Source organism: Trematomus bernacchii, unplaced genomic scaffold (assembly GCF_902827165.1).
Source record: "Trematomus bernacchii unplaced genomic scaffold, fTreBer1.1, whole genome shotgun sequence".
Classification (NCBI taxonomy): domain Eukaryota; kingdom Metazoa; phylum Chordata; class Actinopteri; order Perciformes; family Nototheniidae; genus Trematomus; species Trematomus bernacchii.
Genome location: NW_022987564.1, coordinates 6,317,358 through 6,389,208, shown reverse-complemented (window position 1 = coordinate 6,389,208; position 71,851 = coordinate 6,317,358). Strand labels below are relative to the sequence as shown.

General features: G+C 40.9%; 5 protein-coding genes across 8 annotated transcripts in view; 3 read left to right on the top strand and 2 right to left on the bottom strand.

Moving 5' to 3' along the window:
- The first annotated feature begins 18,482 nt into the window (after positions 1-18,482).
- On the top strand, positions 18,483-19,091 carry LOC117477897 (lactose-binding lectin l-2-like). Its single transcript, XM_034124697.1, has one exon. The coding sequence runs from the start codon at positions 18,541-18,543 to the stop codon at positions 19,021-19,023; it is 483 nt and encodes a 160-aa protein (XP_033980588.1). The 5' UTR covers positions 18,483-18,540; the 3' UTR covers positions 19,024-19,091.
- Positions 19,092-23,027: 3,936 nt separating this feature from the next.
- cdca7b (cell division cycle associated 7b) lies at positions 23,028-32,282 on the top strand. The gene is made up of 10 exons (XM_034125046.1): positions 23,028-23,139; positions 25,451-25,594; positions 25,697-25,797; positions 27,165-27,402; positions 27,487-27,549; positions 29,003-29,185; positions 29,855-30,010; positions 30,131-30,280; positions 30,934-31,070; positions 31,886-32,282. Exons 1-10 carry the CDS (start codon positions 23,122-23,124, stop codon positions 31,905-31,907), a joined length of 1,212 nt encoding a protein of 403 aa, XP_033980937.1. The 5' UTR covers positions 23,028-23,121; the 3' UTR covers positions 31,908-32,282.
- Positions 32,283-33,469: 1,187 nt separating this feature from the next.
- On the bottom strand, positions 33,470-42,560 carry sp4 (sp4 transcription factor). Of its 4 annotated transcripts, none has more exons than XM_034124896.1 (7): positions 41,983-42,560; positions 41,653-41,723; positions 40,367-40,783; positions 38,711-39,890; positions 37,834-38,032; positions 37,065-37,258; positions 33,470-35,782 (listed from the first exon to the last, which is right to left on the bottom strand). In XM_034124896.1, the coding sequence occupies exons 1-7, from the start codon at positions 41,987-41,989 to the stop codon at positions 35,517-35,519; spliced, it is 2,334 nt and encodes a 777-aa protein (XP_033980787.1). In that variant the 5' UTR covers positions 41,990-42,560; the 3' UTR covers positions 33,470-35,516. The 4 variants fall into 4 exon arrangements, with proteins under 4 accessions (XP_033980787.1, XP_033980786.1, XP_033980788.1 ...); XM_034124895.1 differs by having other exon boundaries at positions 37,065-37,264; positions 41,983-42,558; XM_034124897.1 differs by lacking the exon at positions 41,983-42,560 and adding an exon at positions 41,894-41,910 and having other exon boundaries at positions 37,065-37,264.
- Positions 42,561-58,320: 15,760 nt separating this feature from the next.
- On the top strand, positions 58,321-61,183 carry sp8a (sp8 transcription factor a). Its single transcript, XM_034125464.1, has 2 exons — positions 58,321-58,417; positions 59,088-61,183. Exons 1-2 carry the CDS (start codon positions 58,397-58,399, stop codon positions 60,279-60,281), a joined length of 1,215 nt encoding a protein of 404 aa, XP_033981355.1. The 5' UTR covers positions 58,321-58,396; the 3' UTR covers positions 60,282-61,183.
- Positions 61,184-63,293: 2,110 nt separating this feature from the next.
- The window catches only part of itgb8 (integrin, beta 8), an 18,320-nt gene continuing 9,762 nt past the window's right edge, over positions 63,294-71,851 (bottom strand). The window contains exons 11-16 of the mRNA XM_034125192.1: positions 71,242-71,662; positions 70,892-71,114; positions 70,657-70,760; positions 69,605-69,721; positions 65,855-66,018; positions 63,294-63,794 (exon numbers count right to left, since the gene is read on the bottom strand). Coding sequence (XP_033981083.1) covers positions 63,666-63,794; positions 65,855-66,018; positions 69,605-69,721; positions 70,657-70,760; positions 70,892-71,114; positions 71,242-71,662 — 1,158 coding nt within the window. The 3' untranslated portion in view covers positions 63,294-63,665. The remainder of the gene's footprint in view (positions 63,795-65,854; positions 66,019-69,604; positions 69,722-70,656; positions 70,761-70,891; positions 71,115-71,241; positions 71,663-71,851) is intronic.

The following is a 71,851-nucleotide window of genomic DNA, read 5'->3' as shown; positions in this document are numbered from 1 at the left end:
AATAAAATACATTTGCTAAAAAAAGGAGTTTCGTCCCTGTTCATGTGAACTTAAAGTTAAAAAGAAGATAAATACTTTTCATTTCAAACCATTTCTTCTTTATTGTACTATATCTTTCACAGAGCCTCAGTGAGACGGTATTTAAAGTGTTTTTGTTATGTTAGTCTGTCTATCAACAGTGTGATTTAATTTTTAATAGTGAGTTTAGTTATTTGATGAAAGTTGAGGTTAGTATTCAACACGACTCGCATGTTGGATGTGTAGTGTACGGTTGTCTGGAACTGTTGTTCCACCTGGGCTGGTCCCACATTTATCTGATACACAGAGACTGAAAAAGACATGGAGACATGTTGTAATAGTTTGAAGCAACACAAACAAGCAAGTGAAATACAGCATCTGAATGAAAAATGTCCCTGTTTTTACTATTTACTGTTTTGCTAATTCTTTGAATATTACATTTGTACTTGCATAATGAAGATTAAATGAATGTTGTATTATTACATAATGTGAAAACATTTAGTTTGAGCCACAACAATACCAGAGTGACTTCCCAACTTAGGCTAAAGGAATGTTGATGAAATTACCTTTGAACATTTGTAACTTTATTTCAGAGCTCTAATGTATTTACACGGAACAAGTAAAAACCTAACTTTAACAGTCAGACCCTGTCGAGACGAAAGTCAGTATAAAAAGGAAAAAAATAATATCTGATGAAAACGGATGGACAAATAATTATTTGTATGTATTTTCATTTAGATTATTGTTATTATAGGTGTTCAATACCAAGAGGGGGTATTCGTTTGCAATGGAAAAATGCAATGAGGCATGCAAAATGTTTGTAATTTGTGTTTGCATGTGAGCTAACATTTGTTTGTGTTTTGAAGGTTTTCAACCTGATGAAAATTCTTGGAGTTGTCTTTTAAAAATAAAGACAAAAAAGAACAAAATCCGAGTTGTCCAAGCGTCCTCTGTTGCCCTCCAGCCTCTCAAGTTCGGGCAAATCACTATGTACATGCCAAAACCCTGAAGAACTTGACAGACCCTTTTTGCTTTCCTGCTCATTACAGCATTTAACACCAGAGGACAGAGACACTGACCTGCTCCTCTGCTGCTCTCAAGTGAAGACAAAACATATAGAACTTTGGCACCTGAGCTTTAATCATCTCAAAAATACACAAATATACAAATTACTACATTGAATAGTAATTTGATACATTTGATAACACAATCATTCTGTTTTACTAACACAATGACCAGTGGAGAATGTGTGCATCATGTAAAGTTTTATAGCAAACATTTCTAACAGAAGGCCTTTCTATGAGCTGACCACAGCTCTGATTTATTAGATCTAGCGTTCCAACAACCTGACTTTGCTGAACACAAATGGGACGATGGATCTTTGAAAAGAAGAAATAACAACTCGTCTAACCAGATGCTGAATTGCAACTTAACTAAATGCTAAACAGCAATAGATAGTTTTGTCATTATCCCATGACTTTCTATAAAGGCTGCAGTGTTGCATTGTTCAGAAAAAGTTACTCAGTCTAGCTTTAAAGGGGAAATCTTGTCTCCAAATGTATAAACAAGGCTCAAGTTGTGTCCTTGTGATTAAGTCAGACCATTAATGGTTTCAGACAGCTTAGGTTTGTAATGTTTATTAGAAGCAGCATTTAGTTTGAGTTTGGCATCTAGGCTCGGGCCTCATCACTCCACAAATGTACATAGAAGATTGAGTGATGATTAAATAACAATCCCATGGAGCCTACAGGAGGATGCTGGGCCAGAAGCTGAGGTGGTGGGGGTCAGGTGCGCAGCAGCGAGGTTGTAAGAGGGGCAGGGCGCTTTAAGTGTAAATGTATCATTGGTGCAGTTGACTGCCTAAACTAGGCAACAGTCACACACTTTCTGCTTCCCTTTCCATTACAGCATTTAACACCAGAGGACAAAGACACTGACGTTTCCCTCTACTGCCCTCAAGTGGTCAAAACATGAACAACAAATACTTTTACAGAATCAAACCACAAACATGATTTATTCTCAGGAATGCACTTGCAGTTGATGAACTTCTGAACATGGCAAGTGAAACAATACATTATGATTGATAGTAATTTAATAAATGAAGTTGCAATAGTTGCAGTAGCGTGGGGGGTGGGGAAGACATTGATACTACATGTGAATGATTATTTATATAATGATTATATAATAAAGGTATAAATGTAATGTGATGTTTGACATTAACGTCTTTATGATCAGATATGTGAAAAGCATCTATACAGTAATACTTGGCCTGGTTATATGATCTTGATGTAGGAAAGATTATTATACTTAACATGTATATAATTGTTGTGGTGAAAGGTGAGGGGTGACAGTATGATATGAGTCTTACCCAATGTATATTTAAAATTATATATATTATTATGATGGTTTTTATTCATTCATTTTATTCATTGGTTTATATAGTATTTTTTCTCTCTGTTTTTATTATTTTTTGTTATTTTGAATTAAATTATTCATTTTAATTTAATTAACAATAATTTTGTATTTTTTCTGTATCTTGTAAGTTTGTGATCATATTCATTTTGAATCACCTGTGTAAATATATAACATTCATGGAAATGAAGGTTAATAAAATGACTTCTTTACACACATACTGTATTAGTGTACATTCATGTCTTTATTGTGGTCCAAAGCATGTTAACAGAGTAACAGTTTTACAGTGACCTGGTTCAATCAGACATATGTAACATCTCAGTTGTTAAACACAAGTTATGCGAGATGCACAAACTGAGGGAGAAGTAGCAGAACATGGTCTATCATTCCATTTCTGATGAAAGTTGGTGTGGACACAGTCTTCATTTCCTCCACCATTGCTTGGCTCTCCTGAATTCCAATAGAAAAACTTGGCTGCACACCCATCAGACCACATGCATCTTCCTTCTTTGTAGATGTCATTGAGTCCGATCCAGGTGTATCCCTCAGCAGGGTCAAAGTTCTTGATCAGGGATCTGACTAACAAATGTTCCTCTTTACTGTGAATAGACACCAGGTTGGCTCCCAGTGAAACGCAGTGGAGCTCTGCATCAGCCCAGGTCAAATGTGTGGAGACGTACAGGTAGCTGCGGCCGTTGTAAAAGGACCAGGACATGGGACAGCTGTTTTTCCATGGCTCAACTTCTTGTTCTTCTGAAGGAGATACCGCACAGAGAGCCAGGCCCAACAGGAAGAGAAAAACCAGCATGACGATGTCACCGTCTCTGTCTGTTAAAGTTGAACTGAACCGTTGGATAGTATGAAGATTCTGTGACAAGTGACGGGCTGCTTCCTTTTATATGCATCAGGGAGGGTGTTTTCGCTGTTGGCCCAATATTAGTGGTCAACTGAATTTGGAAAACACTTTCTGTTGTGACTCATTTGTTTGTTTGATGCCCGAAAGCAGATAAGAAACATAACAGGTACTTTTATATTCCAGCATTGTAGTTGTAAACCAGAAACAAAACATTTTCTCAAAAATGCACTTGCCCATTTCTGAACCTCTGAATGTGGCACTTATGTTCCATTAAAAATACATGAACAATATATTAAAATACATTTAATGAATGAAAAGATGCTCTAAAATGGTGTCTCTTTCCTGTCCTTTTGATTCATTATGATGTACTTTGCTGAACCTCTGGCCTCTGAACGTTTGTCACCTCAAAAATACATAAAACTATAAATAGGTAATATAACACAGTATTTCTGCTCTATGAACACAAAGAACAGAGGAGTGTTTGTGCATGCACACACACACACACACACACACACACACACACACACACACACACACACACACACACACACACACACACACACACACACACACACACACACACACACACACATTCTTAATTGCTGTTACAATAAAATACTTTCAATACCAATCCTTATGTTATGACTCATTTGGCTTGATTCTAAGTGAACGGGTCAATTTGACCCTGAACAGAAGAGGTGTCTCATCTCTATTTATCAACATCAACCAATTGGAAAAAAAGTTGGAACATTTTAACCCTCCTGTTACATTCAGGGTCAAATTGACCCGTTTGAAAGTTTGAAAATCTACGAAAAATACTTTCAAGTATTTTTTTTGTATGAAACTTCTTCTCCTTACCTTAATTAGTGCAATAAACACGAAAAATTAAAATGGTTCATGTCATGCATTTGGAAACCCCCCCTACATGTCTATATCACAGAGATGGTATTCGGGTCAATCTGACCCGGCAGTGCAAGTGGAGGCTAAAAGGGGTCAGAAATGCACACACACACACACACACACACACACACACACACACACACACACACACACACACACACACACACACACACACACACACACACACACACACACACACACACACACACACACACACACACACACACACACACACACATTCTTAATTGCTGTTACAATAAAATACTTTCAACACCAATCCTTACTCATTTGGCTTGATTCTAAGTGAACGGGTCAATTTGACCCTGAACAGAAGAGGTGTCTCGTCTCTATTTATCAACATCAACCGATTGGAAAAAAAGTTGGAACATTTTAACCCTCCTGTTACATTCAGGGTCAAATTGACCCGTTTGAAAGTTTGAAAATCTACGAAAAATACTTTCAAGTATTTTTTTTGTATGAAACTTCTTCTCCTTACCTTAATTAGTGCAATAAACAAGTAAAATGAAAATGGTTCATGTCATGCATTTGGAACCCCCCCCTACATGTCTATATCACAGAGATGGTATTCGGGTCAATCTGACCCGGCAGTGCAAGTGGAGGCTAAAAGGGGTCAGAAATGCGCGCACACACACACACACACACACAAACACACACACACACACACACACACACACACACACACACACACACACACACACACACACACACACACACACACACACACACACACACATTCTTAATTGCTGTTACAATAAAATACTTTCAATACCAATCCTTATGTTATGACTCATTTGGCTTGATTCTAAGTGAACGGGTCAATTTGTCAATTTGACCCTGAACAGAAGAGGTGTCTCGTCTCTATTTATCAACATCAACCAATTGGAAAAAAAGTTGGAACATTTTAAAAGTAATTTAAAAAATGTTATGTTATGCAAAACTAATGTATTTTATATCAAGGTTTTTCCAATGTAAAAAAGAAAATAGAAAAACGTGTTTGAATGTATATGTTTTGTGAAAAACGAGTGACTTATTCCAATGGAACCATGATCTGTGAGAGGTGAATAACACAATTGCACTAAATATTGATTTCATTGATAGTAATAAAAGGTACAAACTATGTACAATATAATATGGATTTTGGGGCTTCTGACAATTTTTGGATAATTAAACATGCAGTGGGTCAAATTGACCCACGAATATTATTGCTGTTACAAAAAACGAATATAACAGGAGGGTTCATAAGGCTTTACAAAGAGAAACATATAGTAGGGCTGTTTGTCCTAATCCAAAACCACCACACAGACCCTGATATCAGTCATCATAATGTCAAAAATCATCTAAGCAAACATCTGGTCTGCTTTACATGATCACAGACCAATCGTTTGGGGGCTTAGTTAAGGAAATGACACTGTGGTGAAAACAAAAAAGACACTGATAATAGTGACCATAATAAACCAGGACCTCTGTGCTGCAGGACTTGATGTGACATTTGGCTCTGAAAAAAGTCTATAGGTCCATATTAAATACAATCTAAAATGATATGATCACACAAAAATACATGAACAATATATTAAAATACATTAAAGATGCTCTAAAATTGTATCGCTTTCCTGTCCTTTTGATTCATTATGATCTAAGCTTAGAGTTTAAATAAGGATGAATACATTTGCAGTATAAATGTTTGTGTGTATGTTTGTCTATGGTTGTGTAATGTCGGGTATTCCAGAAAGACAAAGTCCCATCCGCAATTATTTACTGTGCAAAGTACAATCACAAAACATTGGTAAAGTTCACTTTGCAAACACTTTAAGTTTCACAGAACTACACAGAATATGAACATTACCCAAAAAAGAGCACAAGCTCACCTGGAGATGTCACATAAAACCTATGATTTATTCATTTCAGTCAAATGTTGAAATAGTAAAACACTGCTTTAGAAAAGACATGTGGCTTCAGCTGTCAGAAGGTTGCTGGGACACAAGGAGAGACATTGCTTTCTGTCTGACTTTTCTTTTCATGTACAACTGAAAACTACATACCAAACATGGGCATATATTTACACATAAACAATATTACAGTAGTACAAAGCCTTCAATGTGTCCTTTCTTGAATTGTGAACTTTTTTATTTTAACATGCAAACAAGTTTTAAACAACATTGCTTTGAAAAAAAATTACTTCACAGAATGGCCGTTAAAACACTAAATACACCTTCCTGTTGGTTTCCTGTCCATTACAGCACCAGAGGAAAGAGAGGAGCGTGATCACAAAACACAACAGGTACATTCGAGCATTCAAACCTTAAACATCTTTTCTTCTCAAAATGCTCTTGTACTTTGCTGAACCTCTGGCACCTGAACGTTTGTCACCTCAAAAATACATAAAACAATAAATAGGTAATATAACACAGTACTTCTGCTCTATGAACACAAAGAACAGAGGAGTGTTTGTGCATGTGTGCGTCATGTACAGGTTTTTAGTATAAAATGACTACCACAAGGCCTCTCTATGACACTGAATATGAACAGACCACGGCTCTGATTTATTAGATCTTGCTGTCACAGAATCACTGACTTCACAAAATGCATCTTTCAAATGAGACTTTGTAACTTTTTTAAGAGAAGTAAAACACATTGTTGGTCTTATAAATAAAACGCTTAACAACTAATTGTCCAATTCAACAGTCCGGGTATTGTTGCTTGCTGCTAAAGCCTCATTGTGGCTATTGTTGAAAAACTTTACGTCACTAAATATATATAACGGACAGTCAGTTTGCTGACTCATGACTCTTCCACATGTGCCACTGTTACAGAGGTTAGTCTTTAGCTAAATGCTAAATGATTAACAACAGCTTAGCAACTAGCATCATCCCATACCTGCCTGAATAAAGTTTCCGAAGCAAAAGTTACATAGTCTCACATTAAAGGGGGAATCCACTCTCAGAATTTATGAATATTATTCTAATAATCTTGAATTGCTTCTTTTATCAAGCCTACTTTATGCTTCTGAAACTGATTGAAAGTTTAATTCCTCACGTTGTGAGCGATTTTTTGTTGTACCTTTTTGGACCCTTTTTTGTCACCTCGTAAGAGTGTTTTTCTTTTGTATATCTTTTGTGGAAGAAATAAAGTATATTTATTATACTTTACCTCTGGCTCCCGGGTCGTGCATTTGAGTCCTTACCTTTTGAGTATCCAAGTTCGTGACAAATTAGTTGTTAAGCGTTTCATTTATAAGACCAACAATGTGTTTTACTTGTCTTATAAAAGTTACAAAGTCTCAATAATAAAATTATAAAATGCAATAATGTGCTTTAACCAGTAGGTGTCCCTTTCTATCAGCTGTGCACTGTTATGGCGTAAATACAGCCTATCTACCAATTGGATCAAATATAAAAGTCAGCCGAATTAGTGTTGATACTGCAAGGAGACGTATTTTGTGAAAAGAAATGTAAGATGTTGTTTAATTGCTTATATATTTAAGATCCACGTCAAGTTTTCAGTTTCGGCGGCAGTTCCTGTTTGTCTAGAAGTCTTGTCATCAGGGCTCTATACATAGAGTTAACTACGGCAGATATGTCATATTTAATGCAGCTGAAACGTGTATTACAATGCCGTTATGTGATGACTTTCAAAGAGAAAAGCAAGGAGACTCGGAATAATGTATTATTTAATTTTTTTATACAGTCTATGGTTGCTACAGAGGATTGTGGGTAATGTCATGTCTTCGGCCATCCAAAACTCATAGAAAACGACTTGTTTCTCAGAATTGAAGGAGAAAACGTGACAAAAGCATTGTACACACACTAAAACCGTCGTTTAATTAACAAGGATACAGTAATCTGGTGTTTTTGAGTAGTGGAGATATCACTGTCAAATAAATCGACAGTAAGGGGAATACTTACTTCCGGGTGTACAATTCTCCGTTATCCAATGGGAATGGACGCTCACATTGCCTTTAACAGCCTCCGACACAAACGAATGCCGTGCTTCCCTAAGCGTCAAATACCGCCGCCGATGGGAATACATTGCAATCAGTTGAAAGCTCTTTGCGTCCGTTTATGAAGCTGAAGGAGCCTCGGTGCGTCACAACTGGACACCACGGGACCCTGACCAAGCGTCGCTCCTGGATGCTTACGGACCGTCTACACAGCAGCGTTAAAAAATCTTGAAACGCTTCTGCCCATTCACTTTGAATGGGGTGACGTCACTTTCCCTCACTTTTCGCCGAACTGCATTGTGGGCAGGCGAGCGGAGATTTTCAGGATTTTCAGGATTCAAAGTTGAACAATGTTCAACTTTTGAGGCTGAGGTGGAAGCGTCAGCCAATCAAATCCCGTGTACGCAAATCTGACAGTTCAAGCTCTAGCCAATCAAACGGCGTGTATGCTGGGAGAGACATACCGCAGGTCATTTCCTCATATTCCAAAAAATGGAGGAGAAATTAGCGGTAGCGAATCAATCACCCGGTGCTTTATGACCAGACCTACCGGGATATAAACCGGAGGAGCCAGGCATGGAGGGAGGTGGCAGAGACAGTGGTAGGTTTTCGCCTGTTTTGGGGAGTTTATATCCAGTTTACTTCGGGCTTTTTTGCTTCGTATGTCGCGGGCGGGAGATTCATGTGATTGGTTGTTCGTGCCTTGCTCGCAAAAAAATCCTCAAGCTTCAGATACGCCCACCTCCAAGATTTTTTTAATGCTGCTGTGTAGACGGTCCGTTAGGGAGTGACGCAGCCTATACACGGCGGCGTGCGTTGCCGCTTGGCGGTGGGCGTGTCTTGAGCTTGGGGAGTTTACGCGAGCAACGCGACCAACAACCAATCACATGAATCTCCCGTGTCTCTCCCCAAGGGCTGGAAAATGGAAGAAGTGACCAGAAAGTCGGGTTTGTCAGCTGGAAAAAGCGATGTCTATTATTTTAGGTACTAAACGAACGGGGGCTTGCAAAACTTTTAGCTGCTGCGTCCTGCAGCAGCTAAAAGTTTTGCAAGCCCCCGTTTGTTTAGTTTCGTTTAACTCTTGTGTCCTACAAGAGTTTGCGGAAACAAGACAGGAGTTGATAATTGGAAGGGGGGGGGTCTGTGTCAAGTTTGTGATGGGAAGGGTATGAATCTCACCATAGACATTAATATCTAAAAAGCGATTTTTAATTAATGTCTATGGTGCTATTTTATTAGGGCTGTCAGTCGATTAAAATATTTAATCGCGATTAATCGCATGATTGTCCATAGTTAATCGCGATTAATCGCATGATTGTCCATAGTTAATCGCGATTAATCGCAAATTAATCGCACCTTTTTTATCTGTTCTAAGTGTAACTTAGAGGGATATTTTTCAAGTTTTTAATACTCTTATCAACATATGAGTGGACAAATATGCTTTATATGTTTGTTTATTATCATTTGAACAATGACAAATATGCTCATGAATATTAAACACAACAACCTGGAACCTCTCTCATACAATAATACAATACAGTGTGTGTGTGTGTGTGTGTGTGTGTGTGTGTGTGTGTGTGTGTGTGTGTGTGTGTGTGTGTGTGTGTGTGTGTGAATGTGGAGACACTGTGATGGATCGTTGGAGCTATGTGCAGCTCAAGGCATATATGCTCGAACGGCAGCTGCCTGGACGCTGCAATCATGTTGCGCGCACTATCCGTGCTGAGTGTGCTGACTTTTCGTACAATGTCCCACTGTCTGGCTACCTGCATAAAGTCAAGTGCTCGGCGCAGTTGTCGGCGAAATGTCGCTCCTCTGTTTTCATTGAAACAGCTCCTTATATCCATTAGCGCAGCTAGCTAGCACCAGATGCTAACAACAACACGTAAGGTGTGCCTCGCTCACGAGTCGTGCCACACATACACACACCCTCCCGGTCCTCCCGATGGCCAGTCCGGGCCTGCCGGTGAGCGTGGAAGTGTGGTCTGCCACAAGCGGGCGGCAGGAGCAGGGCTGACAGCATCAGCTTGGAGATGGTATTTTAAACTCGATGCGCTCTGAAACTACGGGGCGGCCGAGGACAAAAAATACACATGCGTTAATCGCGTTAAAATAATTAGTGGCGTTAATTTTTTTTGCGTTAACGCATTATTAACGCGTTAACTTGACAGCCCTATATTTTATGCAACATTGCATGGTGGCTTAATATACTGTCTATGCCTGCTGTCCATTCAAACGAAGTACACTGGATATAAACTCCCCAAACAGGCGAAAACCTACCAGTTTCACCCACTGTCTCTGCCACCTCCCTCCATGCCTGGCTCCTCCGGTTTGTATCCCGGTAGGTGAACAGGGACTGAAAGCACCGGGTGATTCCCTACCGCTACGATTATTTTCTCCTCCATTTTTTGGCATATAAGGAAATGAACTGCGGTCTGGCTCTCTCAGCATACACACGGTTTGATTGGCTAGCGCTTGTACTGGCAGATTTGCATACGTGGGATTTGATTGGCTGACGCCTCCGCCTCAGCTTCAAAAGTAGAACATTGGTCTACTTTTGCAGCGAGCACCGCGAGAAAAGCTACGCTTTGCTCCCAGAATGCAGTTCGGCGAATCGTGACGTCACCCCATTCAAAGTGAATGGGCAGAAGCGTTGAAGCGTACGCCGCCGTGTGTAGGGGCCGTGAGAGTGTGTTGGCATAGCATATATTCAGGCAGGCATGGCGTGAAACTCAAAAAGTGGCAGCATGGTTACAGACATGTTTATCATCACCTGCGTCTCAGATTTCAATGCAATTCATATAAAATTAATGATTATTGGTTTTCGTTGGGAAACAAAAACAATCTAAATTATTAAAACAAACCTTTGGTTGATCATTTAAAAAAAAAAAAGCCAAACTTCTTGCGTTTTTCCTTTGTGTGTTATTTGATTGAAGAGGTACTGGAAAATAACCGGGTGAAACAAAAGTGCCCACAATCCTGTGTATTGTTGACTAATGCAAAGGGACCACACCCTGGACAACAGTATTACAAGTTTAAACTCCCGAAATAACCCAAAACTAGAGTATCAGCTTCAGTTCAAAGATCATGGAAAGGAAGGAGGGAAGGAGATAGAAATAGTGTATGGTTAATCGGCAGCATTTATATAGCACTGTTCCACTCTCGTGACCCCTCAAATGACTTTGACATAAGTCAAGCTGAACAGCAGGATACACACATTCATATAGTGCATGCACCTGCTAAGGGAGAACAAGATTCACACTCACACTGATCGCCATGCAATCAGGAGCAATTCAGGGTTCATTATCTTTGTCTCTTAGAGTTCAGGAGAGGCCAACAATGATGGAAATGAAGACTGTCCACACCATCTACGGTTTTGATCACAAATGGAACGATTTCCATTATTATTCTTATCACTCAGTTTGTGCATCTGGCATAGCTTGTGTTTAGCAACTGAGATATGACATCTCATTGAACCAGGTCACTGTTCACCTGTTACTCTGTTAACATGCCTTTGGCCACAAGACACAGATGTACACTTACTGTGTATGAAAGTCCTGTTTGTGATATATGCAACATAATGGTTCACTTTGTTAAGGAAACAATGCAGTATTCATACACTTTGACAGCACATCTCCCCATTAAAGCCAGTCTCCTTAACTGTTGCTGAACAGCAGACAGTGCAGCCTCTAAGTTATAGAAAAGTGCTGAATGTTTCAAATGTAGCTTAGTAGTCATTTAGCATCAGGGTACAAGGCTTTGCTGGTGTAACATTAAGAAAGTCAAAAGAGTCAGTCTGCATTGCAGAATGTTAAGAGGCAAATCATTTCTCTTTATTCTGAGTCTCATTTTAAAGATGCTTTTTGTTAAACCTATTCAGCAATTGTTGGTCAGCAAGATCTCCTAAATCAGAGCTGTGGTCTGTTCCTATTCAGTGCCATAGAAAGGCCTTGTGGCAGTCATTTGACTATTACCCTGTACATTATGCCCACATCAACATACATCTCTGCTCACTGTTATTAGAACATTCGTAGTGTACCATCTTCCTGATTGTATTGTATATACTTTATATTTGTGTTCATGTGCCATGTTCAGAGGTTTAGTAAAGTGCAAGTGCGTTTTCTGAAGGAAACACTTGTGTGCTTTGGAGCTTCATGCTGTAATGTAAAAGTACCTGTTGTGCCTTGTGGCCACTGGAGGGCAGCAGAGGAGCAAGTCAGTGCGACGATCAGTTGTGAATGAAAAGAAACATGAGACACAAAGCAATAAGTCTCTCTGCCTGAAATGAATACATGATGTTTTATACGATATATCCACACAAGCTTATGGTTTTTTCTGCCTAATGTTCATCTTCATTTTGCACAAGCTGGGAATTATTTGTTGTAATGTGGTGGCTCAATGAAATGTTTACAAAGCTTTAGTGTGATGGGCAGCTTGGTCTTCACTTGCTAGAAAGCGTTTTAAAAACAGACCATTATCCCTCCCGACCAACATCTTCTGGAGATTGTAAAGAACATTTGTTTTGGTCTGGCAATGTTTAGCACTGCCAACATTTGATTTAATATAATTTACTCCTTGTCAAAAATGTATAGAAGGTTTAGTGCGACATCTCCAGGTGAGCAGGTAGTCTGTTTTTGCTTATGTTAAGGTGTGGTTGTGTTTAGTGTTGCCAAGTTCAGTTGACCAATCATATATTAGGCCAACAGTGAAAACACCCTCTCTGATGCATATGTGGTAACTGTGGCTGGGGTCACCTTTAAATAGCAGACAACACCAACTCCTGTTGAGGGGATGTAGGAACCTGTGGACCCTCAATCTAAATCTAAAGTTGTTTTGCAGATTGTGGGGCTTCCCTTCACAAGGACAATAACAGAGGCATTCATGACCAAATAGAATGCAGCTTTATTTCACAAATATACATGTTAACATGTCAATGTTCAGCAGGTGTCAATGGGTAAAAGGGTGAACATACTTTACATTATTACATTGTGGGTTTCCCCTCCTCAGATGGGCAGGTCTGGTCCACGAGGTCACAATGCCTGCTAACTGTGAGGGACAAAAATTGAACAAAAGCATGCACTACTCAAAGCACAACTTCTACAAAATGATTACAGTGAGAGTTAGTTTACTCACCCTTTTAAAGTGTCACACGGTGCAGTCCCTACACAAACTGCACAAAAGAAAACAATTGACAGAAAATTCAACAAAAAAAGCACTAGAGAACAGTTATCTTTTAAAAAAACAAACGCAACATAATAGTTGCCAGCTCAAACACCAATTCAATATAACATTAAAAGAGGGTTAAAAACCAGGCTTACACTCACAGACTAATAGATCCTCCTGGCTCAATCCAGGAGGGGAAACGGTCAGCTCTATGGATTAAACACAAAAACAGACTGTTTGATGTTCTTATAAACGAGTCATGTTTATCATAGAACTTGGTTTAATAACCTATTAGTGACGGAGCAACATTATATCCACATGGCTGTTATCATCACAATACACGAACCCCGCCTGTAGATCCCTACCACCGGTACGGTGTCTGCAGAAGGACAACAGAGACCAAATGCGAATACTCTACATCCCCTTTCTTTAGCTCTTCCTACAGTAATGAACAAAACTGTTATACTGAACACATATGACAGAACATACAAAATGCTGCGAATGTACACATTATCAAACTATGTGTGCATTTAGTAACTGATGAACACTACGCAATCTCAAAGAATGAGTGTAGCAATTAACTCAGTAATTACTACAGTAACAAAGTAGATTACTAAAATAGAGTACATTTGCACTGTGAAACAAAACTTTAAGTCTCAATATGGCATTACTGTGTGAACTAACAGTTTAGAGTCATTGTTCTCAGAGTGGTATGCTTGTGCATACATGACAAAGCTTCAGTCTCTGTATTTGGGATTAGGCTTGATAGCACGGCCTGAGCGTGTCCTGTAGACACTCTCGGGAGTGTCTGACAGCAGTTTAGCTGTGGGAACATCAGCCCTCATGTGTTCACTGTTCAGTGATTCCTGTTTGTGTGTGTCACAATCTGTAAACTCAAGTCCTGTGTCTTGATGATCGGTGTCACTTGTAGAGGTGCGTGACGGGACCGGCTCGTCTACAGGCAGAATGTGCCTACGATTCCTTCTGTACAGCTTCCCCTCTGAGTGGACGACGTACGACCGGGGTTCCTTGCAGATCTCTTGAATCATTCCAGTCCTGTTGTAACCTTGTGGGGTCTGCATCCTAACAACCTGTCCTTCCATCAAAGGTTGTAGTGGTCGGCTTGACTTATAGCACTGTTTTTGATACAACCTCTTGTTTAGAAGCTGGGCTTTTACCTCTTGTGGGTGACGCATATCTGGCTCAAGCAGCTTCACCGAGACTGGGAGTGTTGTACGTGTTTGTCTCGACATCAGTCTCTGTGCAGGAGATCCTAATTTTGTGTCACGTGGTACATTCCTGATGTTTAATAGGTTAAGAAAAACATCAGTTCCATCTCTATGAGATTTCTCCATGAGCTGCTTCGCACTGCGCACAGCCCGTTCAGCTAGCCCGTTGGACTGGGGATACTCAGGGCTGCTGGTAATATGAGTGAAGTCCCACTGTGAGGCAAAGTCTTTAAAGCGCTGGCTAGTAAACTGCCTTCCATTGTCTGACGAGTGTGTGAGGTGTTCCATGAACTGAGAAATGTCTTTTCAGCTTTGCAATGACTGTTGCTGCAGTGATATCACGAAGCATGTCTATCTCATACCAGCCTGAGTATGAGTCCACTAGCACTAAGTATTGCTGATTGTGCCACTCAAAGATGTCAGTTGCTACAGTTGACCACGGCAGGTCTGGAACTGGATGCAGATGGAGTGGTTCTTTCTGCTGGTGTGGTTTTGTGCTGTTACACACAGAGCATGACTGTATTTCTGTGTGAATGTTGTCTGTCATATTTGGCCAGAAAACAATGCCACATGCTCTCCGCTTTGTAGCTTCTTCACCAGGATGTCCTCTGTGCATGATGCTGATGTATTCTTTCTGTAGTGACAGAGGAATAACTGCTTTGTGACCCTTCATTATGACTCCATTTTCAACAATCAGTTCGTCTCTGAAAGGAAAATACGGTCTAATGGCATGTGGAAGATTATGCTGTTTAGCGGGCCACCCGTGTCCGACAGTGGTGCTGAGTGTTTGCAGAGTCATGTCTTCAGCGGTGTGCCTCTCTAACTCTTCTAAGCGAGAAGAAGATATGTAGTTAACAGTCATTACGTCGAAGTTGTCCTCTTCTTCAGCTTGCTGAACTGTGGAGCTGCGGGGAGCTCGCGACAAAGTGTCAGCCAGGAACATTTGCTTTCCGCATTTGTACACAAGAGTGATGTCGTACTTTTGTAGTCGTAGCATCATTCTTTGTAGTCTTGCAGGTGCTGTGTGTATGGGCTTTTTTAGTATGGTGACGAGGGGCTGGTGGTCTGTTTCAATAGTGACTGGTTTACCATAGATATAGTCATTGAATTTTGAACATGCAAAGACCACTGCCAACAGCTCTTTTTCGATTTGAGCATATCTGGTTTCCGTTTCAGTTAGCGTACGCGAAGCATACGCTACGGGTTTTCCTTCCTGCAAACACGCTGCACCGAGTCCGTACTGTGAAGCGTCACAGGTAAGTGTCACTGGCTTGTCAACATCATAGTATAGCAACACCGGTGGGCAAGACATGCTTTTCTTTAAATCTTCAAAAGCTTTCTGCTGCTGTTCATGCCATGTCCATTCTGTGTCTTTATGTGTGAGCTGCCGTAGTGGAGCTGACAGCTGGCTGAAGTTTGGTATGAACTTTCCAAGGTAGTTGACCATCCCCAGAAATCTTTGTAAGGCTGGGACGTCTGCTGGCACTGGCATCTCACCAATAGCACTTGTTTTGGAAGGATCTGCTTTGAGTCCTTCACTGGTGAAAACATGGCCGACATAGCCGACTTGGCTTAGCCTGAACTTGCACTTGAGGGGGTTAAGCCTTAAATTAACCTCCCTGACCCTGTTAAGCACTTTTCTCAGGTTGGCGTCGTGCTCTGCAACATCTTTACCTGCAATAATGATATCATCAACGATGATTTCACAAGGGTATCCAGCGAAGATCTGTTCCATGGAGCGCTGGAACACCTCGCTGGCAGAATTGATTCCAAATGGCATTCTTAGAAATCTGTAACGACCAAAAGGGGAGCTGAAAGTGGTTAACATGGAAGACTTATGGTCGAGTGGAACCTGCCAAAAGAATCTCTTTGCATCCAATACAGAAAACATAGTTGCTTTTGACATGTGTGTAGCGACTTCTTCCACAGTACGCATAGGATGGTGTGGTCTTTTCAGAGCAGTGTTCAAGTCTCTTGGATTAATGCATATCCTGATTTCTTGTTTGTCCTTTTTGTTAGTGGCTACCATAGAGGACACCCAATCAGTGGGCTCTGAGACAGGAATAATGACGCCCAGTTCCTGCATCTTGTCGAGTTCAGCTTTGACTCTGTCTTTCATAGCCAAAGGTATGCGATGTGCAGGACGAACTACTGGTTTTATATCCGGGTCGAGAGTCATGGAGTACGTCACAGGTAGCTTTCCAAGCTCATCAGAGAAGAGATCGCTGTATTCTGTTTGGATCTCAACTGAAAAATCATCGTCAGTGGGGCTTAATTGATGAACTGCTTCACTGAATGAAACTAGTCCCATCTGTCTGCACGCTCGTAGCCCAAGCAGTGGCAGGACATCCTCTTCTACAATGTAGAATGGTAGTGTGTGGACTTTTCCCACTAGGTGGCACTGCAGTCTGACTACGCCTGCAGTTTTGATTTTGCTTCCACCATATGCAACAAGATTAGTGGATTTAAAAACACGTCTGTATTTGTTCATCTCCTTTTATCACATTAATGATATTTTTGACAGAAAATTGCACTTCGCACCAGTGTCTACTTTCATCTCAACTATATTGTCATTGATGTGCACAGTGACAAAAGCCTCATCATTTTTTTCTATCTGTGCATCAGTTGCATCAACACTTACTTGCAGTGTTACGCCGTCAACATAGAATGTTTCATCTGTAGTTGTATCAGCTTGATCAGGTTCTAGTTGATGAACTATCCTCCTGGGCCCTTGCTTGTTATATGTTTGTTGTATGGACTTGCAACACTTTTTGAAATGATTCCACTTTTTGCAGGTATGACACTGTTGACCATTAGCTGGACAGTTGTCCCTCTTTGCTGCATGACTACCTCCACAGTTGTAGCAGTTGGAAATACAGCTAAATCCATGTGTATCTGCCTGAGGTTTCCTTTTGTCGTCGTATTTTCGTGTTCCTCTCTGGTAAGTCTGAACTGAATCCACGTTTGTGGCAGAGTGCTGTGGCACAGCTAGCGTTTTATTGTGCTCTTCAGTCATCTCATGGATCTGACATATGTTAACAGCTTTGATTAGTGTTAAATCACAGTCTCTCAGGAGCACTTTCCTTAAGTTGTCATTACTGATACCACAGACCAGTCTATCTCTGATTAGTTCGGAATCCATCCGCCATGTTAGCTTAGCTGCATGCGTCGTGGAGCAGGCTTAGTTGTCCTCGCAAACGTCACCTAGACGTGAAAAATCAGCCGAAAAAAAAAAACTCCGGAGACTTGACTTCTGACACCATGTTTGATGTTCTTATAAACGAGTCATGTTTATCATAGAACTTGGTTTAATAACCTATTAGTGACGGAGCAACATTATATCCACATGGCTGTTATCACAATACACGAACCCCGCCTGTAGATGCCTACCACCGGTACGGTGTCTGCAGAAGGACAACAGAGACCAAATGCGAATACTCTACACAGACGTTATATATAATAATAAAAGCTATAATAAAATAAAGTTAACAAACGTCCATTGCCAGTTTCCCGGGTTGCTTGGCTGGTTATGAGCACTTCTACACTCTGCAAAACACGTACAAGTTGCTTAAAAACGATTAAAACGTTTAGTAAAACACCACATTGCTTGCAACAGACCAGGTCTCGTGCTTTGAATGTCAGAAGAGTTTCCCTCCATGATGGGAAAACGTATCTTGCCCTCGCCCTAATAAAATCCAAACTGAACTGAGACACTTCCATAGGTTAATTTAAAAGACCATAACACCACCTTAAACCCGCGAGTCCTACCTTGAGCGAGATAACGGTGAGCGTACAGCCAGCAAAGAGAGAAAGGTTTTCTGAAACTGCCGGCAAAACTTTTATAACTTACATTTTACCGGGCACCGGTCATGTGATCACGTCACGTGACATTGACGTCACAGTCCCACACATATAAAGAAGCAGCCTGTCACTTGAAGCTTCACAATCTCCATCCTCTCCAACGGTTCAGTGCAACTTTAACAGACAGAGACGGTGACATCATCATGCTGGTTTTCCTCTTCCTGTTGGGCCTGGCTCTGGGTGATGTTTCTTCTTCAGATGAACCTCTAATGGAGCTACAGCAAGACACCTGTCCTTCCTTCTGGTTCTCCTTCAACGGCCGCTGCTACAAGTACTTCAACACAGAGACGACCTGGGCTGATGCAGAGCTCTACTGTGTGTCCCAGGGAGGCAACCTGGTGTCTATCCACAGTAGAGAGGAACAGGATTTTGTCAAACTCCTGATCAAAAAATCTGACCCTGCTGAGGGATATACATGGATCGGACTCGGTGACATCTACGAAGAAGGAAGATGGATGTGGTCTGATGGGTGTGCAGCCAAGTATTTCTTTTGGTATAAAGGAGAACCAAACAACAGCGGACTAGGTGAAGACTGTGTACTCAACAACTGGTGGGAGAAGTGGAATGATGCGCCTTGTTCAACATTTTTTCCCTCAGTTTGTGCATCTCGCACAACTTGTCCTTAGCAGCTGAGATGTTACGTGTTCACCTGTTTTGTTAACATGATAACAATAAAGACACAGATGTAAAATTATGTGTGTGAACAGAAGTCCTTTTGTCTAACCTTTTATTTTCATGAATGTTACATTCACACTGGTCACTCCAGGGGTTAATTAAAGGAATTATTTCTACACCTTTTTTTTAAAATATCAAAACATTTAGTAAATATTGATGCATTATTACAATTTGATCCACAGACTTGAGCCGTTGCTTATTATTCCTGGTATTATACTTTGTTTGAACCACACACGGTTGTATATCATTCAATGATCACATGGATGTGGTCAGGTATTTACGGCACCTGGTGTGTGGATGACCAACGGGCTGAACTTGCTCTGTTGACCGTATAGTCCTGCTTTGGTTATTGTTTGTCTTTTGTTCAATAAACATTATGTTTTTGTACAGATTTTATTTAGGAATGCTTCAAAGTGATGAGCCTAGTCTTGGCCTCTTAGGGACATGATTTATTGGGAAAAGTACCATCACTAATGTTCTGGTTATGGGAACAACAGGTGTTTAATGGACAGGGACACTACTTATGTTTATCTTTCACATCGACGTAAACGTACAAACCTAAAATGTACTCGACAGTAGGCCTACTATTTTCTGATAAAGACATTCATCCTCTGTGTAACGAAAGGAGGGCTTGAGTTATCAGATATAGTAAAGATTACAGAGTATAGTGTGTGTGTGTGTATATATATATATATATATATAGCACTCTATTCAATATAGAGTATATTCAGGCAGGGCGTGAAACTCAAAGTGGCAGCATGGTGAATGGTTACAGACATGTTTATCATCACCTGTGTCTCAGATTTCAATGCAATTCATATAAAATGATTTGTTTTTGTTGGGAAACAAAAACAAATATTAAAACAAACCATTGGTTGATCATTTTTTTTTTAAAGTCAAACTTCTTTTTTCCTTTGTTATTTGATTGAAGAGTTACTGGAAAATAACCGGGTGCAATAAAAGTGCCCGCAATCCTTCTGTGTATTGTTGACTAATGCGGACCACACCCTGGACAACAGTATTCCAAGTTTAAACTCTCAAAATAACCCAAAACTAGAGTATCAGCTTCAGTTAAGAGATCATGGGCCTTTCGTTGTGGTAGACATCTTATATTGAGAGAGGAACAGGAAAAAAGGTTGGAAGGAGATAGAAATAGAGACTAAGTGTAAATGGTAAATTGGCAGCATTTATATAGCACTTTTCCTCTCTTGCGACCCCAGAAAGCACTTTTACATAAGTCAAGTTGAACAACAGCACAGACTCATATAGTGCCACCTGCTAAGGTGGAACAAGATTAACACATACTCACACACTGTTGGCCATGCAATCGGGAGCAATTTAGGGTTAATTATTTGTCCCATTGACATGTTGACTGCAGGGGCTGCAGGTTGAACCACTGATTGGTAAAACCACTCTCTTCTGAGCCATAAACTTAAAGCCAAAAGAGGCAGAACATGTTTGCAGTGTGTCAACAGCTGCTTCTGTCTCATCCACACTGATTCCAGCTGGCATGTAGCCGCTAACCCCTATCATTTTGCATTCATCCTGATGAGTATTTTACCCATCAGGCTTCTGACATCTAAACAGCAGTGGAGGATAATTATGATGTGAAACAAACAGGAAAAAAAGGCCTGGTGTGATGCAGGTGCTGTGTAATTGCCCTTGGAAATTGATACAAATATTAAGTAGCTGGGTCATATCCAGGCTTTTAAGAAATACTCAGGTCAAGTCCCCCGTCATCTAGTTAATATTGTTTATACGTTTACATTTTCTTTCTGGTCACGTCAAAGTACTGCGCTGGCTGACAGGGGAAAACGCCCGAACGTCAATGAGCGCTTCAGTCCCAGCTGTGTGCATCACGTTTTACGGCCCGTCCGCACAACGGCGTGCGTTTAAGCTTGGCGGTGAGCGTGTCTGAAGCTTGGGGAGTTCTCGCGACCAACAACCAATCACATGAATCTCCCGCCCCCCCCGACATACAGTTTACGAAGTAAACTGGATATAAACTCCCCAAACAGGCGAAAACCTACCAGTTTCACCCACTGTCTCTGCCACCTCCCTCCATGCCTGGCTCCTCCGGTTTGTATCCCGGTAGGTAAATAAGGACTGGTCGTAAAGCACCGGGTGATTCCCTACCGTTATAATTAATTTCTCCTAAATGTTTTGGAATATGAGGAAATGTCTCTCCCAGCATACACGTGGTTTGATTAGCTAGCGCTTGTACTGGCAGATTTACATAAACGGGATTTGATTGGCTGACGCTTCCACCGAAGCTTCAAAAGCTTCAAAAGTTGAACATTGCTCAACTTTTTGCAGCGAGCAACGCGAGCAAATCTACGCTTCGCTCCCACAATGCAGTTCGGCGAAGCTTGACGTCACCCCATTCAAAGTGAATGGGCAGAAGCGTTGAAGCTTCATCGCACGCCGCTGTGTGGACGGGCCGTTAGCGTAGATTTGCTCGCGTTGATCGCGACGAAAGTTGAGCAATGTTCAACTTTTGAAGCTTCGGCGGAAGCGTCAGCCAATCAAATCATATGCCAGTACAAGCTCTAGCCAATCAAACCGCGTGCTTGTGTGTCCGGGGCGGGAGATTCATGTGATTGGTTGTTGGTCGAGTTTCAGCCCCCCCCCGCCGGCAAGCGACAACGCACGCCGCCGTGTGGACGGGCCGTTAGTGTCCCTTTCCGTTTTGAGCTTCTTGCAGCATTTTTTTATTTGCTGTGATTTGTATTTGTAGCGTTTTTGTCTATGCAGCGCTTTTAGTAAACCCTGCGCATGTTTCGTCAAGTTGGTGAATGCTCTTTAAATTATGTGCATGCGTTATAAAGTTGGTGTCGTTTTTTCTTCATTTGCATGTGTTTTGTCACATTTGTGTTTTTATATTTGAATAGTAGTTGGTGGTTTTTTTAAGAGTATATTCGGACAAACAGTGCCTTTATTGTTTTTGTCAGAATTTAAATTGGTAGACAGAAGGGATGACATGCAGCTATGTGAAGTAGGCTATCATAAGTAGAAACATTCATAAAGCTGCAGAATAAACCCTAATTGTTTATTGTTATATTATATTACGAAGCCTATCCTGTTGCTATTTTGAACATTTCATTGACTAAACTGAGAAAAATAATTGATTGATAATAAACAATAAAAATTATTGATAATTAAACTCTTAAAAACTAAATAAAACACAGTATTTTCACGATTTTAAAACCCGAATGAATTGCAAAACAAAAAAAAACATTTGCAATGTGATTAATAACTTCAAACTATTAATATGTAAATGTGAAGGTGTATTATTAGGTAAAAGGGAGGGGTGTGGCGCTGATCTTCGAATCAGAGGATACCAAGTTCGAGTCCCACTGCAGTCAGCATGTCGTTGTGTCCCTGGGCAAGACACTTCACCCCAAATTGCTCCTGTGGGGATTGCCCACAGTATTGAGTATGTAAGTTGCTTTGGATATAAGCGTCTAACAAGTAACATGTAATGTAATGTAAATATACACAAAATAAGATTTTTGAACAACACATTTGAGGGACGAGACAATACAAAAATTCAAATAATAACATTTACAAATATTTAGATTTGGTTCTACGTTTTTATAAGAAGTCAAGTGTGTTTTTAAATTGGTATCTTGAAACATTTAAAAGGAGGGTTTTGTAAAACCCATGGATGTAAAGGGATCTAGGGCATGTTCTCCTTGATTAACACGCCCATATGCCGTTTTCGCGCGAAAGGACGGACTGCACCATTATGAGGTTCGGGGGTGATACAAAATAAAGAGACTACTTAACATACAGTTACATCTTCATCGAAAACCAAAAGAGAGCAAAAACCTTTCAGTAATACAGAGAGCTAAGTGGAGTCTCACTTGTTATAATTATTCGAATGACCTCAAAACTAACGTATAAGCAGGGCAATAACAAAGCCCCTACTTTTGTATTGAAAGGAATTCACCAGCGGTTAATTTTTAAACCCTCCTTACCCATTTGCTTTTCATGTTACAAGACAAAAGTTTCTGTTGGACTGAAATTAGCCTTACACTGAAATAAAAATGACCCTCACATCAAAGGTAAGTGGCATAGCACTTCGTGTCAATCTAACTATTCCCCCCGTTATATTGCGTGGTTAAGAAAAGTCACAAGTACTCAAACTATACACCATTGTTAACGCTGTCGGTTCACCTGGCCTGAGTATGCCCCATTTTTAAAAAGAAACGTACTTTTATCTTCTGAAAAAGGGTGTTTTTCGGCTGAAGTTAGTTCTGTTCTGTAACCCTGACATGCTGCCGTTATGTTTTGTGTAAAAGTCTATTTCCAAACCCTGTATTGTATTTGTTTTTTACCTGGTTTGACCAGCAGCTAGCTTACACGTGAGTTTCATCACATAAATGTTCATGTTTACATTTTGGCAGTGATTTAAAGTTACTAAGAGTACTGTGCTTAAGTACAATTTTGAAGGACTTGTACTTGAGTATTCCAATTCACAAGCTACTCTGCAGCAAACAAAGTAAATACAATAATGATTATAATTAGAACGTGTCATTTATATTTCACTCGGACATGGGCCAATCTGCATAACACCTACCTGTTGGTACTTTCGGTATATTTTGATGCCAATACGTTTGTGCTTTTACTTTACTAAGTAAGATTTTGGAAGCAGGACTTGTAACAGAGTATCCCTGCTCTCTGGTAGGTACCTAAACACACACTCTGAGTACTTCTTCCACCTGCCTGCATTTTGGCTGAATATATGTACAGTTAGCTGATGCTCAAAGTAAAGGTAATTGTATCAAGGAGATGAGTCTCGTCTTTTAAGGTCAGAGGTCAACATTTCTTAGACTAGAGAGGACAGTTCACAAGTGGGAGCTGGGACATAAACAAATAGATCAGACAAGGCCTTAACTCTGTTTTACACTTGAACAACAGTCTCACATGTACATATTTATCAAAGATTCCAAGCTTTACAAGTCAGTCTTTACCTAGTAAAATGCTTGCACAATGTAATTATAAGAGCCCACAAAAGAACATGTTAACACTTGACGCTGGTATTGTTTTGGGTCCTGGACCTCTTTACCAGTTAAAAAACAACCAGTTTACATATCAGCTAGATACGTCATGAGTCTTGACTTTACCTAAATGTAAGGAAATGCTTATAAAGGTGATTTTTGAATTACATGTTCACAAAGCCAGCTACTGAAAAATATTACATTACTTATTTTCTGGATCTTAGACTTTGGCTGTAAAATCTTTTGAATGCATAAGATCTTTATATAGTCTATAACTTTGATGTGGAAAGTATCATAGATAGATATTTATACCTGTACACAAATACTTACTTTTGAAATGAAATAATCATGCTGTGGTGTATTTTCCATTATTTGATACCTTCATCAAGTTTGCCTGTCCAAATATAGAAAGGTTACAGCAACAAAAAAACGTTTTTTTTTCATGTTGAGTTTTAAAAAGGTCAGAAGAAAAAAAAGAAATTGTAATTAATATTTATTTAATAAACGCACAGCATGGGGGTTCTGTTGAACAATGAGGAAGTAAAGCCAATCCCCGGAAAGTACAAGTTAAGTGTTTGTTTCCTTTGCACTTCACTTTGTCATTGGACATACATTGAGAAGCTGCACGGGTTGGATGTGATAAGGACGTTTCTTGGGTTAAGTTTAACATCTGCCAATGTCAAATCATGAAAACGGCTTCATAGTTTTCACAGTGCCACAGCTGAACTTCTCCATTGTTCCTTCCCACCGCTCCTTCCCACCGCAGACAGTTCAGTAATCATGGATGTACACTGTTGGAACGGTGCTCCCTCTTGTGTAAAGTTTGAAACTGTATCTGAGAAGTTGCAAGTTACAGTTTTCCTCTCAAGAACCATAATGAGTGTGTAGTTACAACACCTAAAGCATTGCGTGTATCTTTACGTTCTAACACATGCATTGAGTGCTGTTTCTTCACCATAAAACATTTACAAAGCAGAGTTTTTGGAATCTGATGGAAGCTTGCATTTTTCTTCATCCATGTGTTTTAAGTTATGGTATTTTAATTGACAAACAAAAGACTGCAAACAAGTTAGTTATACATTTTAAAATGACAAACCTGTATAGAATGTACATACACACACATGCATACAAACAATAAGATAAATACATAAAATCTAAAGTATAAATCCTAACCAAGGTGGAAAGCTACCTTACAAGGTGATCTTTTTCTTATTCTGATAGCGTAACGCCTGTGTCCCTTGTCTTGTGTGTGCACACTGGACCCAAACAAAACAGGGAGCTACTATAAAAATCAGCTCCTTGGCCTTACTGGATGTCAAAAACTCTACACCATCTAAACTTGGTTTAATATGATGCTTGGTTTGTCTGCCAACAGGCTCCATGCTTCAAATCCAAGTTCATCACTGCTGAGCTGGCTCTCCTGTTCAGCCAGTCAGACAGTGAGGAGGAGTTTGAAGGTTTTAGCGAGGATGAAGAAGAGCAGGACAGAGGAACTTTTAACAAACGGCTAAAGAACAAGGTAGGAATTGCATATTGTTGGCTGTTTTTTGTTTTGGGGGGGGAAAAATGTACGATACTTCAGCCAAAGCACCAGGCTAAATGTTGTCTCTGGTTTCTCTAGATGGTGGACTCAGAAGAGGACAGCGAAGTGGACACAGGCTTCTACTCAGATGACGACGAGGCCCGCCCTCCAAAGAGGAATAGTCTTTTGGTAGCCTTGAGGTGTGTGCCTCTTGTTGTTGTTACCACTTCCACTAACAATGAGCTTATTTGGTCTATTTGTGTCACATATGAGGCCTTAAATCCTGTTTAGGTAGAAATATTCCCTGTTTTGTCTGTCTGACTGTTTGTCTGACTGCCTTTTTGTTTTTGTTTGTTTTGTTTTTACTCTTGTTTTTCTTTGTAAAGCGACCTTGGGTCCCATGAAAGGCGCTATATAAATCCAAGCTATTATTATTATTATTAATATTTGTGATTTTGATGAAAAAAGTGAATTGGCCATAGTCAGATTATTGCTGTCTTCCATTTGATTTGTTCTAATACACAAGATGGTTATTCCTGCATTTTACTCGCACCATTTTGTCACTTGTACTTTTTATTGCACTATTTTATTTCTTAATTTCTTGAATTATTTGTATGTCTTTAAAGGTCCCATGTCATGCTTTTCTGGTTATTACCCGTCCCCTTGTGTGTTATGTAGGTTTTTATGCATGTAAACGGTCTGCAGAGTCAAAAACCCTCAAAGTACACCCTGTAGCGAGTAAAACTCTAACACAGAAAAGACCTGTGTATGCTGCCCCAGAACGCCTCGTTTGTTTGTTCCGGGAACCGCATGACGTCATGCGGTTCCCGGAACCAAGATGGACCAATCCGCGGAGCTCCTCACACACCAGGATCCCTTGGCGTCACTATCAAACGCAGTGAGGGGACCTCCTTTAGCGTACATTTTCAACTAACAGGGAGTCCCATTGACTTGCATAGAGCTCCCTGGTTGGTAATAGACGAGTTGGGATCGCACAGAAATGCTCGCCGCAGACCCATTCTCACAGCGTTTATAAACCTTTTTCTTACTCAATATCAAGCCACACTTATTGTTTTTACTTCGGCTGTGAGAGTTTGTGTGTGCTCAGGATGAGTTTTGCGCTGTCTTGCTGTATCGCCGACCCGGAAACCACACCAGTAAGCCAGCTCACTGAGCAGCGAGCCTCGCAACGTCCCGACCAATCAGAGCACACTGGGCTCACAGTGAGGGGGGGGCAGGAGCTCCAACAAGCTGTTTAGGACAGAGAGTGAATACCGGTGAATACACATACTTTACAGAGATGCTGTATGAGAAACCAATGTGAGTTTGGAAAATTGCACAATATAAATCTATTTTAGTAGACCTCAACAATGGAATTATGATCAGTAGAAATGGCCATGACATGGGACCTTTAAGTATGTTTAACGTTGCACTGTTGTAGGAAGCTGCGACTGAAGATTTTAATTGCAGACAACTGTGTTGTAGCTGTGCATGTGACAACCTTAGGAATACACAGGCCTGATTCGTGACAATTCCATTGATCCTTCATTTAAAACTTGTTCTCCAGGTTTCCTGTCAAAAGACGATCCACCCCAAAAATGGAACCACAAGAGAAAAGTGTCAACAAGCCAGTCAAAGAAACTCCTTCTTCACAGAGAGCCAGAGGAAGCCAGAGGATGACACTGAGGCAGCAGCTGCAGAGTGAGAAAGAGGAGGAGAGGGAGGAGGAGGGGGAAGCCGAAGAGGAGGTCCTGTCTCAGAGCCTACAAAAAAGAAACAAGAACATCCAGGAAAACAAAGCCATGGTAATTAAGCCTTTGTTTGATCCATATTCTAACACACTTTGTTACATCTCCTTTACCTGTGATCTTCTCTGTGGTTGTGTTCAGCTGGCTAAGCTGTTTGCTGACCTCAGCACCATGGCTGACCTGACTCCTCCCACCACCCCTCATGTAAGTATACGCACAAACAATAAAAGATTATTGATCATCAGTATCGTTGTACTAATAAACATTAAATAAACAACCATACTTTTATATGTAAACATAGAAATCTTTGTTGTCTTGTTAACATCCTTACAAGGATTATTGGATAGCATATCGCTGTTGTTCCTATGTAGTTTACATGCAATTAGCCCAAAATGGATATGGACACAGCAGTCAGTAATGTAAAAATACACAAAACTCAACAATGAAATATACACCAAGCAACGCAAGACACAAACCAAGGCCAGTTTAAAATAACCTATTATTTTTTTGGTTTCACTTTACAGGTTTTCCCCCTTTTTACCGTGAGATATTACAAAAAAAGTAATTGCAACAGCTCCAAAATTAACTTTGTTTGCGATCAAGGAGAACTAATTGCATGGCTGTTATAACTAGAAATGGACTAATATTGACAACTTGGGGCCAGTGTCCGTATAGCGCCTTTTTGAAATTGAAATGAATTGAAAAAAGACACTGGCGCTCAGAGAAGGGGTCAAATGTGGAAACAGGCCCTTATTGGTTAAATTGTATTCAATAGAGTGCCACAGTGACGCGTCCTAAAACCCGGAAGTAAGTTAGCATTTTACCACTTCCGGTTCCTTCACCAAAAAGCAATGCAATTTCTCCATAGGATTTTGGAAAATAGCTGGAAATAAGGTCTGTGGTTGACACACATTGAAGAGACAGATCACGTTTTGTTCTACGACATTAAATGCATCAGCAGTGATCCTGCTGGTGATTTTTGAAGAGTTTGTGTGTCTGGAAAACGATGGTTGTTACCAAGTGGCTGAATAGGACTACAGAAGTTGTCGAGGCCGTTGTACGTCATTACGCCGCTAAGTTTGTTTTTCCCTGTGTTCTGCTTGAAAGCAAGTACCTGCCTCCTTCAAACTGTTAAAAAAAACGCTTCAACTTGTACCATTTAGAATCTGTATTTTTGAATATGGATCTTAAGTTGGCGTGACGTTAAAGCAGCGACCCTGCTGTAGTTCGTTTATAGCATAACGTTAGCATTTTGCTTCTGGCGATTAGATTTACGATTTTAGAAAATTATAAAAGTAGGGTAGACATGTGGAGATTATCCGACTGAACAAAACGTGATCCGTCTCTTAAATGTGTGTCAACCACCGACCTTATTTCCAGCTATTTTCCCAAATCCTATGGAGAAATTGCATTGGTTTTTTGTCGAAGGAACCGGAAGGAGTTTACTTCCAGGTTTTAGGACGCGTCACTGTGGCACTCTATAAAGATACTCTTATTTACCTTTTCGAAGCAAAGCTGCATGATTAACAGTTGCTGAAACTAAGGAGTGCTGTGGAAACAGATCAGATTAACTTTTCTGAGGTTGCCTCAATGAAGCATGGTACAAACCTCAAGTTATTATTTTTTTATAAACCCTGTGTTTGTTTTGTCTCTGCAGAAGAAGAAACACGCGCCAGAGAAAGCAACACCCAGGAAACGCAAGTTTGAACCAGAGATGGGCTCAGAAAGGAGGAACCCGTCCCGCAAGGCTCGTCCCCGTGAGAACTTTGCAGTAGAGGAGAAGAGCGAGCCGCTCACCAGCAGAAGCCCCAGGACGATAGACCTCAGGAGACTGGTGGAGGTACTTTATTTAGGGGGTTACATTTAAAGATATGTTGCAGCACACACATTTTCAACAACATCTACAGAATACACCCAGCTTTAATGTATGCATAATGCAATGAAGTTCATAACAAAAGGGACCTTGCTTGATTTGGGAGTTCTCCATTTAGGAATTGCTTCATTATGTCATCCATAATGTAATTAGATTGTATACAGTAGATGCATGGGTTGTATATTTATAAACGGGCAATCAACTTGTGTTTTATGTTATATTACATTACATTACGTTTCATTTAGCTGATGCTTTTATCCAAAGCGACTTACAATTACCAATTACAGGGACATTCTCCCTGGAGTAACTGAGGGCTAAGTGCCTTACTCAAGGGCACATAGTGGTGATGTTCCATGCGGGATCCTTCCGATCTTCAGCCCACCTCACTATCCATTCGACCACCACTACCCCCCGTAGTATATATATTTCATATAAAAGATTAATAAAAAATAAAAAGACTGTTATTACATTTGGAGAGAAATAAGTGCACTAAAAAAACCACTAATACAATCCCCAGTTAGTTGTCTAGTCAACTTAAGTCTATAGAGTAAATGTCTAAAAATGAAATTGTAACTTAAAAGGGAGGGAACATTTGAATTATTTTTAATTTGCAATCTGCCGGTCCTGATTGGTCAGGTGGACGAGGAATATGTCGGTGAGAAAAAGAAAAGGAGGAAGAGCCAGAGCTCCAGGAAGAGCCAGTATGACGTGAGGTCAGTGGAGGATATCACCAAAGAAGACCTGGACAACATAGCATACCGCAGCAAAGACAAGATCTGGGACAAGGAGAATGTGAGGCACATCCGGCTTTCCCTAATCAGTGGTCTTGGCAAAAAACTACACTGTCAGGTTTCTTGGGTTAGTGCGGTTTTTCACTGTGTGTGTGTGTGTGTGTGTGTGTGTGTTCTTCAGGGCAGCTCGTGTCACCAGTGCAGACAGAAGACTCTGGACACCAAGACAGTGTGTCGCAGTGGTTTCTGCGTAGGGGCCAAAGGTCAGTTCTGTGGGCCGTGCCTGAAGAACCGATACGGGGAGGATGTATGCGATGTGCTGCTCGACCCGGTCAGTGCTAATGCACGTCATCTGTAATTCACTTTTTATTAATTGGGATTATTTTATCTTGAGATGAGTGTGGGGTCTTTTGGGACAAACTCACATCTGTCAAATCTGTGGCTGAAATGTTTATGTCACGAAACATTGTGAGTTACAGATTAAGAACCAATTTGTCTTGTATTTTATTCTTTTCAGTTTGTTTGGAAGCTATCGCAAAGTCTTATTGAAAGGATAATTAATGCAAACAGGAAAAATAGGAGTGCTATCATACACAAGCTTTTATAAGATGTCATGCTTTCAAGTGTTTCAAAGATTTCTGTCCCTAAACAATCTATATTAATGTATATATTTCACACATGAATATTAATATTTTGCGATGTTTGTGAGTTCTTTCTTATAGATTTTTCAAATACAGAAATGTCAAATTACAGCTTTTAAATAGAGTATCCAAAGGGCTTTTGGATGAAGACATTTTCGTAGAAGAAATGCTGGTTTCAGCTTACATTTCTCGTGACAGCCGTTTGTGAGCATTTGACAGCAAAGACCGTCTAAAGAAAAATAAGATATCCCACAGATGTACCTACAAACCCCAGCATTGCTTCACTTGTGTAGAGGAGTAACTACATGTGTTGGTCACCCATAATATATATTTTTCTCTCTAGACGTGGTCGTGTCCCATCTGCCGAGACATGTGTAACTGCAGTCTGTGTCGTAAGAAGGATGGCCGCTGTGCGACCGGCATCCTGGTGGGATTGGCCCGCTACAACGGCCACGACAATGTCCACAAGTATCTGGAGAGGTACGAAACCTCATTCTCACTGAACTGTTTACTGTTACAGACCTGACTGGGGTCTCCCTGAAACAGCCATGATGTGCACATTTTAGCAATTTAATTAAGAACAGTAAGTGTAATATCCCTGTTGGGTAATGTCTGTGCTAATGCATTGAGCATGAACTAGAGGTGCAGCTTGTCTTATTTTTATATATTGAAATGTATCTTTGGGGAGCATGTTGGACAAACTAATTCATGTTTTCATATTTTATAGAATGATTAGTTTACAATGGAAGAAGGAAGAAAGGGCTCTGATGGCTCTTTAAGGTGCTTTCAAGAAGGGAGTGTGAAAGTACAAAAACCTAGGGCTGCTCAATTAATCGTATTTTAATCGCAATTACGATTTTGGCTTGCAACGATTATGAAAACAACATAATCGAAATAAAACGATTTTTAATTTTTTTAAAAATTTTTCAGTTGAATTATACTTAAAGTTCAGGGTAATCAACTGTTAAAAACATACTGTTCACATTTTATTTTTTCAATAAATGGATGTTTTCAAAGTAAATAATCGTTTTTAATAATCGTGATATCAATTATTGACCTAAATAATCGAGATTATGATTTTTGCCATAATCGAGCAGCCCTACAACAACCTACAGATCGGTCAGTTAGATTGCATATATGTTCATAAAATACATGAAGTGTTTTTTTTCATTTCTGTCTGCCCCTCTTTGTATTAAGAAATATTGAAAACATTGCTGACAGACAAGAATGGAATAATCTTCAGTTGCAGGCCTTACCGCAGTTTGAACTCATGTCTTGTTTTGTCTCCTTCGCAGTATTCAGAAGGATCTGAAGTAAAGTCCAGAGAGATCGGAGAAGAGAAGCTGCGCAGTTTCGTAGAACTCATTTCAATGCACATTTTTTTATTTAGATTTCATCTAAATAGAGAAGCAAAAACGTTTAAGTCAAGGCACATACACTGTCTATATGTTTTATATGTCCTCATTAAGGCCTGTTTCTGCTGTTCTGAAAGCCAGTTCTCAGGTTTGAATTGCATATTTTCATTTGATTAGTTCTATTGTTGATGTTCACTAGTAAATATCTTAGATATGGTTATTTTGTCAGTTTTTTAAAGATGCAAAATGAACCTTTTACTGTATATACCAACTTATTTTCTAAAAGTTTTCACTACCGTATTTGTGTCCGTTCAGTCTACTGTACATTTTAATAAAGTTAAAAAAAATGTAAATTATTTTCTAATTGAATATGATCATTTATCGTCTTCAATGGAATCATATTGTAACAAAATAATAAATAGCATATCTTGATACACAATTTAGCCATTTAAATGAATAATAGCAAACATATACTATAACTCACATTTCTCATATGGTCTGATGAGAAGTATTTTAAAGAAATATCACTTTGGATTGTAGTTTAACTTGCGTAGGAATGTACAAAAATAGGCTTTACCATGTGGTTATTTCATATACACTTTTCACTTATTCAATCACCAGAAATGCTATATGCTATATAAACCTTTTTTTCGGGACTTAAGATTTTTGGAGGGAAATCCATCTATAGTACAAGTAGGGGAGGCGCACACACACACACACAATGCTGCATGGGAGTTGTCTGAACGTTTGTGTGTTATCTCCCCAGGTGAGTAGGGTCAGGTCAACTGTTGCTCTTGAGCCAGTCAGCTGATCCCACGTAATGAGCAGGTAGAGGTCATCCTGAGGTCACCGGATCTTCATGAGACATGCAATGTGAGTGAGATATAGAAAGGCCATTACAAATGGTATCTAATCTAATGTCTTATTTCTTTATCTATAGTGTCAGTCTTGCAATACAATCAAACATCTGTCCTTGTTCTGATATTTAAAGAGTTCATTACGTTTATCTCTTTTCTTTCTTTGGTCTCAAAATGTTCACGAAACAGCAGAGGCTACAGAGAGAGGTTGTAGATTTGGTGTTTTTTCAAGTTTTTGTAAGGAGTAACACGTAGTAGGTATGCGTGAGCTGCCTACTACGTGATGCTCTTTGTAAACTTGCAGTCAGTGACCTGGTGGTGAACTCCCAGAAGTCACACTTTGATCGTAGCTGGGTAACGCTTGGGGTGTAATGTAGGTCATGTTTTATTGAACAAGACGGCTTATTAGCCCGTTAAATGTCCACACCAACGAAAATAACCCAATCAGTCAAAGCAGTTTTGTGTTTTTAAGTGGTAACAGAATAGTCACAGGTTTCATCTTGAAGGCATCAATTTGGAGTCCATCAACAGCAGAAATTGTAATTGAAAACAGTAATTGTTCCCTAAAGAGGCATGTACTCTAATCCATACACTCTGTTGTCATAATACTGTGTGTGTGTGTGTGGTTTCTATTAGATTGATATACAAAAATACCAGGGCAATAGAGTGAAATTTGAGACAGTTTTAATCACTTTATTGTCAAGTGTTATGCAGGCAAAGCATATTTTTTCTGCTCAAGGTTGTCCTTTTTTTCTTTTTTATAGACATAACACGTTTGTACAAACCAGTTTGAAAAATATCAATAAACTGGGGCCTTTGAGGCTAACCTGGCAAAAAACCCATTATCAAATGTCATGGAGACGAATAAACATCTTTTAGAAAAAGATTTACAAATGAGATGTCACTACAAAATATCAAAGAAAAAAAAAGTTGGTTGTCACACAAAATATTACCAAAAACATCTAAATCTGTTTGGTATCAACCTTTTCAACTTTAAACAATAGTAACTTTTTTGCTTACTTCTTCTTTTGTTATATATTTTTCTCCAAAAACAAGTTATGGCGCAAAGAGAAGAAGAAATAAAACGGCAATGGTCAGACGTAGAAAAAGAAAACAGAAGCACAAAGAGTAAAGAAGAGAGAAGCAGCACTACGGCAAAAAACTCAAACATGCTGTACACAACCTCAGAATCAACGCACACAAATACAAGTCCAGCAAAAGGCAAATAGTACAAATCAAGGATAAATAATAAATTAGCCGTACACAGTGGGGTCCTGTGTATTAACATACTTTAAGGGGACTTTTTAAAACAAGATAAATTCTATAAAATTATATGATTCTTTTTAATTTAAAAATAATATACGCACTGAACTAACACAGAGCAACACCACCAGAAAACATTTCATAATATCCATATAGCTAAATAGCCTGACCCACCCACAGCTGTCCTCACTCTGTCTCATCTTAGCTCTCTGTGCTGTGGTGCCCTCTCCATGTCACCCTTTAAAAATGCAAGAGGCTCCCCCTTTTTCTCCCTCCGGCTAACGCTGAGATTCCTTCTGTACAACAGCTTGTGTTAAGGCAATTGTGGTACATCGGTCAGGGTAAGAGGGTTTGTCACCAGAGCACAGAAAGCAAAAAGCAACATCAGTGATGGTGCTGCTGTCCAACAAAAATGTACCATCTGATGGTCGCTTATCATATAAAAATGTACTGTGATGGCAAAGCCACCCAGTGGTGTCTGCAGAGTAACACTCTTTGTTCGGACGACAGCACTGCTTTCGGATGTTCTCACTAATCTTAGAGCGAACTGGCTAATTTTATTAACAGAGAAAACCTCCCCTGACAATGTAAACATGGTTTCACTAGGATTGTCATTAAAGTATTGCTTTCACTACACAAACAAAGTTGTAGAAAGCTAGATTGTTTTTAATCTATAGAGCTTTTTTTCCTCATGGCCACGGCGCCTCAATAGGAATGCATTTTTTATAAACATTTTTATATGTGTGCTTTTTTCTACTCTTTTTTATTTTTTTATTCCCTCTCTTCTACAATAACAGTTTATCCGTTGACTGGTCTCAAAGGAATCAACACCTGAACCTGATCAGAGGACTAAACCTGAACCATGAAAAAGAAACTCAAATTAGGTAGATCCTCTGGGTGACAGCGTGGGAATTCAAACGCACGCTCATTCATACAGATCACATACACACACACACACGCCCACCCTCCCAAGACTACCCTATCACTGCTCTGCAACAGTCCTGTACCATGATTGACCCTCAGCACTGTCTGACAGGTATGAAACAGGAACACAACCTTGTGCATAGAGTTCAATTCTGTTGCGTTTAAGAAATTGTCTCTCGATGTTTTTTAAGATTCTGCAGGTCCCCGTCTTGTGCTAATCTAGACATTTCTTGCATTCCTTTCCCCACAGTGAATGGAATTATTTTAGATTTACTCTGTAAATGCCAAACTAACTTTCATATGTTTAGGCTAAATTTCTGTTATTATATGTGTGTTATTTTTAAATTGTAATGTTTATATTTATTTGTTTCTGTTAATTGCGTAATCCTGTCGCTTTTACTCCCTTTTTCCATCAGAATATTTTTTAAATTATGTAAAAAGAAAAAGTAGCCACCCCTAAAGTCCCTGCAAAAGACTCCCAAAAAAACAGGAAGTCAGCCTTCAGCAAAGCAACAGGAGTCTGTTGCTTATTCAAACTCCCCCTCTTCCACCTCCTCTTCCTCCATGTGATTAGAGGTGGTGGGTGTAGCGGGGTCAGAGTCACGAGAGAGGGTCGCCACAATCTGAGGAGAGGCGTCCAGGTCTTCAGGGACATCATCCTCCATGTCATCAGTGGTGATGATGGCCACCGCAGCTCCGCCCTTCTTGTTCTGGTGGGTCTTAATGTGCTTGGAGAGGTGGTCGCTGCGCATGAAACGCTTGGAGCATTCTGGACACTCAAAACGCTTTTCCCCTAGGGGCAAAAAACAAAGAATTAGAGAAAATCTAATCAAGAAAGGACCCTAGGTTTTCTACGTAACTCCCTAGTTGTTGACTGCTCTAGTTGGAACCTTCTCTCCAAATAGTAAGTTGTCGTAAAACAGTTGGAATTGTTTTATTACTGGTGGAACAATATTGGTTTTTCGAATAAATATTGGTATCTTTTAACATCTTACAATCCACCAAATAAAACCCTTCACTAAATAAATGCCCACAGGTATAAAAAAAGAGGACATTTTGTAAATAAAAACTCATTAATGCCAAACATTTTTTGTGTGCACAGCATTTATCAGCAGATTGCAGCATCTTCATGTTTTAACCCTGAGATGCACGAGTGACTGGACCCTACACTCTTCCAAAAGTGGGTCAAAAAGGACCCGTATTAGTATAATATGTGTTTTTATGCCATTTTTGTCATTTTGGTTAAGAAAAATCACTTGTATAATATTTAGGATTATATTTTGGTTCACACTAGAAATATTTTATATTTAATTTTTCACTATTTATAATTTTATAATTTTTTTTTACATTTTGAAAAAAAAACGAAATTCCATAGAAAATGCATGCGGGTCATTTTTGACCCACTTATGGAAGCTTGGGGTAGTAATACAAAAACTACAATTTCTTAAAATGTATCAAATGTAAATAAAAAATTTGAATGGCATGATATTCAAAACATGTTTTTTGAGGAATAGCTGGAATATGAAATGATAAAAAAATGTAATTACAAAGATACTCTAAGAAAACCACCTCACCGGGTCAAAAAAGACCCACTTATGCATCTAAGGGTTAAAAAGACAACACATTCTTATCTTACATTGATAAAAGTTAAACGCAATGTCAATTTAGTGACCTTCCCTAGTGATGGCTCATTGAAAAATTCAAATAAATAATCATCCATGTTAGTGTAGTCTACAGCTAAAGCCAATTCATTCAGAATTACTTAAGTTGGTCTACCACTAGTGATAATAATGGATTTGAAAGGAGTTTGGAAAAGAGCTGAAACAACTAGTTAAGTTTTGAGTTAAAAAAAATCAACAATTTTAATGCGTTCTGATTTTAGGCTTGTAAACATAGATTGATTAGAGGTCAAAAGTAATCATCAGGTGCAGCACAAGTTTGTTATAAGTAACAATTATGTATAAGGATATGTACTGGATTCCAATTTGCTAAAATGTTATCAACGCCAAATCCTTCCAGCGTCGCATGTTAACCCACATCACCGGCCCTCATCTCTGTATGTGTATTTTCTCCACCTGTGTGTGTTCTCCGGTGTCTCTGCAGCTCGTCGCTCCTGGTGAACCTCTTGCCACAGAAGATCCAGTTACAGACGAATGGCCTCTCTCCGGTGTGCCAGCGCAGGTGGGCCCTCAGGTGGGACGTCTTTCCGTACACCTTCGCGCAGCCTTCCATGTGGCAGATGTGCTGCTTTTTCTTTGTGGGGTCCCCGCTGTTCCTACAACACACACGCTGGTTAATTTGCATCACAGCTGACCTGCACTGTGCCCTTAAGGGTTTCAATTGTACAGTACACAAGCTCTGATTGATAAACTTACATCTCTTGAGTGAATTAGCGTGAGGTTTAACACATGGAATCAGTAATTATTCCAGCAAAGCTGAGAACATTTCACTGTGCTCTGAATAATATTCTCAGTGCTAGCTCCTCATTACAATGTGAAGTGCTGAGTTGTGAAGGGTCTCTCACTTTAGGAAATGAGCTACACTGTGTTCTGACCATCTGTCAAACCAGTTATCCAATCATGACATGACAGTCATCAACAACTTTGGGATATGTATTGAAAATATGCAAACAATCACAGTTTTTCTAACTGTAGGGGCTTAGTGGAGTCTATAGGTGGGGGGGAAACTTAAACAATTGGTCCAAAGCCAGTTTTCTTGTGAATTACTATAAGAGCTAAATTCATATTTTTGTTTGAGACTTTTAATGAATACACACCACTTGTAAATCGCTATTCGACCGATGTTTAACACCACCTATGCACTGTCTTTCTAACATGTCCATACCTTCCCTCTCCATCCCTGCAGTTCGGACAGGAGCAGGCAACACGGCGAAGCCTCTTGCTGGGCAGGCCCTCCTGGTCAGAAGAGCTTTGGACCGAGCCCAGCTGGTCTGGACTCATCGATGACCCTGATGCCACGTTCCCAACAGCAACCGTTACTGGAGACGGATGAACTTTTACCCCGTCCTGACCCTGTGGTTGACCTGAAAGGTGATTTAAAAAGGCAAAATGTTATATTGACCCTGGGGTGGACTGAAGAAAATATGATTTTAGAGAAAAATACAAGATCCCAAACAGTCTGTAGTTAGGGCCAGCAGGACACCCTGTTCTCACTCAACTTTCAATGGTATATGTACCGCACAACTGGAGATTGGCATGTTGAAACAGGGAAGCCTTATACGTATTTTCTCAATAGCTAATGCCTACCCACATTGTTTCTAAATCTGAGACTTTGGACATCCACTTAGGCCAAGTTTGGAAAAAGGCTTCCCCTCAACATGGCTTATTTAAATTGTTTATTTATCACACTCAACAATTGAACCAACATAGCCTAATATTGCTGTTTAACATTACTATCAACCAAATACAACATTTCTAACTAATTGCTGACTCTGAGAAAGTATAATGCTGTAAGATGTCCTTCTTCTCTCCCATTTTATATCATATTTAAGTGAATAGGTTTTTGGACTGACAAATCAATCACCTTGGACATTTTTCACTATATTTGGATATTTGATTGACTAAACAATTAATTAATTCATCTAGTAATGATCAGCAGATTAATAGATGATGTACATTATCATTATTAGCAGCCCTAGAGGTATTTAATAGAACACTGCTAAATCCCTATACATTCACACAGTTACTGAGTGCGGCCTTACCCTGTAGACCAGTAATGGTGAGGGGAACACCCTGCACCTGAACCCCCGCCGTGCCCAGCCCCGCGATGCTGACAGTCTGTACCCCAGACCCTGGGTTGATCTGGGCTGCGCTCAGCGTCAGCGGTGCTCCACTCAGGGAGACCAGCCCTCCACTCCCCATTGCCGTCCCACCGGACATCGGGGCCAGTGTCAGCTGCTGTGGCATGGCCGTCCCCAGTCCACCCTGCAGGGAGACTCCGCCGGGCAGCTGCAGTGTCTGCCAGGTGATCTGCCCAGAGGGGGACAGGGTTGGAGTACGGATAAGGACCTGGGCGGAGTTCTGGAAGGCCTGGATGGGCTGCAGGGTTTGTCCTGGGGCCAGCTGGATGGTCTGAATGTGCTGCTGCTGCCCCTGGGCCTGACTCTGAGGCTGCAGCTGGATCTGCTGCACAAACTGGTGCCCCATCTGGCCCACGATCACTTGCTGAATGCTTCCTGCCGTATCTATCTGGTGCTGCAGCCCGTTGGCTTGGTTCTGGTTTTGAGAGTCTGCCTCATTGTTCTGCACTTGGGTGTCAGCTGGTCCACCCTCTAATCCCGTAGAAACCACTTGTGTCACATCTGATGCGCCGTCACCCTCGGCCCCTGCTGTCGTGCCGGTAGAGGCTGTCAGGGGAGCTGCCCCAGACACTGCTGTTGTCACTAGCTGGTTACCATTGGCAACAGAGAATGTGCCGTCTGCTGATTGGATGAGCTGCACAGCCCCACCCCCTCCAACATTATTTATCACAGGCAGAGCCAGGGTCATGCCACCTAGGTTTATGGGTACTGTGGTCATGACAGGAGTCTGGGATCCATGCAGAGTCTGCAGCTGCATGGGGAAAGACTGTGCTGGGCGGATCTGCAGCGGGACCGTCTGATTGGCTGTACTTGTCAGGATGGTTTGCTGGTTGGCTGGCTGGAGGATAGTCTGGGTATGGCCTGGACTCTGGGTCTGGATGAGCTGGACCTGCTCCGCCAGAGCCCCGATGGAGGATGCTGAGCTGATATGGATCTGCTGCCCATCCGCCGTCTGCAGGTGAGGGATGACCTGATACTGGACCCCGCCGCCGGCATTTGGGAGGTTCTGAACCTGGATGATCTGGAACTGCTGCTGCTGCTGATTGGCTGCAATGCTGTTGATCCCAGCTACTGCCTTCACCTGCCCAACAGGAAAGGAGAAGTGATACAGTTAACAACACAAACATTGGCAGACAAATACAACAAACTCGCAAACCTTTCTGGATCATTCAAGGATCAAAGTGTATTATAATTCCCATAGTTGTTATACATTTTAATCCTTATATATTGCATGATCTATGTACTATCCTGAAGTTTATGCGTATTGCATTACAAACTTGCTTAAGATGATCATTGTTACCAAACATATATCATTTCATCTAAAATAACTTTGCAGTTTTAAAGTATTATGATACTTCAACTTAAAAGTCATTATAGAAATACTTTATAATGTATTATAATATTGGTTATAAAGCAATATGAATGTCTATGAGTACTTAAACAGTGCTATAAGAAGATTCCAACCCATAATAAGTATGTTTATAATCCATTTATAGAAATAACTGTCATAGAAAGTGTTTTCGTTTGCTCCAACCCACTGCTTCCCCCACTTTTCACCTTGCGTCCACCCGCTGAGCTGTCATTCGCCAAGGTGGTGGCCACCGTCACAGCAACAGGCTGATTGGTGTTCTCTTTGGCCATAGTGGGCGCTGCTGTGATGATCTGCCAGCCGTTCCCCGTGAATTGAGCCGGGACCAGCTCCAGCTGCTGGGGCATCAGGGCCTGACCTCCAGACGCGTCCAACACTATCTGACCCTGGAGCTGACCAGCCTGCAGCTGGAACTGACCTCCCTGGAGCTGGAACTGCTGGGCCCCCAACTGGGCCTGGGCCTGGGCCTGGGCCTGGGCCTGAGCCTGGGCCTGAGCCTGGGCCTGGGCCTGGGCCTGGGCCTGGGCCCCCTCCGTTACCCCCTGCCCTCCGATCTTACTGCAGGTGGCCGCTAGCAGGGCCAACGGAGAGGGCTGCGAGGAATCCTGGAGGAGAGAGGAACGGTTAAAGAGGAGTGGCGATGGAAGGAGGAGAAGCTAGACGGGGTAAGAGACAGGCGGAAACACACAGAGAGCTCACATACATACACAAACAAGAAAGTACAACATATGAGTAAAAAAAGCCAAAGGGAAAGGGTGAGCCGGTATAAAAGTAAAACACACCAGGAACAATTTGAAACAAAGATGAGGGAGAGAAAGAGTGAGGGGTGGGGGAAAACACGGTGCACCAAAAAGAAACACAAAAAGCTGAGAGAAAGAGAGAGAGAGCTGTCAGTGGAAGTGGGCGGTATTACAGGAAGCGAGTGGGTGGGCGTGTGAGAACCACATTTCTCTTTTCTCAGAACACTGGAAGAAAAAGCCGCCTTTTCTCTTTCACTCTCCTCCCTTTCAAAAGAACTAGGTCGCAAGCACATTTTTATGCTGTACATCTTGGAAACCGTCTAGAATATAACAAATACGGCAATGCTACAATGCTCTCTCACACAGAGAGATGTATTAAAGAATAACTGTCTGTCTTAAATGTATCCAAAAGGTATACACAACCTATACAAATATGTGTTTAGCAGTACCAACAATACCAACACTGCAGGTCTTTTAAAAAGTAAATCCACCTGAATTCAATTATTTTTTACCCTATTTCAAACGGACAACTCAAAAATAAAGTGGCTGAAGTGTGACAGCCATATAAGCCTATTCAAGAGGCTCTCAGCAGGGCTGCACAGAAGCAGGAAGTGGAATTCACCAGAGAAACGCCCCCAGTGTGTCTGGCTGGCTGGGAGGGAGGGAGTACATTTTTGGCCTACAGGCAAGGCAAAAGTAATGAAGTATGATAAAGTCATATTTGTTTTCTGTACCTGAGATCCAGAACTTTTCCCCTTCTTTGATGCTTTCCCTCCTTCAGTTCCAGATGATTCCTTCTTGGAGTCTGTCAAAAAAAGAGAGTATAAATGTGAGAATATCTCCAGTTAAAATATATTTGCATTTCTAAATAGCACAGTATAAGGTCATGTAAACACTAAGTTGCCTCAACAAAAATCTGATCATAAATGCAGATATAGTCAAAACAAAAGTGATCAATAACGATAAACCAGTAACCTTATCATCAATATGAAAAGGGTCTCCTATCTGTCAGACAGAGAGAGAGAGAGAGGGGGGTGGAGACGGAGAGGGGGGAGGGTACCTACCACTCATAACGCATTAATATACCGAGAGAGAGGGTGTAGTTCACGGTAGAAGGCCGGCCGGGTACGGAGGCGGAGGACGGGCTATATGTTCGGCGCTGGGCCGTGTCGGATCTGCCCGTTTGACGAAACCACCCACCGGCCAGGAAGGGCGGTGCCAAGCGCAGGCACAATCAAACAGCCCCTAGATAACGGAGATAACGGAGAACACAGTGAACGTCACCGGCACCCTCGCAGCCACTCCGTATGTCTCTTTTACCGTAAAGCCAGTCCATATACGAGCAAATTGGCGCTTGTCAGAATAATATCCACAGAGAAGTTGGCAGTGTGTGACCGTAGAGGCCCACCCACTTCCATTTAAGCATCAGGACAACACCCTCTCCGTTGCTCCTGCCTGTCGCCGCCGCTCCTCTCGCAGCACGACGCGGGGACGCCTCGTCGCCGTCCGTCGTGCACCGAAAACACACCGTCACCAGTGTTTGTATTTAACGCGTATTCTCCTTTTTTTCGTGCACAATTGGTTTTTTTAAGGGGAAGATACGGGGAGATAGCTGTGGCTTTTGTGGGCGGACGCGCTCCTCCCATATATTCAGATTGGACGACGGGGCTCGGCGTGCGAGGGTCGAGATGGGAGTTGTATTTTAATGAGGCCTCGCCTTCTCGAGCTCGGTTAGGCTTCCGTGACTACAACTCCCAGAATGCATCGGTGCGTCAGTAGGGGCTGGCTGGAGGTAGTCACGTTGGTGTGAGAGCAAGGGGAAGGGCGGTGACTTCTGTGTAGTGGGGGTTGGGCGAACGGGAAAGGGAGGTGTGTGTGTGTGTGTGTGTGTGTGTGTGTGTGTGTGTGTGTGTGTGTTGTGTGTGTGTGTGTGTGTGTGTGTGTGTGTTGTGTGTGTGTGTGTGTGTGTGTGTGTGTGTGTGTGTGTGGTGTGTGTGTTGGTGTGTGTGTGTGTGTGTGTGTGTGTGGTGTGGTGTGTGTGTGTGTGTGTGTGTGTGTGTGTGTGTGTGTGTGTGTGTGTGTGTGTGTGTGTGTGTGTGTGTGTGTGTGTGTGAAGATAAACCAACGTGCAACTGACATGTTTTATTTAAGCCTACTATGGAAAGCTATTGGTAAATATTATTTTATGTTACACTGTTGCCTTTTCATTAAATACTTAAGAAATTCATTACATTTAGCTGGGGTCTTTATCCAAAGTGTCTTACAATGAATGCAATAAACCCTACATATTCAAGAAGAAAAGTGATGACATTTTCACTCAAAACAAGCAAGTCCATTGTAAGTGCTGGTGCATAAGTGAAACCCCTAAATACTAGAAAATATATATATCTTTTTAAATATATTTTTATAATGTATATAAGGTACAAGAGAAACAGGTGGGTTTTCAGTTTGCACAGGTGGGTTTTCAATTCAACAGTCCCTATTCACAATCTTGAGTCAACTTTGAACTTATATGAGTAAAAAGAGTACTTTGCCATATTATAATATATTTGAAACAATGTTTAGTCTCACCTGGGCCTTAACCACATATGCAGGTATCTGTCTCTCTCTTCTTACAGCTGGCATCCAACCTGCGTTTTGCAGGACTTTGAGAACCTTCATAGCACACACGCCACACATGCACTGCACTACTTTCATTGCTGACATATGCACATTGTTGTTTTTGTGTGGACCTTAGTTTAATAGGTAATTCCCTTTTTGAAGTAGATTTGTCATTTAAAGGGGACCTATCATGCAAAATGCACTTTTGAACGTCTTTTATACATGAATATGTGTCCCCGGTGTTCCAGGGAACTCACCAAGTGTCAGAAAACACAACCCTCTCTATTTTCCTCCATACCCAAATCTCTAAAAAAGGGGCTGCAACGGATCTGATAAAAACTGATCCAGATTTGAACACTGTCCTGACGTCAGGACAGTGGCGCTACGGCTATTGGGCCAACTCCACCAATCAGGAGGAGACAGCCACGGCCATTGCCGTTCGAAAGCGCTGGAGACGCTGTAGTACATATGCCAGGCCAGTAGATGGTGCTGTTCTCACTGAATCTGCCCTTGCAAAAACACAGCTAAAAAATGTCAAATTGAGCAAAATGAGGCATGGCTAAAATGCATGATCTGTTTGATATTTTGAAAAAGTATAAATATGCCTTATATAGGTATGGTCCTACACTATATTATTCAAATATAGCATGATAGGTCCACTTTAAGTTATTCACCAAACACACATGTGAAATGTGAGGATGTGCTACTTTTTCTGAGTTGATATCATTGTAAATTGAAATTATATTCAAATTACTTCCTATAATAATATTTGGCTTCAAAAATCCCTTTCATACCATAGTCAAACTAATTCATTTAGCTGGAAAAGAGCAGCAGAGAAAATAACTGCTATTTTTTGCAGTAGCAGCAATCACACACATTTCTTGTTTGTGTACCACCTTTCTTGAGCAGAAGTCATGTCTCCCACCCACGCGGCAAAAACTCTTTCAATCGCCCTAAGGGAATTTTAAATGATAATTCATCACAGCAAACAGAGCTACATGTTGACGTAGAATAGGCCTGGGCCCCTGCCCAGTAAGTCCTCTTCTTCAGAGGAACCCTCTCTGAAGGAGTGACTTTCGCCTTGTGGAGTCACAGCCTTGTTTCACAGAGCAGAAAACATCATTAGCCGGCACACAAGGGAAAGATTTAGACTTAAAGGCTAGAGCATATCTCTGACACAGAGGCACTGTCTCTATAAGATGCACCCAGTCCTTTTAAATCACAAGTCAGGATAATACTGAAACCCTTTCATTGATATCGTTTTCAAATTCATGAAAATAGGAAATTTGAGTTCAACATGTTGAAGCTCTTCAATACCCAACATAGAACTTGAAAAGGAAATAATAGGATTTCCACATGAATGAATGTTTGATGTGGTGTTATTGTTAGTGTTGTCATGATGCAACATTTCATATAAAAGACTTTGGTTTCAAATCTGACTTTTCTTCATCAGAGGCAAGATACTATTCAACATGGCTGCTAGAAGCCTACTATAGCCTACTTTTGTGTTTCTTTTTGGTCATGAGACTATTAGTCTCAGCGTGCTTTCACTGTCAAACTACACACACACACACACACACACACACACACACACACACACACACACACACTATGTAATTACTGCGGAAGCCAAGTGCCTTGTTCCCGCCCCCTGGGCCACTCGGCAGGGCGTTGCTAAGCAACGAGGTCTGGTCTGAAAAGGGGTTGTTGCATGTGTGATTGTATGGTGGTGATGGGAGGATGGTCTATGGACTGTTATAGATAACTGTATGCCACACAAGAAAGCCCATCTCTAATATTCAGCGTTATAATACCAGGGATGTATTCACAGCTGCATTCATCTTCAAAAAAGTCACATTTAACTTGTAGGGATCATACTGAAAAAGTACTGGGATGGGTCTACAAATGTAAGACATGAAGGATCATCAAATAATGAAATATTCATTTATGTTATTACAATGTGGAGAAAGTGAAAGTGGCTGTTAAACTTGTTTTCCAGTTGCCTCCACTAGATGGCGCCATATACCAGATGGGGTTTCATACAGTAGTTATTGTTGTCATAAGATATATAGAGATATAGCTTTTTGATACCCAGACGGACATTTGGATGTTACAGTTGCATACATACATAAATGGTTTACATAAACAAAGATAAATTAACAGAATCAATAAAACATGTTCAATATAAAAAAAAAAAAACGTAATTACAAATATTTAAAACTAGACCGCATACATTCACCTTCCTTAGATGTAGTATTCAGAGCTTTTATTCAGTAAAGAATAGACGTTTTGCAATATATGATTGTTACAAGTAAAAGTCCTACTATGGGCAACATAATTAACCTAGATTTTCAAAGTAAAAGTACTCATTTGTATCCCTTTTATTTCATGCTGGCAGGTTTGTATATCTTACATGCAAACTCGATCTGAGAGAAGAGCTCAATGTCTTCAATTTGAACATTAAAGTCAAGTTTAATCTTGTTATGTTAAACGCCAAAAAATGGACTGAAACTAAACTGCACATGTATATGGACTTCCGATGCATATATCTTTGCATTTTGTAAAATCTTGACAAGAAGATTGATCAAAGCTATTCCATCGGGTTTTATTTTTTGAGTCGTTGTTGGCCAAAATCAGAAAAAGTGTTTATCCTTTAATATACAGACATCAACACTGTAATTCACTCATACTTCTACCCCTCTGAGGGACGGAGCATCATTTCAAACACCTCTGATGGATTTGATTTGCATGTTGGAGGGGATTACATTTTCCAACTAATTCAAGATGTCCCATAAGTATGATAAACTATAATGTCTTCATGCAAAGGAATGCAAAGTTAAATGGTGCACCAATGCATAAGCATGTTGGCATGTGTGAGTCAGTGAACAGTTATGATAGTTTGCATGACATCCCCCAGCTTTGTGCAATCGAATGCGTAGGTGTGCATTTGTCACACAGGCCTCGGCGTCAGGATGTCTCCCTTTCCTAAAGGTTAGGTTGTAAAGAGAGAGATTTATGACTTCTACCGTGAGTTCTGGCAGATGCCTCAGTTGTTCATACCTTGAGTGTATGTGTGTGTGCGTGTGTGTGTATTTGAGAGGACGTGTTGACAAGTGATAACAGACATGTTTCACATAACTTTCCTCTAACAAGCTACAAGGTGTTATTAGATGAGATAGATAAACTGGATAGTCATTCTGTACTCATCCTTTAGTGCCAGTAAATGTGCATGACAACAGATTATGTCACTGCTTTCCTTTGGCCCCCCACTGGTATTACACTATAGCATATATATGCATACACTATTTGGGATTATTGGGAAACGATAGCTCAACAGATCTAGTTCCTCCTCTTCTATGCTTGAAGTATGAGCGCAGTAACCTGAGAAGATGTATTGCGTAAAAGTTAGTTTTTTTAATTCTGGAAACATGACGCATCACTTTACACTGTACTGGACGCTTTGTGAGAGTTGGCAGAGTTGCACTATGATGACAGTTGACTGATTGATGCTTCCTGTATGCTGTCTGGATCAAGTGGAAAACAACCGGTGAGTCTCAGTGGGCCTGGTGCCAGTTCAGGGTGTGGGTGGGACACATGTCTAACCACCTTTGTTTGGGCGAATATTTCTGTGGCTGGATGTTTTACCATAAGCACACATGCCGTATGATTTCACAGAAGTTATCAGTTGTTCATGTTTTTAAAAGCCAGCTGAAGAGATATAGTGTTTTTCCCAATCCCTTTTCGACTTGTGAGGACATTTCATTTCCAATGCACGTTGCTATCTGACCTCATATACGGAAATGTGTTGTGTATTTGGTTTGAATAAGTAAAAAACATTACAGGGAATCTCCTTCAGACTGATGGGAAAGTATGTCTCTGTGGGTCGTTCAATGTGTGTTTGTCTGTGTGCCTGTAACCGTCTTTGACACATGGCAGTACTCAAAAGAAAAGAAAATATTCACATTTTTACCTCCAATTCGTTCTAAAATCAATATCAAACACATGTTGAATATCATAAATGACTGGTTGTCATTAGAGTAGCTTGCGCAACTTAACAAATAGGAACAAAATGAGCACTTAAAGTAACATGAGCATTACACTTTACAAAAAAGCTTAGGATGTTCTCAATAAAAGTAGTTTACCTTTATACAACAACACAAGAAATGTAAACAGGTTGTATGGTGGAAAAGAAGGAGTGTTATTGTAATTAAAACAATCGTTACAGTATGAACTTACATGACATCTGAATATAAAGCATGTTTTGTGACATCATTTGCTGGTTGTCACACCCTCTATTGTTTTATGTCTCTGCTGGAAAAGTTACAACACTCTGAAGGCGATGGTGGGAGTGTTTGCGTGTCTGTCTGTGTGTGTGTGTGTGTGCGTGTCTGTGAGTTTGTGTTGGTGTGTGGTGTGTGATCGGGGTGCACATTTGACAGATGCTATCCGATCCCAAAACATTTATCAAATACGGTCTAATTGTCCGGAATAAAATAAATGTGTGCTGGTCCAGATTTGTGTGTGTGAACTCAAAAGTGTTTCTGAAGGAATTCTTTGGCAATTACCCAGAACACCAGAGTGCAGGGCGGAATGTTAACCGCGGTTGTCATAGTAGCCAACTGAGAAATAGCCAATCAGTGACCGGATTGCAACTCATCGCAGAAGCTGAACATCAACTCGGAGATCAAATAAATCTCTTAAAGACCTCCATGGAGAAAAACGTTTTTCACCCATTTTGATCAGGTCAAAGAAATGTTGTTACAATGATCCCATTTAGATCAGAATGGATGCACCAAGGACAATCTGTAGGCATGTGCTTTTGGTCTTACTTTGTGAAATGTTATGAATTATTTTATTTGGATAAGAAGCTTCTTTTATGCCTCTAACTTTATTGTCCGCGGGGAAATCGTCAATGAGTAGATCAGGGCTCTTTATGGGGCAGATAGTTCTAATTTGCACAAATAGTGAGTAATTCATTTTAAACTACGATATTTCGGTTCTTTAGCGATTGCTGAATTTGAATAACCTTATCAATAATTATTCAGTCACAGTTCCTAAACAGCCTTTCGTGGAATAAAAAAAGAAAGAAACGTTGAATTTGTAAATGGAAAGCAAGATAAAGTATAGTATGATGTAACTTGTATGATAGATGGGAATTATAATTGGTAAAATCACAGGGTTTAAGCTCAATCTTTTCCATTTCTGCATTTTAATGAAATATTAGTTTCACACAGTGCATTTATTGAGAAAACAACAGCCAACATCATGTGAAGTTATATCTGTGTTTTTGCCATTTGAACTCAACCCTTACTAAATATCTTTGGGTTATAAACTCTCATTCCCAACATTTGGGTTTATAAAGGTTAAACGGTACCCTGTGAAAAGAGAAAAGGTACCACATAGTTAAAGCAAAATGTGCAGTTCAAATTTCAAATGTATTCATATCTTTTTCCCTTGAACCTACAATGCCTTGGCAGATTAATCGGTAATAAAACAATATTAGTTAGTTGTATCCCGACCATCTATACCTTAATGAGCTGACCTGTTCTGGTACAAATATGAAGCTTGGAATCAGCTTGTTGTGAATTATGGATTAACAACAGATCGTGTCGTTGAATGACTTACAGGTAATTTACATGTTGAATGGCTACTTTTCACTAGCGAACGTTCAAACATGACTCAAGAGACTTCAAACACTAACAAAGTGTTTAATGCTCTTTCTACAGCTTTGTTCCAACTACAATGATGAGGCCGACGTAATTACAAGTCCGGAGATTCAGAAGACGCCTTTAAAGACAGTCTCTGAATGACCAGAATGTGCAGAATGTGAATGTTGGCGACATCTTGGTATTTACTATATGCATTCATCTGTGCCGCTGTGTGCATGTGCTTATACATTTTGCACATCTGCGTTTTAATGCAGCAGGTCAGGCACCTGCCCTCTCATCAACACATATATGCACAGAATACACTGGAGACACTACCTGTGCACCAAGAGAGGGGAAAAGTCAACCTGCGGTCAGCCTCTAGAGGCATTTGACCTCAGTGGTTTAAAGTTCATCGCAAAAACTCCTGAGGACAGGAGATGCTTTAAGATGCAACATCATTATGAGAGAGAGATAGGAGCAAAACCTTGAACCGTGACTGAACTCTGAGTGGAAGCATGACCCCAGATATATCACAAGTTTAGCTGAAGTTTTAAATAAAGTTTAAAATGTAGATTGACTGGTTTCTGCAGTTTGCAATCAAGGCATTTTTTACACTTTGAAAATATTCAAATGTGAGGTTGCAAAAACACATTTCAATCAATCAGCTGTTTAAGGCAAGAATAACAAGATTGCTAGTGATTTATTTTATACTTCAGGACATTAAAACATTACCTCTTTGTTGGTCAGGCGGGGGTTATTAAGAAGGGCTTTGAAAAGGAAATGTGCTCAGTTGTTTCACCGTTATAGCATCACTTCCCAAATGCAGCTGAACTCAAAGACGCAGAATTAAGCTGAATTGAAAGACTATTAAAGAGGACGAGACCCATGCTGTGCTTTCAGACAGTGAGCAAGCATGTGTTTAAACAGTCCCTTTGAAGCCAAATGTGAAATGATTAAGTCCGCTTAGAAGTCTGTGTAGCTCTTCGGTGTGTGTGTATGTGTGTGCGTGCATTGGCTTCTTTGAAGATGCTACTCTGGTACGAGTTCAGGAAGACCTTTACAGCGGTGCTAAGTGGAGGGTGCAGCACGCCATAAAGATCCAAGATAAGTGTGTGTAAATGTGTGTGTTTGTGTGTGTAGTTGAGTGCAGGACCTGACATGACTTGCGGGCCCGGTAGAGCTGACGCCAACCCCTTGTTTCTGACTGTCTGTGTATGTGCTGAATGACAGCCCAGAGGCAGTGCATGTGTGTGCGGTTAGGTGGGAAAATAAACGTTTCATGTTTGACGGGAACCATCAATAAAACAGCAACCATGAAATCACCTCAAAAACCACCTGAACCTGGTCCCAGAGAGTGTAAGGAATGTGTGTGAGAGGAAGAGCAAGGGAGAAACCAAGAAAGAGGAAGTGTATTGACCTGCATTATCTTCTCTAATGTGTATAACGCCTCTAATCACATTACCCCGATTGATGTTCAGATAAAGTAGAATTAGTCTGTGGGGATGGTGAAAAAAAAGCAGTGTTCGATTTAAGCTCCCTTTATACTGAGCCAAATCTGGGGTGGTGTTTTGCTTCTCTTTGTGGAATAAATTAACAATTTGTTGCATGGCAATTAGCATGAAAAAGCAAGCAGCTTTTTTCCAGTCAATTTAACATGAAGCCATTTCTCAGTGCTTTTCTTAACCCCCTCTCTTCTCCTGCTCCCTCAGCCCCCGAATTTTATGGCAGGCATTGTGGCGAGGTGAAGCGCAATGAGTGGGAGGAGCACTAGTTAACCAGGAACATAGCATCAATTGTGCGTGTGTGTGTGTGTCTATTCGCATGCATATGGATGTGCATTGCTGGGTGTTATTGCATGGGTTTGTGCTGAAAAGTGCTTTGGTCCAGATAGAATAAGTCATGGTAACCTTATTCACACACACAACACATTAAAAAGTAAGTACACATAGCTTAGTGAAGGCTTTGTTTTCTGCAGGACATTTAAATGCAGCAGTTAAATGTAACTAAGTATGTTTCGTTTACTGCACTTAAGAAACAATTTATCATTTGCTGCTCTTTATACTCCTACTCCATTGCAATCTTTCAGGAAAATATAGTACTTTTTACTCCAGATATAGCTATGTTTAATTTGTTTTAATATTTTTCTGATAATAGTTCTGCACTTCTCCTTGACTTAAGTAACATTTTGAAATCAGGTTATTAGTCATACGGGAGTATTTCTATGAACCTACATAAAGAAGAATAAAACAAATGTATAGAAGTGTAAAAGGGTTTTTGCAGATGCCTTAGAAATGTCTAAATGGCATGAACAAAAATCTTCAAAATGCTAAAACATAACGATTTTATATTTAATAATGTTTTCCTATTTTGCATTTTAAAATCTAAGATTAATAAGGAAAAAATAAATAGATAATTTACCAAATGCCTCTCGCAATAACATCCCACAAATGTGTTTAAACCCATTCTAAGTTTAATTTAAGTCTTATAAAAGTCTTAAGCTGTAAGAACTGTGTATTCACAGGTTCATTCATTTTACATTTAAAATATTTTCTTGTGATAAGAAACTGAAGTGTTAAAGCAACAGAAGTACAAGAACAGATGCGTATCTAATTATGAGTTTAATTATGAGTTTAAATGTATGTTGTGAAAGTATTTGGAATGGTAGTTAAAGTGGACGCTGTGGAGGTAACTGCATGTGGTCTAAAAGAAGCTGAAATGTAGTGTCTGCATGCAAACATCCATAGCAATTGATCTATTTGTAGATGTGAGAGAGTTTAAGAGGGCAACAGGGATTCTTAGGGCTCTCTGCTTACTTTATTGGACGTTTTTTGAGACATCTTCAACGCTCATTTGGAATTCTTGGAAATCAGATGTTTAAATCCACACAGTTCGCTGTCAAGGCTGGTTATCCAAAAGAGAAGAGACCCCCCAAAAAATGCCTTTTGGTGGGGTTGGGCGAGTCTACTCAATCACTACTAGCCTCAGACAGACAGATGGACTGCTGGCCAATGAGACACACGCACACACACACACTCGCAGAAACACACACACACACACACACACACACACACACACACACACACACACACACACACACACACACACACACACACACACACACACACACACACACACACCTCAACGATGACCTAGACCCCCCACGCTGAGGTAGCAGTGATCAGATGCATCAAGTCCATCCATCAAGACTGAAAGTGAAAAATGACGCCTGGAAGTGTATGATTATGCTCCTGGGCTTCTACGCATCAATCAACACACACACACACACACCCACACACACACACACACACACACACACACACACACGCACACACACACACACACACACACACACACACACACACACACACACACACACACACACACACACACACACACACACATTCGACCACACATTAGACACAGAGAAGACGCAGAACTTGAAAAATGAACAAGAGTAAATTAATCTCCTTGTCTGTGGAGTGTGTGTGTGCTTGTGTGCATGTGTGTGTGTATGTGTGAAAGAGGGATGAACAGTGATATTGTTGAAGAGAACAGAGATCATGGTCAGAGCAGGATTTAATCAAGGAGAGAGTGTGAACAAGTGTGTGTGTGTGTGTGTGTGTGTGTGAGGGAGTGTGTCGAGTGCTCTTCACTGGTTGATGCTGAGAAACATCCCCAGCTACAGACGAGGGAAGAACAATCTTACACAAGCTTTAAAAGAGATTAGAGAAATCAAAACATGTGTGACATGTGAGAAATCCGACTTTCTGTTGTTATGACTTCATCCCCCGCTCACTTGCTCACTCCTCATCCTCTTCTTTTCTTCCTCTCATCACCCTCCCTGGTGTGTTTTAAGACAGCACCATTGGAGGGTATGTAATTCAGAAACGGTGATTTGTGTGTGTGTGTGTGTGTTGTGCCTCAGTTTGTGTGTCAGTGCCAGCTGTGGCAAATAGACCATAATAACAGACTTTAAATGCCACATCCGCTCCTACTTATCATGTTAACCCCTATATTAGTCACCCCATTATATACAGAAAGTGCTGCTGGTTCCTGTGTTCGTCTTTGTTACCGAAGAGAGGGCAAATTCTATGTTGTATGTTAAAAGAAAAGACCTTTTTCAGAGTGAAACGTTGAACCGAAAAATATAATTTTTGAAAAAAGAGAACCAATCATTACCATATCTTAAACCATATCTTATTACCAATCTGTGTAGAATTTGAGATTTTTGGATGCACTTGTCTCCTTTCATTTCTGTCTCTTAATTAGCAGAAACTCACTTGAGTCGTGACACACTCCATATTGGTTTCAAGTGTGTTGCATGATCATTTCATTCACATTGATTTGTGGTGCATTATCTCAAATACAGAACAAATATTTAATACAACTTGACAAAAATAATATTTTAATGCAATTTCAAATGATACTGAATAAATTGAAACAGCGCCTGTGTGGAATGGTGAAAAAAAGACATTTTGATTCCTAAAACAAAGCAACATTTATTTTTGATTGTGATGTAACATGTATGTGATTTGCAGCAAATGACAAAAAGTGTTTTCAAGTGCTTTTTGGTTTTCCTGCAGATGTTGCTAAAATATTTTGGCTGTGACGATCAGAGCAAATGGCCAACTGACTGATGGTAAAAACACCAAGACAGCAGGTAAGAGAGGAAAGCAAGGTGAGTAGAAGGAGGAAGAGAGAGATGGATGTGTGATTAGAATCGGTCTGATCGGTCATCACAATGACAGAAGGTGAGAAATACACACGGACTTCAGCAGTAGGGCTCTCATATTTTTATGTCAAAAGAAAATAACCAGATAAATATATAGCTCTCAACTAAAATAAGATCATGTCTCATTCACTACCTTGCATACATTCTTAGATGGGATAAAGTACAGAACTTTATTCTGAACCAAGTCTTGATTTGATCACTTATTCTACAAGCATCCATTTCATGAACAAAAGCAGAATATTCCTAATTTCAGTGGCAGCATCTTAGTCAAATAAAATAGTCGATAACACACTGTCTAAGAGGAAGCTACAGTAAGTCAACAGGGCTCAGCGCGAGTGGATAAAAGCTATTGATCTGCAATCAACACGCTCCGTTTGAAACGTCTGAGGTAAAGCCTCCTCACAAATGTCAACAGCATTTGAAGGAATCAATGAAGACTCCTCCTTCAAGACGCATCTCATTAATGCGTTGGCGCGCAGAAAGGCTGCTCGCCGTAAATCAGCCACTTTATTGTCAGTAGTTAACAGAGACAAGACCAAAGTTGATAGAGGAGCAGAGAAACTCATAACGCAAGCAGCTTCTGCAAAGACACCACTTTATAGCACGAGTGTCTGTGGTGTGTGTGTGTGTGTGTGTGTGTAGGGGGTGTGGGGGCTTTTCATCCACTCCAGTTACTAATCACAGTCTCATTCTCTCTCCCCCTGCATAATTCTCCCCCTCGCCTTTATAAATCTTTCCTCCCTCTCCACCTCTTCCTCTCTTTCTGAGGGCAGAGACAGCAGATGTGTTGGCAGCCTAAATGACCTCTGTGATGTATGACTTAACAAACCCTAGGCATCCATCAACCCTAGTATGTGTGTGTGTGTAACAAAGAGAGAGAGAGATGCTCATAAAGTACAATTTTAATTCACCTTCAGCCCAAACTTGTGCCTTACAAACACCCCGTAGAGGCCTCTCTTCTCCTCACCCAGAAATCCATCCCGTTTCCCCTCTCATTTCATGAATGAGTGTGTGTATGTAGATGTGCTGTATACATGAATGTGAATGAAGCGCCTCAACAGAGTGATTGCATTGGCCAGGATTCCCTCAGTCTGCTGCATAGATAGACTGATGATAGACGCCCTTCCTGAACCCTGCATGTGTGTGTGCAGTAAACCTTACATGACGTGATACCATAGCAAAAGTTTGAGAGAGTTAGTCAAAGAAAGTGAGTTTGCATGAGGGAAAAAGAGGGGGTTTCGGTGCTTATTGATCCTTTATTGCCACTCCAGTGGGGATATTGTAAATTGCTTATGTGAAAGATTTCATCACAGCAACCAGAACACGTTTCCCCAGCTCTGCTGCCACGGTCGTCCATCAGCCCCGTGCTGACAGACGACGGACGTGCCCTCTCCACGCAGTAATTACAGGAAGCCAGGCAGGAGCTGCTCCAGGCACATCCTGGCACACCGCTCACCTGGATGACTTTTTCCTCTCTCAATTTGTTTTAGGGCTTGAGTTTAAAGGGCATAAACAGACAAAATCAGGTCAATCTGTCAGAGATAGCCATGTATGGTTTCAGGTACTTTTTATACTAAGGACATATCTTATTTTATGAGTTTAAAGTAGGTTTCTACAATTAAAATACAAGAAAATGTAACAATTAAGTTTGATAAATATATTATTTTATTATATATATAACTACTTTTAATTTAGTTTATTATTCATAATATTGTCTTCAGGGAAAATGTTGTCATGAACTTTAGAATCAGAATTCCTTTGTTGTTCCCACAGCTGGGAAATGTACAACCCTGCTATTTCAAAAAAAATCCAACACAATGGAAACATATATTTAAACAATAGAAAACCTTAGCATAACTTATTTATTTTTGTCGATGTGTAAAGATTCATGACATGATTTGAGTTTTTTGTTTTTTACTTTTGTCACTGTCGCAACTTGTGACTAACTGAATTCCAGTAAATACTTTATGTAATACTTTAATCTGGAACCTATTTGTTTAATCTTTCTTTTACACAATTTGATTGGCTAACCCTCTGGATGTAATGAATATTTTGGGTGTCATGTTTAGCAGCTTGTCTTTTGACTCTCTGATTCTCCTGCTAATTGTCTCAGCAGGGCAGCTGACCAAGATGGCCGCCCTGGCCCCTGGACTACTGTGACTCTACTCTGCCAACAAAAGAGAAGTTGAGGAAAACACCAAGGAGAAACAAAATACTTCACCCATCCCTCTCCCCAAGAGGTGCCAGATCTTTATTTCACTCTTTTCACTCTTCTTTTTCTGTCTCAGTGCCCACAAAGTGATTGGAAAGCACACGACAATCTTTTTTTGTTGACGTTCGATGGCGCGTGATAATGTGGTCATTATCATCGCTAAAGGAACAGGTTGGGGCTCAGACAGGGTTTCATTGGGGGCCTTTATGGCACACACACACACACACACACACACACACACACACACACACACACACACACACACACACACCAACCAACCCACACTCTCAGTGTGGGAAAAGAATGCATTTAAAAGAGGGACAGCTGTTTGGGTGGCTTGTGAGGATGGCAAGATGGCCTACTGTAAACTCCACCTGTGCACACGGCCATGCCTCAGGCTGTGGGGGAAAGCGCGGGCAGCGTGGGAGCCTGTGATTTCGTCCGGTCCACATGGGAGGTGTGTATTAGTGTGCCGGGCTCCCCAAAATGACACCCAAATAGATTACTAATAGGCATTCCCAGAATTGAGCTTAAAATAAACTTGATCTTCTTTTAACTTCTATAGAAATATAACCTATTGTGACTGTTTATTACCCATTGCTGTATGTTCCTTTAGTATTATTTATACTGAAATCAATATACTAGTTTTTTTTAAATGTAACTTACAACTTTAATAACTTACAGATACTATTTAAAAAAACACAACATAATAATTTATTTTTCCAAATGAAAGACTAGAGATCTGTTACAGGAAGAATTCTCCAGACTAGTGAAATGTTTTGCTTTTGTATATCAGAAATCAGATGTACCTCCTTATGCTTGTTTTTGCCAAGTATTTAGAATAATCTACATGACCTACATTTTACCAATCTTAATGCATTTTGAAAAATATTTCATTTCAAGAAATAAAATCTAGGCTCTCATGGAATCACCAAAATGAATATTGCGCGCCATCAATCACTCAATTTAAACGTTGTGTGTGTGTGAGAGACTGTGTGTTGGGGGCTGAGTGGATGAGGAATGTGATTAACTTTTCCGTCTATGTGTGTCCAGCTGACTTCATTCAGGCTGGTAATAGAACAATAGAGATGAAGAAAGGGCAAGGAAGCAGTTAATACCAAACAAATGAAGAAAATGGATTAAATCCTGCTGGTTTATTAAATTTGAAATTCAAATGAAATGCTCCCTCTTTGGTTTTGCACATATATTAAGAGGCTGAGGATCATTCTAGGTTATTTCTAGAGTGTGCGTCATCATATAGGTTAAACACGAATGATTTAGGATTTCCTATTTACCTGTTTGCATTCAATTGATTAAGGTGTTCCCTCATAGTCATGCAGCTTGAGTCTGAGCTTGGGCCAGTATTTAAATGCTCTATAAAACTGAGGAAAGAACAGGAAGAGGTGTTTTTTGAAAGACAACATTTGTTTTGTGTTGAATGAGATGAAATTGCGGAGGCAGTGGTGGTGTCCTCCCCTCCTTGCCCCAGGGCTGAGTAGATCCGCCCCAGGGACAGGATGGGACGGACTGGGCCTGCCTCTCATTCATCAGCCTTTCCCTTTGTATGGCTCCACAACATCAGTAAAAAACTGTTTAAATAGCTAAAACAGCTTATCTATCTGAAACATTCAAACCATTACAATAATTACTTTTTTGACCAAAAAAGAAAACGTTGTCTAAACTGTCCACAAGGCGCCCCTCTCAAATGTGCTGTTGCTTTTGAGTTTTGTTTGTTAAATTGTGCAAATCTTCACACAAAATTCTTGCATTCAAATGTTATTGAATACCACACTGACATAGATCTTTGGTGACTCCAGGCCCTTACATGTTGCCCTCTTTGCCTGGTTCACCATGGAGCTGTTTGAGCTCCAATACATGATACAAATCTGCATCAAATAATAAAAAATAACAACCAAATAATGACACATCAGCAATTCAGCATACATGTTCAGCCATACCTGTTTGGAGGTAAGTGGTGTAGGGTGTGTTTTGTTTAAATAGCTCCAGTGAATTTATTGTCTGTAACTTCATATTTTCTCCCACTTGTTGCAATTTAGAGCGCCCCACTCGCGAGACTTCATGTTTTAAATTTACGACAACGATTTAAGAGGCCAAATATTTAGCAACAATGTGAGCTGGTTTCTGATTGGTCCTCCGGCTCTTAGCGGCACTTCAAAGCCAAGAAGACGCTACAACTACTAAAGCAGCGGAGAGGAAACACACACTCATCACAGTCAGTCAGTGCGAGCACACACACACACACTCAGACGAAGATATCACAGACCATGGCTGCTACACTGCTCGGGGTAAGTTTAACATTTTGCCAAAACATCCTTATCCGAGAAATCCTGAAAAATATTGATTTGATTATCCTTTAAGGGCTTTGTTCGTTATTGGAATTCAGGAGACGCAGTTAACTCCGTACATTTTATATTCAACTCCGATAAACGTTAATGTTTAGTAGGCTTAATATTATAAAATACTTTATTAATCGGCACACATCAGTTGTTTTCAATCGTATGTTTTCTTACCTGTTTTCACTGATCATGTCAGAGTTAGTGAACGCTGGCTCATGTCGAGCTACCAGGTAAATGCTTGTTATTGAAGTGAAATTATGAGGCACTGTAAAATACTTATTTTAGAAACCTTGTCACTGTATTGTAATACATGTAGTTACGATAAAGTGAGTGGCTACTATCAATTTAGTTAGTTATTCATAATATGTAAAAGTTTACCTGCCGTATTGTCGGTTGAGTTTGCTGACAATTTGGAGACGCTGCTCCATTGTCTGATGGATCTAATCCAGAGAATCACTGTTTGTAAAGCGTTCACCATGTCACATTCATTCTGGGCTTCTTCTGCGATGCCCAAAAAGTTAAGCGCAGTTGTTTAATATTTTTGCGCGTCTTTACGCACACCATGTTTAGCCAAGACTCTGTAGTGACAGGTCTAAATGTGTCTGCGTGTTCCCCACAGGAGGAGCCCCGGCTCGGCAGCGCGCCGCTGGCAATGTTGGCCGCCACCTGCAGCAGGATCGGTGAGCCCAGCCCCTCGTGCTCCCCTGCTCTCTCCGATGGAGCCCCAGGATTCGTGAAGGGCTTTCACCCGTGGAAGAGAGGGGCGCCTGGACACAGCAGCCTCGGTGCATGCTTCACTTCCCTCGGGGTTCCCCCAACATCCAGGAGTAACGGGACCGGACTGACGGAGAACTCCAGCGCTTTCTCAGTGACCAACTCTGCTTTTGGGAATGATTATTCAATGTACCAAACCTGTGTGCCATCAGACAACAATGTTACTGATCCTTCGCACGTACAGAGATCCATGTATCTGACCAAATTCCCCTCCTCGGTGGAGAGCATAACAGGGATGTATCCCAGGATGCACACACATCCCTACGAGTCATGGTTCAAACCAGTGGCAGAAGTCAGTAATGGGTCTGCTGCTTGGTGGGACATGGGTACCAGCTGGGTGGACACACAGAGTACAGCCGGGTTACCCTCTCCTCTGAGCGGCTACAGCACTGAATACAGCTCCGCCTTCGGGCCCGGGGCCTCTCAGCACCTGCACCCCGCCACACAGCACCTGTTTGACGGATTCAGGCCACCCGTCCCGACCCCCTACACAGAGTCAACGACGACAGGAACTCCCGTCGTTTCTCTGCCCGCATCTTCCCGCTCCTCCTCAAGGCGCTACTCTGGCAGAGCCACGTGCGACTGCCCGAACTGCCAAGAGGCAGAGAGCCTGGGCCAGGGCGGCACAAGCCCGCGGCGAAGAGGCCTCCACAGCTGCCATATCCCGGGTTGTGGCAAAGTTTACGGCAAGACGTCTCACCTGAAGGCTCACCTGCGCTGGCACACCGGGGAGAGGCCGTTTGTCTGCAATTGGCTGTTCTGCGGGAAACGCTTTACGCGCTCGGATGAGCTCCAGCGGCATTTGCGTACACATACCGGGGAAAAGCGCTTCGAGTGCTCCACGTGCCACAAACGGTTCATGCGCTCAGACCACCTCGCCAAGCACGTGAGGACGCACAGCGCAGATGGCTCAGAGGATGGCGCGGAACCGGGACTCGGTAAAGGCAGCAGCGACACGGACAATAGCCTCTCCGGGAGCCCAAACCAGTCTCCCGGGCTTCACGTCCCAGCCACCGAGGGACAGTGTGCTGTGGAATAATTTACAAAACTTAGCAGGAACAAAAGCAACGCGTGGGCATTTTGATCATTGGCGGTTCTAGGGGGGTAACACTGTTGCTTGGACCCCCCTGTGGCCCCCCTCCAAAAGACTAAATCTATGATAATGCAATTTGTGAAAGTGTTACAGCCAATACTGTGCTGTAACCTGGTGCAGGAATGTTTTTTTTTCAGTAATGTAATTAAATATATTGAAACTAAGTTACTGAAACTAATTATGTTACTAAAACAAATACCAACAAATATTAAGATATCAAATGAAAACAACGTTTGGCTGCATGAATAACGTATTAATTACTGCAAAATGCATTACGGGTAATGGTAAAGTAAATAACTAAACGAAAATTGCAAGTCATTGACACAAATCCTGTTATTGAAACAAAAACCAATAATGGTATTTTATGTTTCCTTGTGCTCTATGATTTTATACTGAACTAAAAAAATCCTTCAGTAACTGGCCCCAGCACCGCCCCCCAGTACTTGGTCTAGAACCGCCATTGGATTTGATTACACTGTACCAGCCTGTATGGAGTGTGTTTTCTCGAACACTTAAAAACAGAAATGGCACTTTACGATGAACTTCAGCTGTGGATAAACACTGTGTCCTTACCTCATCTTATATGTAGCCTTCTTTAATAACACATTTGTACTCTACAGTTTTGTTCTGACTTGTGTTATTTGATTACATGTTATATGTAGCTAATTTATTCTACAAAAAACTTTTTTTGTTTAGAATGTAACTGTTACATCATTGGGTTATTTTTTTGACATGATCGCGCTAAATTTTAATTTATCGAGATGTTTGTTTATAACACTAAATTGTTCTGATTTATCTCTGCCTGTAGGTGATTATACTTACTCAATAAAACAGGACATTTTGGGACATGTCGTATTTTGTTTCTCTTTGAACCTTCGTGTAATTGAACTTTTCCATGTTTTTTTACATTATCCTTCACTAAGGAATATTATTTAAGGAATATAAATATATAATTTAATGTAATAACCAAAATTGCAGCAATTAATAATAATCAACTGCTAGAGTTCATCACATTGTATATGTTTTGATTTCGGTGTTTGTCTGGATGTAGCCTATCACTGTTAGCACAGACATGCACACTTATATCAAGCAAACTCAAACTTAAGGTAACATTTCAGTTGCGCTCTGGTGTAAAATAAGGCTTGGAGCATGCTGCGAAACATTAATTTCCCTGATCAAAGTATTTAAATTATATTGAGTTTGCGTTGCAATGCTGATAAAATAATGATATCTGATCGTTAATCAAACATTGTATTCTTTTACACTTCCTCTCTCTGTTGGTTCAATGTTTAAAACGACTCTCGTCTCAGTTTCCTTAGAGTGCATCTCCACCTAGTGTTCACTTTTCATGATCACCCTTCTGTTGGACCACATGGGTTGATCACACATTGAAGTTTTGCACATATTTTGTTGCTTCAAAAATATTAAAAAAGAATCAAATCTTCACAAAACTAAACAAAAACATTACGTGCAAAATGCAGGCTGGCTTGTAAGAAGGAATCGTGTCTTTCTTCATTTGGGGCTGCATTATTTTCACGTTTTTCCATAAATCAGCCCTAACTAATTTTCCACAATTACTAAAATAATGTAAAAGAAAATCATACACACAACCTGAAAAACTTAAAAACTCAATAGCTGGTAATTAAAAAATCTTGCACATTTTATTGTGATAAAAACATTCATGCTACACAACTAGTCACATTATTTGCCAGCAAAACTACACATAAAAGTGCTGTTGTTACTCCGAACTCAGTGCCGGGTTAGATGAGATGATTATAGCCTTATTGCTGAATCATTGTCATGGTGAAAGATAGACTGCTCTTCATAAACACAAACTGTTCTTGCAGCCTATAACTCAAGTAGCATTATCATAAAACAGCAGAATTATCATAAATACAAAAGAAAGAAAAACAAATCACAATAAATTATAATTAGTGTTCCCGACTTACAGTAAAAGAGAGCAGCTATTGCTGTAAACAAAATTGGGTTAAAAGCAATTCAAAGAGAGGAAAGGGATTGGGCAAGCAAACATTTTACCAAGATGCCATGCAACTGGCACTCTGGATTCAGAGGATATAGTGCATGAGGGTTTACTTCCACCTCTGATCTCAGTACCTTCAGAGCTCATTTGTACCTTTTCCCAGGAGTTTGAGTCTAAACTTGTCAGAAATGGCTCTGCAATGATCAGCAGATGCATGCAGACACAGTCCTGCTGCTGTCTCTGTGTAGGCGTTTGATGATGCAGTTGCCATTTTTCAATCTATTGTTATTCCAGTGTTGTGGATGTGTTACATTGGCGTTAAATGCACTTAACGCATATACAGATATCTTGTAATGCCCAACATTAAGCAACAATCATTTAAAACCACAGCTTTTCTAACCCAGAGACCTCACATGTTTCAGTAGTATAATGCAAAACAATTGTTCTAGTGAAAGTCTAAACATATTATGAAAAACACATGAAAGTAGATTCTCACTTATGGTAGAAAAATGCCATAAAGTAACAGTAATTTGCAATGCAGTTAATCCATTAACAGAAATGCAACAAATAAACTACGAAGACCAGGCATGCCAAAAATTAATGAAGATCTGATCAAATTAAGAGATAGAAAAAGGCATACAGAGTCATTGGTGTGCTTTGGGAATTACTGTAAGTCCCAAGGCAGTACAGTAGAGGTCAGTAATGTGATGACAGTGTTATTGCAGAAAATAAATGTAGTACCTCAAGCTGGCCACATGGGGGCAGACTAAGACAAGGGAGATGGTTCAGTTGGAGCTTTGTAGTGTCACACAATCCCATAATCCTAAAACATATAGTGTTCTCACTATAGAATCATAAATATACCGCCTATAGAGCACAAACGCACCTATCTGCACCACACACACACTCTCTCTCACACACACGCACACACACACACACACACACACACACACACACACACACACACACACACACACACACACACACACACACACACACACACACACACACACACACACACACACACACACACACACACACACACACCTATAAGTTAAAGCAATATTTGCTGCATGGATAAAAAAGCCACTGCTACTGAGCAAGAAGAGGTGGAGGACATGTGCTCTTTGTTTCATCTCCATTTCCTGGATACTGGCCACATTAATCACACAGTCGATACAAGTTTGGTCAGGTCATTTAACAAATGTGATTCCATGGAGGTTTTCATAGTTTAGTTTATCATTATCAGTCTCCACGTGCAGCTGGTTGAAGTTGAATGATCATTTAGAAGCAGAAGAGAAGCCTTTATTTGACTTTTCTTCTCTATACTGACTTTCTTCTGTCTTTGCTTAGTACTGCCAGGGGTCACCCAGGGGCATCTTGGAATCCTGGATGTGCATCTCGACAGGTCGGTCAGGTGGACTCTCCCTCCTGTAAGTTACTGTCTTCTCGTTGCTTGTTGGGATGTATGACAGGTCCTGAAGGGTGACAGAAATGTGCAGTCAGTAATAGGCATTTCTGTTTTTGTGGGAAGTCATGTGAGTTCAAATTTAGCGCAGCAGAAGAGGATATATCTTCACCTTTAGTCCTTTTATGTGGGTTAGGTTGTACAACTTTGTTCTGTCCCTGCAACGTATCCTCATGTCGCTTGTTTGCATATTTTGGCAAAAGTTATTGCTCATTGTGTCTGTTCTACTGTTCTATAGGTCAATTTTAGCTTCTTAAATGAATGCTCTCTTCTCAAAACTAATTTCCATATTCACAGGTTACAACTTGGTTAGGTTCAGGCAAAGATAGCAGTTTGGGTACAATTACTTAGTAAGTGGCAAAGTTACGTAACAAATACATAAAAACATGAACAGACGTCTCCCTGTGTTAAAATCAGTCTCTGAAGAAGTAGAGCTCTTAAACACCTGCAAAACTTCCAGCCAATGTAAATATGAACTTTCTCCTGAGAGTGTTACATCATGCTATAAGTAAGAATGCAAATGTTACCAAAAACAGATGCATACATTTTTAAAGTCTATAATCAGCACTGTCATTAAGACTATTCGTGGGGAACCATGAATAATGATGAACAATTTCACGCCAGTTTAGGCACACATATATTCAGAAAGCTCATTTCAAATATCCATAGTTTCCTTCTTCTCAGAGGTGCTGTACATCATTGTAAAATCACAAATCTGGACATTGTTGGTGTCGAGCTGGGAGTTGAGAGGAAATGCAAAATACAGCTGTACCTCTAACAGCAGGCTCACATTCCTCACTGCTGCTTTCAGCGAACACTACACATGAACAAAAATATCCCAAAGAGTTGAGGGGTCCCTGTTCCTCTGAGGGCTACAGAAACACCTCCACCTCCTCTCAATTAAACCCTGCTGTGTTGAGGACCGCCTCAAGCAAACCCTGTGGTGGAAAGTAACTTAGTACATTCACTCAAGTACTGTACTGCTACTTCATACTTCTACTCCACTACATTTTGCATGCAAATAATGACCATTTTACAACCTTAGTTTCTAGAAACTTTGCATATAATATTAATAATACAAATATCAAATCGTGAAATGACCTATGATGTACTATGATATACTAAGTATAAAAAGGCATTCAAGTTTTCTCCACCGTTCCCGGCAGCAAAATAAAAATTGTGTTCACATTAATGCAAGAAAAATGATAATCCAGTGATTTAATATATTCCGGAAACAGCTTTTCTGCATGAAGATAACTTTTCTTTCTGGTATTTTAGGTATACATTGATGATACTTCTTCTATAATTTTACTATAGTAACATTTCAAATTCTACTTTTAGCTGAGTATTTCTACTTTCTAGTGTAATAATTTTGACTTAAGTACAATTCATGAGTACTTCGTCCTCCACTGAGCATCCTTGACTCTTAAAGGAGACATGTCATGGCCATTTCCACTGATCATAATTCCATTGTTGAGGTCTACTAGAATAGATTTATATTGTGCAATTTTCCAAACTCACATACACAGCGAAACACAGCCAAACTCATCCTGAGCACACACAAACTCACAGCCGAAGTAAAAACAATAAGTGTGGCTTGATATTGAGTAAGAAAAAGGTTGATAAACGCTGTGAGAATGGGTCTGCAGAGAGAATTTCGCCGCGATCCCAACTGTCTGTTATCAGCCTGCAGCCAGGGAGGAGAAATCAGCAGAGCTGCCTGCACTGTGTGTGTGTGTGAGGAAGTCCGTGGATTGGTCAATTTGGACCAATCAGCGGGGGCTTAACGTAACATCTCCGCGGACGTAACGTAACGGCTCCACGGATTGGTCCATTTCGTTCCGGGTACGGGGTTACGTCACCCCGTACCCGGAAGAATCAAATGGACAATGACGTATCTCCAACGAGGCGTTTTGGGGATGTCTTTTCTGTGTTCGAGTTTTACTCGCTACAGGGTGTACTTTGAGGGTTTTGACTCTGCACACCGTTTACATGCATAAAAACCTTCATAACACACAAGGGGACGGGTAATAACCGGAAAAGCATGACATGTGTCCTTTAAAGGCTCACCTTTCCAGTGCAGTGATAGACTGTGACCTCAGCAGCGCCCGCTGCTGTCAGGTTTCTCTTCTGTAGCAGCAGCCGGGACACAGCCACCACCACCATCCCGCACAGCACCGTCAGAGCACAGACACACAGGAACGTTCCCACCAGCCGGCTGTTGCTGGCACACTCTGTGGACACAAACACACACACATTAACTTTTAGTGGCAATAACTGGGACAGGATGGCTCTCACTGTGATGGGCAACATTTTTATATACACACATTTTTCCTCTGTGAAACGAAAATACTCAAATACCTAAACTAATAGATCACACACACTGGGGTAATCTATTGAAGTACATTTACTCAAGTACTTTACTTAAAGGTCCCCTATTATACTGTTTTTCATCAATATATTATAGGTCTTGTTGGGGAATAATTTGCCCTGCATGTCCTCCTTCGCCCTCTGACGCAGATGACCAACCTTGAGCAGCCGTTATCTCCCATAAGGAGGGGCTGCCCTAGCATATTGTTTACCAGTTTATGACCGGGCAACTCTCAGTCAGAGATAGTTATTGTTGTGGGACACCTGGAACACATCCTTCTCGGGGTGTAGATAACACCGAGCCATAAGCGACAACAACTGTGATTCAGTGTCCTCAGCTGTTTAGTCTATCTATTGAAGAATGTTGATTATTACACTCTGAACTAGTTAAAACCTCGAGCTACAGGAGGGTTCTTCAGAATTGATTGTGGCATCTCAACCGTGTGGTCAAACCGTGGCCCGTGACATGTCTTGTGAATTCTCCGGCCGAAGCTCCAAATAAACCATCAGTGTTTGCCATCAAAGCTCCAGCTCTCCCCGTGTCTCTCTGAGTCCTGACTCCATTGCTACAGAAGTTTCCCCCACAGGTCTCAGTTATTTACAAAACATGAAGTTTTGCTCTAAATACCAAACAGATCATTGCAGCATCCCATAAACCCCTCTGTTTCAGCCCTGTTTCAAAAGTGCTGATTCTCTGTCTGTTACTTTAGATGAAAATAAGGAGCCACTCCCCACGCCCCTCTGAGAGATATTTGGTTAAAAATAACACAATGGTACTCTAGGAGGAGATTCAGGTGATAAGGGGGGGGGGGGGGGTTACCTTGGTTGCAGTGGCGGCCGGTGGTCTTTTTTTTTGGTGGGGCTCTTGACGTACCGTAAGTGACCTACCCGGGGGGGTCCGGGGGGTTTTCCCCCGGAAACTTTTTTCGAGAAATGACCCCTTAAATGATGACTTCTGGTGATGTTAGAGGGGGGGGGGGAAAGGAGAAATCGAGGCTTAAAAATATGAGAAGGACTGATCAATACCTCCATAATCTTCAGTGTGGAAAATATTATTTATCAACCTGAACATCTACTACTTTACCAGGAATTTGTGTTCTCCGAACTGGTCTGTTTTTTTCTTTCTTAAAACTGTTCATGTTTTATGAACCAACACCTTCACCAAGTAGCTTTACAGTGAACTGCATGTGAGATATAAAATTAATAGCATCTTTTCAGTAGCATTAATTATAAATATTTAAGTGGTTCAATACAAGTCACTACAGCATTTCAAACTGAACTGTGAATAAATGCAATTTAAAAAAAAATAACCACAGCACAAAATGTCATAAATTGTGTTTTTTCTTTGTTTCTCTGAGGATTATTTACAAACAGGCTTATTTACATATAGCAATAACTCAGAAATGAAAAAGCTACATCGTCTAACACGAACAACCACTTAGCATAATGATAATATATGTGTTATGTACAATGTAACTGGCAAGGCTAGAGCAAGAAAGAACATAAAGTTTGCAAAAGGTTTAAATAACTTCAAGTATCTGTCTTCAGATTACGTGGAGGTTTTAGTCCGATGGGAAGCAGATTTTAAGCGACACCGAAGATAAACCAAAATGTGGTGGAGCTGCCAAACCGTGTAGTGTTGCTGGGACAGAACAGGAGCTATAACCGTTGGAAAATACATCACAGACAATGCAACAAACGTGGAGACAGAACAATCACTTCTGTGATAAATGCCCACTTATTAATAAACTTCTAACAACCATGGGAAACCTCCTCTCTACATATAAAGTGATATCCAAGCATGGGAAACAAAAGACAGCATTTACCTGTTTGCATCCAGCTAGCCAAGCCTTTCTTGTGTACCAGCTACTTGTGAAGCCTCGTGTATAAATGTTGTCTTTTTCACGAGATTGCTGCGATATATTCAAATCGGGTTGGTCCGGTGCAAGGTCTTTAAGCAACAATTTATCTGCCAAACTTCTCCTTTCGAAAGGATTGGAGATTAGCTCTTGAACAGAATTAGCCGGGGACCGAGGTCCGGAGACTCCACCTGCACACGAAGCCATCCTCATCAACTACTGCGTCAACCGGATACGAGTCACTGTCCAAACTACTCACAGACTGCACTGGGCGCTGACATTGGCGCCCGGTGACCGTCATCTTTGACGACGCTGATTGGCTGAAATTATATTTTCGCGGCATAGTTTACACGTTACAGATAGCAACAGTCAGCTGCTGGTGGCTGCTGCTGCACTGGTTGAAGGCTCCTCTCTTAGCGCCCAGACGAGAGAAGGTGCATGGGCAAGGCCAGGCAGGAAACATGTGACTTATCAGTAACTTTAGACATCGTAACACAATTTTAAACGAGATTTTATTGTAGATTATACATTTTACTGATACCAATTATATAATATTTACCTTGTTCATTAAAAATAAAAATAAAAACATATATATTTTTTTAAACATATTTTTTTTTTTAATTTTAATTTTAATTATTATTATTATTTTTTTTTTTCAATATGGGAAGAGGTGGGGCGGCGCCCCTAGCGCCCCTATGGACCGGCCGCCACTGCTTGGTTGGTTACTGGCTAATGGTTACACAAGCCAAACAATCGTTATGGCATCATAAAGTGGCCAAAATCTGATCAGCTCATTTTCAGACATGTTTTTATATAAATGGATCAGGACAAAAAGAGAGTGAATCTCTTGCAGGACTTGTACGGTGCACACAGTGCCAGTGGTCCGCTGGCTGTGTGTCAGCCGGGCAGCATGTGTGTATGACGGGCTCATCGCTAAACACAAAGGGCCCAAAGAGAGCTCTGACATTTTCTAACAGGGTAACCATGGAGACCTGGCTCCTGCTGCACCCGGGAGGAGTGGGTGTGAGCCGGAAGACAGTGTCCCGTTGGATGGAGGGGTGGGGGGGCTTGAGGGGACAGGGGGAACGCTGGAGGGGGGGGGGGCGCACACAATGAGCGGTGCTGTTCCAAAAATGGGGAAGGCGGCGTTGAACTGTAACACTTGGACGTGCAATTATGTGTGTGTGTGTGTGTGTTTGTGTGTGTAACCCAGGCCATGTGTGTGTACTAGTGTGTTTTAAATAGTGTGTGTGTGTGTGTGTGTGGTGTGTGTGTGTGTGTGTGTGTGGTGTGTGTGTGTGTGTGTGTGGTGTGTGTGTGTGTGTGTGTGTGTGTGTGTGTGTGTGTGTGTGTGTGTGTGTGTGTGTGTGTGTGTGTGTGCATGCTTGTTTGTTTTGTACGGCTGGGAAAGAAAGAAGGTGAGCTGGGAACTGAGGGGAAATGTAAAATACAGCTGGAACACTGACAGTGGGCTTGCTGACTCAAATACACCAGGGTGCCGTAGTGCAGCAATGGTAGCAACGGAAGTGACCTTGAATCAAGTAATGTGTGTGTGTGTGTGTGTGTGTGTGTGTGTGTGTTGACATTGTACCTGCTCTTGTGCTTATGTGAAGCTGCGTCTGACCGGACTGAGAGCTTGTTTGGAAGCGATAGCGACAGCTGTCATTGCTGATGTACATACACTGAATCCACTTCTCCCCTGCTTGGCCTGAAACAGAGAGAGGGAGGGAGTTGAAGTGAGATGTTTTTCATTCCAGACATGTTAAGCCCCAAGCTCTAGTAAATATCCTCCAGGATTACTAAAAACAGAAGAATCAATGCAAGAGAGCTTCTGCGTTTTACAGCTCTTTAGTTTTCACTTTGAAGCTGCACCAATCGATATTTTCTATACTACTCTAACAATGGTCAAATTACTGTAATATAAAAGCTGTCACTGGCACTAACAAATCCAATAAATAATCTCCCAACTCTGCAATTGCCTTTTCTGCAATTTGCCGCTGCAGTAGGTAGCTTTTTATATTTGAAAAATATCAACTTGTACATTGTTTCTCCAGCACCAAACAGCAGACAGAGAAACTCATTGACTAGATGTTGGACTAGCATAATGCAGCATTTTAACCTTGCCAGAGCTAAAAGGAGACATTCATGACTCCAAGTCAGCACAAGGTGCAAACACAACACTTCCATATTTCTCTCCCACCTTATATAGCTATTAGGCTGAGCAAGTTATCCAACATGACGCTTTACAGATGCAGCGCACAGAACAAATTCAGATTCAAGTTGAAGCTGTGTTTATGACTTTTGAGTCTTGAGTCTGGGATCAATATGCTCTTTCCTTTTAGCTCTGAAAAACACATTTGGCTTAAATATTCACCAGCCCTCTACTAACTGTGTCCATCTGCTGTGTGAACAGGCTGTACTGTTGTGCGTGGTCGGAGGTGACATTTCTTTTCAACCTGATGTTTAGTTACTCTTTAAGTTTTGAGTCAAATCACAAATGAGAGGATGGATCTTTTTGAAAATAAGGAAACTCCGACTTCGAAACAGACACATCTAAAACCCAACTATCTTCAGATACACAGAACTACAAAGTCCATGTGTAAAAAAATGTGCTATAAATGTAATTGGCTAAACTGGCTTTACCTAGAACATCATCCCTGTAGCCCACCAATGATTCACACGTGCTGTTGCAATGTCCCGCCTCTTTTTGAGTGAGGCCGTGAGACAGGTGGCAGTCAACACACTTCCTGAGAGAGAGAGAGAGAGAGAGAGAGAGAGAGAGACGGAGAGAGTGAGAGAGAGAGGACAATAATGTCAGCTTCATCATCAAATTGTTCTTTAAGAGCTCCCATCATGCTTTGCGTCCACCAATATGTACCAGTATGATTGACAGGTGCTTTGGCAGGCAGGACATCTCTCACAGAAGTCTCCAGTTTGTCGCGGGTCATCACACACACACTTGCCGCACACACACGAGCCCTGGCCGCTGCAAATCAAGCCGTTGGCTGATTGGCAGGTTGCTGTGGAGACGGGACAACCACAGCTATCACCTGTCCAGCCGCCTTCACACACACACTCACCTGACACACACACACCACGACCTGAGAAAGACGGACGAGAGGAAAGAGGGTTAAAGAAGCAAACCAAGATGTGTCTTTACTACTGTTTTTGAGCTCTTGTGATATCTCTTTGAATTTAAAGTAGAAACTTTTGAGGTTCCTTATTTACCTCCACATATCAACCCCCCTTCGTACGGGCAGGAGAAGTCGTCTCTCTCGCAGTATTTCCCATAAACTGTCCCAAGCCTGGTCTCATCACACAAACACCTTCCACAATCACACACTCCCCGACCACTGCAGTCCATATCAGACCCATCCGCTCGGCAATTCCAGTTTGAATCTCTGTCAGAGTTTTGAATTAGTCCGTTTTGCGGCCTCTGCTCCTGATTGGTGCTCCCTTGTGTTTCTCTGCATGGTGATTGGCTTTCGTCATTGCAGCGCTTCGTTGATCCACAACTGCAGGCGCATTTAGAGTGGATCCTAACCACGGTGGATTCGTTGTAACCCACTGGTCGAACCACCACTTTTACATCTTCATCTTCCCCATTGTCGGGACAAGAGTGCATGCCGATGGTGATATTGAAGTAGACCTGCGTAGGAAGACAAACATTTTAATCTCTAAGGCGGTCAGTGGAGCAAATGTGAAAATGCTTTAACCCTGCATTCTCTCAAATATCCAGGGAGTGACACCTTGCGATACTAAAATAATTGTGATTGAAAAGATACCCCAATTCTCACTTGGTTTATCAGATCAGTAGACATTTTTCTGATGACTTTAT

What these genes read in the sequence shown, in the direction of transcription:
- LOC117477897 (XM_034124697.1), top strand. Translation starts at nt 18,541, where the DNA reads ATGCTGGTTTTCCTCTTCCTGTTGGGCCTGGCTCTGGGTGATGTTTCT.
- cdca7b (XM_034125046.1), top strand. An exon ending in CTCCTCCCACCACCCCTCAT is followed by an intron (nt 27,550 to 29,002) that starts GTAAGTATACGC and finishes TTGTCTCTGCAG; the next exon opens with AAGAAGAAACACGCGCCAGA. An exon ending in GTCCACAAGTATCTGGAGAG is followed by an intron (nt 31,071 to 31,885) that starts GTACGAAACCTC and finishes TCTCCTTCGCAG; the next exon opens with TATTCAGAAGGATCTGAAGT.
- sp4 (XM_034124895.1), bottom strand. An exon ending in CACCATTACTGGTCTACAGG is followed by an intron (nt 38,033 to 38,710) that starts GTAAGGCCGCAC and finishes ATCACCTTTCAG; the next exon opens with GTCAACCACAGGGTCAGGAC. An exon ending in TGCAGGGATGGAGAGGGAAG is followed by an intron (nt 37,265 to 37,833) that starts GTATGGACATGT and finishes TGTGTGTTGTAG; the next exon opens with GAACAGCGGGGACCCCACAA.
- sp8a (XM_034125464.1), top strand. Translation starts at nt 58,397, where the DNA reads ATGGCTGCTACACTGCTCGGG. An exon ending in TGGCTGCTACACTGCTCGGG is followed by an intron (nt 58,418 to 59,087) that starts GTAAGTTTAACA and finishes TGTTCCCCACAG; the next exon opens with GAGGAGCCCCGGCTCGGCAG.